The 69,429-nt window shown below is 58.0% G+C and overlaps 1 protein-coding gene across 6 annotated transcripts; it reads right to left on the reverse strand.

The window, feature by feature from the left end:
- Positions 1-2,163: 2,163 nt before the first annotated feature.
- Positions 2,164-58,183, reverse strand: ALPL (alkaline phosphatase, biomineralization associated). Of its 6 annotated transcripts, XM_051856745.2 has the most exons (13): positions 58,023-58,183; positions 48,731-48,808; positions 20,875-21,034; positions 14,856-14,975; positions 14,495-14,610; positions 13,429-13,603; positions 12,735-12,910; positions 9,376-9,519; positions 7,629-7,698; positions 5,702-5,836; positions 4,204-4,395; positions 3,761-3,880; positions 2,164-3,156 (listed from the first exon to the last, which is right to left on the reverse strand). In XM_051856745.2, exons 3-13 carry the CDS (start codon positions 20,933-20,935, stop codon positions 2,891-2,893), a joined length of 1,575 nt encoding a protein of 524 aa, XP_051712705.1. In that variant the 5' UTR covers positions 20,936-21,034; positions 48,731-48,808; positions 58,023-58,183; the 3' UTR covers positions 2,164-2,890. The 6 variants fall into 6 exon arrangements, with proteins under 6 accessions (XP_051712705.1, XP_051712704.1, XP_051712706.1 ...); XM_051856744.2 differs by lacking the exon at positions 48,731-48,808 and having other exon boundaries at positions 58,023-58,181; XM_051856746.2 differs by lacking the exons at positions 48,731-48,808; positions 58,023-58,183 and adding an exon at positions 47,388-47,483.
- Positions 58,184-69,429: the final 11,246 nt, after the last annotated feature.

The following is a 69,429-nucleotide window of genomic DNA, read 5'->3' on the forward strand; positions in this document are numbered from 1 at the left end:
AACTACATTTCCCAGTCTCCTTTGCGGCGGGGCGGGCTCCGGGCCGGCTCTCCCCGCTCGGAGGACGCGCGGCAGTGCGGAAGTGCCCTGTGCCACTTCCGGGAAAAGGGGCCGCTAGGCCGCGGTGCGAGTTCTCCCGTCTAGGTGCGGGAAGCGCGTCCAGAACGCGGAGGGGGCGGCAGAGCCACGGAGTGGAGAAGGGCTGGGTCCCATGGGGCGCCTGGCGGGGGGGCCCAGCCCGACGTTTGCGACAGCAACCGGTCCTTACCGTGTTAGCTTAGTGAGGTTCCTGGGTTTGGCTTTCGCAGAAGACAGGGCTGGCGCCGTGGATGGAAGAGGCGTTGTCAGCTCCCGGCTGTTGTTCCTCCCGAGACAGTGCACGTGGGTGCTGTCAGGGCAGCCTCTACTACTCAGGTGGCCGTGCGTGCCGGTGGGCGGAGCCGAGACCTCTGCCTGCACCCCCGGCTCGGATGAGGGCTCAGAGCCCAGCAGTTGGGCTGCGAGGCTGTGAATGACCCAGGCCCCGGGCCCAGCCTGGGAGAGGGCAACCTGGGAAGGCTCTGGGCCTCCGACACCGCCGCCATCCCTTGGCCTAGGTCAGGGCACGAAGAGCTGCTGGCTCCCGGCGGGGTCCTAAGCACTCGGTAGGTACCAGACAGGCACCGAGCTTTGGCAGGGGTTGCCGGGCAGTTTGTCCAAGTTCATGAAACCAAGAGATGTTGGACCCCGGGTGAGGATCCCAGCATGAGCCTCCAGCCCCATCCGTGTGTCCGCGTGTTTTCTGGCGTTCTGCCAATGCCGCGGCACCAGGCAGGGTCTTCGGGCTCCAGTGTTCCTTGTCCCGAGTAGCCCTTAGCCAATGGGAGCAGAGGTGAGGAATACACACCCTTGGGGTGCCTCCCCCCACCCCACAGCCACCTGATTCATGACGCCCCCTTTCTCAGCCTCCTTCCCTCCCCGGCCTCCCCATCTCGCACTGAATGTTCTCAAAGGATCGTCTCCGGGGCTGCCTTTGGGGAAACCCAGCCTGAGATGCAGAGTATGGTTTGCACACCTCTGAGCCCTGTGAATCGGTTTCGGGTGGTACTGTGAACGGTTAACGGTCGTGTGCTTACATATAACGTGGAAGGATTGTTCCAGAAATGATAATGTAGAGATACGGCAGAAATTGTGACGGCGGGGATGGGCTTAGCGCCCGAGGCTCGGCACGGGGCATCTCTGTCCTGGCAGGGACGTGCACCTGCAGCCTCTGTGTGCCTGCCTCTTGGCCAGGACTGCTCGGAAGCTGAGAGCACTCTGCCCGGTTTGCATTTTCCATCCTGACGCCTGCTTTCTCGTCTGAGTTCAGATTTGACCGGTATGTGTTCTAAGTCATCTGTTTGGGCTGCCGCAGGACCTGGCGCGCGGAGGTTTGGTCATGTATTGTAAACACATCAAGGCTGTCATTAAGTGTGGGAGCTCTGGAATCAGACCCGGTCTCAGATCCCAGCGCCACACCTTGGGGGATCCGGGTGCTCCTCCCACGCCCTTGTTGCCCTCATCTCTAAGCCTGGGTGAGGGGCCTTGGCTGCTGGTAAGAGTAAATGGCAGCGTGGCCTGTCGTAAGTGATCGGGGTTCAGGCAGCGAGGCACGAGGAGCGAACTTGGGGCGACCCTGTACTTCCCCAAGGTCCCCAGGCCCCATGCGTGAACGCCAGGCGCAGAAAGATGGCAGCCGCCTGGTGACGTGGAAGCTCTGTGGGGCCGGGGCCGTGTCTGTCTCCTTCACCGTGAGTTCTCAAGGCCTCCCACGGTGCCTACAGCACACGATGCCTGGACCAACTGAGCAGCTGCAAGGGGCCAGGGTCCATGGTGCTGTTGGCAAGTGCCACGCAGCAGAGGGGACCCCGGGCCCCCTTCAAGTCCTCCCTGCTGGGGGTCCTGGGGGGGCACTCTTCTTTAATCCTCACAGCAACCCAGGAGTGGGCTGCCTCCCATTCTACAGATAAGACGACTGAGACACAGACACACAACAGTTTGTCCAGAGTCACCCAGGTAATGAGCGCTGTAGGCTCTCCCTGCCCAACCGACCTGCACCCCCCGGACCCGGCGTCCACTCCCTCCCAGAGACAGGAGCTTATTTCAGTCTCTTCCTGACCACAAAGACTCGGCTCTGTCCTCAGAAATATTTGGAAAGTTTTATTTAAATGTTTTGTTGTTCCCTTTGAACCAGCACCAAAGAGAGAATTTTTTTTTCTTTTTTTTTTTTTTTGCCGTTCCAAACAGGAGAGTCGCTTCAGAGAGGAGCTGGCCCGTATGTTTGCGGCTGGGCGTGGGTGCCCCACTGGGTGGCTCTTCCAGCCCGGCCCCCCCCTGGGGTGGACGCCAGTCCCAGGAGGTGGTTTCCTGGGAGCCCTGGGCAGCCTTGGCGGGAGCCCTGGACACCCCTGCGGGGTGGGGGTGGGGGCTGGGCATGGGCACAGGGCCATGAGCATGACCGGGCCCGGTGAGTTCCAGAGGGGAGATGGGAGTGGGAGCTCGGATCCGGAACCTTCCGTGGAGGCCGCAGGGCTTCTGGGCCTGAAGAAGTATATTTGCTAGAAAAATAAGATGCTTTGGGCATTTCTGCAGTCTGTGCTCTCTGCCTGTCCAAGAGAAACCTACCCTGTTGGCCAAAGGGCAGAGGAGAGGGAGGGGAGGCAGGAGGCCAGGCACTGGCCCCGTGGAGGATTCCATACAGGAGTGAGCTGGGCAGCAGACTTTGGTTCCTGGGTCCCCTTTCTGGCAGGTGCAGAGGCAGCAGTGGCCTCAGCCTCCCCGCCCCCTGAGGTGTGGGCTGTTGGGCAGTGGGCAGCACCGGGAGAGGAGGCTGCAACTGTCCTGGGCTTGTGGGTGTCCGGGCCTTGGGCCCTCAGAACAGGACGCTCAGGGGGAGGAGGGTCAGCGGGAGGAGCAGGGCGCCCGGGGCAAGGCTGCCGGCAGAGCTGGCCCAGGCACAGTGGTCCAGGTTGGCGCCGATGCAGGCTGCGTAAGCCATCACATGAGGGATGTAGTTCTGCTCGTGGACACCGTGCAGCAGGTGCGCCATGGGGCCCTTGGCGAAGACGGCCACATCCTCCCCGCCGTGGGTCTCATGGCGCAGGGGCACAGCGGACTGGGCCTGGTAGTTGTTGTGAGCTGGGGGTCAGAAGGAAGACATGCTGAGAGCCTGCCAGGGTCTCCGTCCCCCTGCCTGGCCGGCCTCAGTGCTCCCATGAGGGCCTGCGGCTCAGTGCGGAGAAGGCATTTCCCCCAGGGCCGTGGGATTCAAACCTGAGTCTGCCCGACACAGCAGCCTACACTCTCTACCCCCCCCCCCCCCACTGAAAAACACGCGTGAAAAAGAATGGCGTGGGAGCCGTCTGATCTGGAGTCAGCCGACAGAGAGACTGGCCACTGGCATCACCACGGAGGAATCCAGAACAAAGGACTGTGCACCAGTATGGAACTGGGCTAACTGGGAAGCCTCAGGCGTGGGAGCAGCATGCAGCCAGCAGCAGCCGCCGTGTAACACACCCAGCACCTGCACCTGCCTAACCCTGCGAAGCTCTCAGAGCCCCGTGTGGGGTGGCGGGAGGGGCTGAGCGTTCTGCGCCCAGGGTCCCAGGGCTGCCTCACTGTGACGTTCAGTTGTGGCTGTTTGGACTCAAGTCCTGGCTGCTGACCAGAAGCTTACGCTGTGTCCCCAGGCTCCTCCCCGAGGGGCGCCCTCCCCCTCCCGCCCTGGCCGGGGCGCTCTCACCGTAGTCCACCATGGAGACGTTCTCTCGCTCGCCGCCCACCACCTTGTAGCCTGGCCCATTGCCATACAGGATGGCAGTGAAGGGTTTCTTGTCCGTGTCGCTCACCATGGGGGCCAGGCCTGCACAGGGACGGAGCACAGGGAATCCAGCCCCAGCCCCCAGCCCGGGCACTCGCTGGGCTTCCCCCTCCCTTCCACCACCCACCCGTCTTCTCTTCCTCCCACCCACTGTCCATGGGGCCAGCCCCCCACCGCGCCCACGCACACAGCTCACTCCATCCCTCATCCCGTGTCCTCCCACCCACCCGTTGCCAGCACCTTTCCCCCCTGCTGTGTTACTGAGCAGGTGCCCGGGCTTGCTCCTCCCACCCACTCATGCTCCCAGACGGGCAGACAGAGACCCTGGGCGTGCCCCGTGTCCCCACCAAAGGAAGCCCGCTTACCAAAGATGGAGTTGCCACGGGGCGTGTATCCTCCAAAGGTGAACACGTGGGAGTGGTCAGCGGTGACCACGGTCAGGGTGTCTTCCAGAGAGGTCATGGTGCCGGCCTTCCCGATGGCCCGGTCCATCTCCACGGCCTCATGCAGCGCCTGCTTGGCCTTGCCCTCGTGGTGCCCGTGGTCAATCCTGCCTCCTTGGGACACCAAGGCCTCAGTGAGCGGGGGAAGGGGAGCCGTGCATCCCCCAACCCCATGGCCCTCCCCTGGGTTAACCGTTCTGTGACAGAGAAGGATGGTACCCTCTGCCAGGAGCTGCTCTGGGCCTGCCCCACACCTGCCACCCTCTGGCAGCCACGCAGCTGCCAAGGGACCAGAGAGGGAGCAGTCAGGGCCAAAGCACACGTGTGAGAAGCGGACTGGAAGTCAGATGTGACTCCTTCGGAAGCCCCTGGTTTTCCATGAGCCCTCAGTGCCTGGGTGGGGTCTGCAGGCTTCTGCAAGTGCCATGCCACCTCCCCCGTGGTGAGGGCAGGGGCCTGGCTTCAAGCTTGGCCCACGGCTGGGGCAGGGTGACCTTAGGGAACGCTGCCTGGCTGGACACGCCCAGCTCCAAGGGTCCTGAGCCTGGGCGCCAGGCCGCCTGTCTTCCCACCAGGCTGCGCCTGGCCGCTGGCCGGGCAGGCTGGCCGGGCGGGGCCTCCCTTTGTTGTGGCTGCGGGAGCAGCTGGCCTGGTGGGCCCGGCCTGGCCCTGCTCACAAGCTCACGAGGAGGACAGCTCCCAGGGGAGCCCACGCTCGCCGCCGCTGGTTCCTGGCTGGTTCCTCAGCAGCACAGGCCTGTTGAGGGCCAGGCCGAGACCACTGAGCTTCAGTGGGAGTTTGGCAAGAAAGCAGCCAAGCTGGGCTGGCGGCCGCTGGCCCCCGGAAGGTGGAGGTGCCCAAGTCCATAAGTGCACACGGTGAGGGTGCATGTACACGCAGATCTTGGCAAGGCAGCACGAGCGTCCACGGAGGCCCGGCGTTGCAACTCGGAATCCTGATGGCTTCCTCATCCTTCCTGTTACCCGGGCCATTGTGTAATCACAAGAGTGATAAGCACAGAAACACGGAGGATGTATTCTCTGCTGGGTCCTGGTCCAAGTACTCCGTGTCTCTGGTCTCTCCGTGCAGGCTGATCGCCCTCCCCCGGGAGGGGAGGATTTTTGGCCTCCTTTTACTGAAATGTACAGGTGCGGGTCACACGGCCAGCAGGGGGCAGCACCAGGACAAGAACGGAAGCCCAGACAGCACTGAGAACGCCTGGGCATGCAGGCAGGTAGGCCAGGACCCTCTGAGGGGGGAGGTCTCAGAGACTCCCCGGAAGGAGGAAGCTGCCTCCTCTCTCAGGAAGCCTTCCTGGACTGCATTCCTGACCTGCCACAGCGCCCTCCCCCAACCCCCAAACCCATCCTCTCCAAGGGGACGGTTTCCCGAAGCTCCTTCCCAGGGCGGGCGCCCTACCTTCCACCAGCAGGAAGAAGCCTCGGGGGTTCTTCTTCAGGATCTTGATGGCCACCTCCACCATCTCGGAGAGCGACGGGTCAGTGATGTTGTTCCTGTTCAGCTCGTACTGCATGTCCCCCGGCTCAAAGAGACCTGAGGGCGGCACCAGGCGACAGGCCTGCTGATGGCCCGAGGCACCCCCAACACAGGTTCACCACCTCCAACTCGGGGGTGGAGTGGGGCTTATCTGGTGGCTCTTTGGGGCCCACAATTCCTTTCATCTTCACAACCAGAACCACAGTGGGGGAGGGGGATCACTATGCCCATTTTTCAGAGCAGGAAGACCGAGGCTCCGAAGGGCTTGATAACCTTGCCATTCTTAACTAGGATTCAAGTCTGTGACTATACCTGGAGCATGGAAGGCCCAGGACACGGCACTGTGGCCTGGACTCCGTGGGGCAGCTGGGGCATGTGCCCCATCACAGGTCGCGGCTGGAGGGCACGGCGGGCTGCACAGTGAAGCAGCCAGGGGTTGGCATCAAGCCCCTTCTGCTCCTGAGCTCGGGTTTCTCCCTCGTGCATAGCCCCTGCCCCGTCACCAGCTTCTGTGTCTCGCTGTTTCGGGCTCTGGGCATCTTCCCAGAACACCTCGCCCTCCCATGAGTGAGTAGGCTTGCAGCCAGACAGCAGCTCCAGCAAACAGAGGTCCACACACAGTCCTGAGCGCTCAGGACGCACGAGGAGCCAACCTCCAAGAGGGCACCGATAGCCACACCTCCCGGAAGTCATGCCCACAGGGGCGAGGGAAGCCCTGCTATTCCTGGGGAAGACGGCCCAGATGGTGCCAGGAGATTTCCAGGGCCAGGGCTCTGGCTCGGGCCTGGCACCCTCTGGGGTCTCTGGGGGAAGCCAGCCAACAACGGAGGTCACCCTGCCGGCCACAGGAGCAGCCGAGCTGCAGCCCTGGGCAGGTCTATAGATGATTGCGACCTCGTGAGACCCAGCCAACTCCTGACCCGAGAAACTCCGACTGATAAATGTTTCCTCTTGCTTAAACGGCTTCCAGATGCCTCGTTCCACAGCGATCTTAATAACGGATCACTGAATGGGCATGACAGCCCCAGGCAGACGCTGCCACCACGCCCTTTGATAAGACACGTCACCCCCCTTCCTAGAAGAAGAAACTGAGGCACCCGCAGGGGAGGCCCTTGCCCAAGGTCACACGGCGTACAGTGGCCGAGTGGGACCAAACCCGGCCTTGGGTCATCTGACCCTCGCGTGGCACTCGGGCTGCAGGGGCACCTGCACAGCCCCACTCGGCCCACAGCTGGTGCCGAGGGTGCACCAGGCCACCCAGGCGAGCATAGAGCTGGGTGTGTGTGTGTGGGGGGGTCCCCTCCTGCTCCACTGACCCCGCCAGGACCCAGAGCTGTGCCCTTGGCAGATTCTGCTCACAGCGGCAGGTGGGAGAAGCCCTGACCCTCCACCTGGTACCTGGTGGCGGCACTCAGGGTCCTGCTCCACCAAGCCTCCTGGGTCCAGACTCGGTCTGGGGCCCCGCCTGCTTCACCTTCTCCGGGGAGGGACAACCGCCTGTTGGGACTGACAGAGACAACTTAGCTGGTTCCGGCCTCGGGGCCACACAGCAGAGCCGACTCCAGGTCCCCACTCTACAGCACAGCAGCCTGTAAGTCCCAGATCCCAGGCAGGGTGAGGCTTGCCCAGGTCAGGCCATTATGGGCTGCGTCCCAAGCTGCAGGCCACTCCCCTGTGAGCTTCCGGTTCTTGGGTTTCTCCTCGTGCCTGATGGGGCCGGGCTGGGGCTGGGGCCCGTGCCAGCCTCATCCCATGAACCAGAACCCCCCACCTTGCCCCTCCCAGGCCCTTGGAGTCTGAGAGCAAAGGCCCCTAAATGGCCACTGGGCACTCCACCCCCTGCACTTACCCAAGAGGTAGTCCACAGTGTAGGGGTCAAGGGCCAGGAGTTCAGTGCGGTTCCAGACAAAGTGGGAGTGCTAGGAGGAAGGGCCTGTGTCAGCACCTGTAGGGGCCGGAGGACCCGCCCCCGCGGACTCCGAGGCTGGGGCACTCGACTGTTTCCTCCTGCCATTTAAGATGCTCCCCCCACCCCCGCCGACATGCCTGACCTTCAGAAATGACAAAAACAAGGACAGTTACGAGGCCTAACGCAGCCAGGGCCTGATCTGCCCCGGGTCAGGGAGGAGGATACCAGGCAGGTGGACTGCGGGGCAAAGAAGAGGCAGGTGCAGGTGTCCAGGGGTGCCCACTGTGGGTGCGAGCCGTGAGTCTGGGGCTGTGGGGAGCCGGAGAAGGAGCAAAGCCTCAGCTCTGGTTTGGCGGCTCATCTAGGAGGGGGGTAAAGGAGGAGCTGCCTCCCCCGGGGCAGGACCACCGCGGGGAGAGGCTGGCGGGCAGGCCATCCCGCCCGGCGCTGGACTGCAGGTCCCAGCACTGCCACGAACCAACTGTGTGTCCTCTAGGGAGCCCCTCGCCCTCTCTGGCAAAGGCCTTGGCATCAGAGGTTTCCACACATCAGGGGCTGCTGGGGGAGGGGCAGGGGGAGCTAAGCAAGTGGGGGTCCACTCCCAGCCCTGGTTCCCTGAGGCAGCTTTCCTATTTTCCCAGCCCATTTTACAGATGAGGGCACTGAGGCGCATGTGCAGACACAGCCACTCCGAAGCAGTAAGGAGGGAACCGACCCCAGATCCCACTCTTGGGGCACCTTTTCTAGGAATGTGTGGTCTAGGTGGGCCCAAAGGCGCTACACCACCTAGCTGGCTCAGGGCCGTGGACTGGGCCCCTTCTCCTGACCTGAGCCCCAGGGTAAGCACCCTGCCTAGGTAGAAAGGACCAGGCTCCACGAGGAGAAACTGAGGCCGGGCAGGGAGAGGTCTCTGCTCAGGCCAAGAAGGGGCCCCGGGCTGGCCTGAGCTAACTCACAAGGAATGGAGTGGGTTCAGAGCTGCCCAGTCCCACGCCTCCCCCGACCCCGGCCCCCGCCTCCCTCTTGGCCCAGCCTCATCCCACAAGGCCTCTGGGGGGGGCCGCCCTGGAGCCCTGAGAAACCCAAGCCCAGAGTGACATCAGAGCGGCTGCCAGGCTGCTCCCACTGTCTTCAGCAGACCACAGTCATTTCCAGACCCCAGCGGCCCGGCCGGCCGCAGCGCAGATTTAAAGGGCCAGAGGCCGCCCCAGAGAGCCACAGCTTGGGGCCCTTCCCAAGCCCCCTCCTCTCATCCCCAGCCCTCTCCCTTCCCCAGGCCAAGGGGGATGCCCTGTGGGCTCCTTTGCTCCCAGGCCTTCTGGGACCCCTCGTGGGGCCTCCCTACACCCTCCTCCTGAGAGCTGGGAGTTCTTTGGCCCCACCCTGTGGTCTGTCCCCTCTGGGTGCCTGCAGGTCCCACGTTTCCCACCATCTAGCCCGCAGCGTTCCCTGGGTCCTTGACCATCTGACTCATGCTTTGTGACCACACACGTGGGTGCGCAGGGTGGCTGAGTTTCCACGAGGGTCTTCCTGGGCCCGGCGGCCTCCCAGGGGAGGGGACTCCCGGATTCCCTGCCAGGTGCCAGTCATCCCTCTGCTGAACCACTCAAGGCCCCCACTTGACAGAAGGGAACACGGAGGCCGGGAGAGCGTCACGCAGCCCCACCTCTGGACCTGAACCTGCTACCTTGTGCCTGGGCTTGAAGCTCCTCCAGATGTCCACGAGGTCCAGGCCGTCCAGTCTCGTGCCCCTGGCCTTCTCGTCGACCTCATACTCCACGTCAGTTTTATTTTTGGGATACATATACTTGCGGCCGCCACCCATGATCACCTGTAGGAGACAGAGCCATCAGGACACCAGGGTTCCAGGCCATCCTCTGGCTCAGTGGCCGAAGCCTGGGCCCCCTGGACTCAGGCACCCAGAGCACTCCACGGATACTGTTCCACAGATACTTCACGGATACTGGCTGGGTCCTGGGCTCAGGCCTCTCTAGGCCTCCAGTGTTCAGCTAGGGGATGTGAGATCGTGTCTAAGGGGACTGTGGACTGGGGCTTCTGGGTCAAACATCCAAGATGCTGCTCACCTGCCCCCCAACCCTGGCTTTCTGGAAGCCTGACCCCTAAGTCCCCCCTGGAGAGGAACAAGACACTTAGAGGCTGTCAGGCACTGAGCACTTAAGACACACGAGCCCACGTGACCTGGTACTGGAACCACAGGGCCATGTGTGCCACGTGGGTCCCAGATACAGAAATGAAGCAGAACTGTGACTTCATGCCCCCAAGGCCGCACTGCCAGTGAGCGGCAGAGCCAGCACCTGAGCCCTGAGCTACTTGGAGTCCGGCCCCAGGGCCTGCTGCATCCAAGGTGCCAGGACGGGGGCTCCAGGAGCCTCGTCTCCCACAGAGAAAGGCAGGATGCACTGGCGGAGGCCCCAGCCGGGAGGTCTCCGGGGCAGCCCAGCTGGGAGCCAGCCGGCCGCAGCCTGGGCAAACAGTGGGGCTGGCCCCGCGGCTGTGTAGTCACTGCCGGGCTAATTTTACCCAGCGCGGCTGCTGTGTGCGGCAGACGGACGCGGGACTGTTTGTTTTCCTTGGGAGTCCATGTTTGAAGTCCTGACTATTTTTAAAATGGGGGCCAAGAGCATAACAGCCGCCGCCCGTGGTGACCACCACACCGGTGTCCTTCTGTCACCGCGGGCGCCAGCCCAGGCCACTGCCCCTGGCTGACACCTTGGGAAAGCAGAGCCCAGCTGAGGCTGGCCCGGATCCCCCATTCCATTCCCAGACCCCTTTTCTACTTTGCTCTCTTGGAGCCTAGGTTGTATGGGGAAGACGGGGAGCCAGGTGGCCAGCCCCATGGTCAGGGGGGTGGCAGGTGCCTTAGCACTAGCCTGGACGCTGGGCCCCTGGGAAGGCTTACAGATGAGACATGGGTTTGAATCCTGATTCTGGTGCTCATTGGCCAAGGGTATGTCACCCAACCATGCTGAGCCTCAGTGTTCTAGTCTATAAAATGGGGGCTGCCCCTCCCCCCACCCCAGGCCAGGCCTGTCACAGGAGTCACTGCAGAGTCCAGCGTGGTCCCCAGCACCCCCGGGCAGGCTTCCAGGGGGCGGTACTCGAGCTGCCAGGCCTCACTCCCAGCCACAACCAGGCGCTCTGGGGGCGGGGCAGGCTGTGAGGGGAAGGCGCGAGGGACCCCAGGCCACAGGACCCATGTCTCCCAGCGTTCCCACAGAACCTGACCCCTGGGCATTTTCCAGTGGAAAACGAAGGCCCCAGGCTTCCCGTCCCCAGCAGGGCCTGCACCCGGGCTCATTAAACTTCCAAATAACAGACTGGCATCGGGCTTTGGGCTTTGGGTTTGTGTCTTTCTTCTTTTTTTAAGCAAAAGATATTTATTTTTAGGGTGGCCATCAGGATTTCTCTTTCATGTGCAGTTGGGGGGCTGGGGGCTTGTGGGGCGGTGGGCTGGAGAGGCAGAGGGAGCTGGGAGAGAAAAGGAAGAGAGAGCAGGGAGGAGTAGGATGGTCCCACCCAGGTCCACCCTCTCCCTGCTCGGCTCGCACTCCCCACGCCCCCCGAGGACCCCCTCCCCCAGCCTGAACTGTGGTCCCTCTGTCCCTGAAGCGCCTGACCCCGTCTCGGGCTGGCCCGCCAAGCTCGGCAAGCACAGCCCGTAATTACAGGCTGTGTGTGCACAAATGTTTCCCCATCCGTGACCTCAGCGCGGCCTCCAACAGCTGGGGCCGAGGCAGCCGGGGAAACCGAGGCCCAGGGAGGACAGTGGCCCCAGGCTGGTGGCTGCCCCCGAAGAGGGGTTGGCAGGTCCACTTGTCCTGAAATGGGGTGCTGCGGCCACTGCTTGGAAAAGGGGGGTATGGGTTCACAGAGGCGCCAGTGGCACCTGGAAACTCAGGGGGACAGCAGACAGGTGAGTCTGTCCAGGAGCCGGGAGAAACAGGTGAAGGGTGGCTGGGATGTGGGGCTTTCTCTGGGCCTCGCTGAACCCCATCCCAGGCTCAGCTCCTCCCCCCAGTAGATGACACAAGCCAGAGCGCTCACTGAGGAGTGCAGAGACGTGCTGTCTGCACCCCAGGCCTGCTCAGGGGAAGTGCGTGTTCTGGGCCACAGGACGTGGGGTTCACACGGAAACGCTACCATTTTTCTGGGCACTTCCCCACAGGGATTACTTTATTTGCTTCTTGCAATCTGAGCTCTGTGAGGGAGACACAGTCCACAGAGGGAGGGCTCAGAGAGGCTAAGCAGCTGACCCAAGGTCACACAGCTAGCAAAAGCCTGGGCAGGGACAAGAACCCAGGAATTTTCATCAAGTGAGCCTGCGCTAACCGCTGCATCTGCCAGCTCTCTCTGAACCTGCTGCTGAACGTACACACGCATGCCTTTCTGTGCATGCGTGAACACGCAAGGCAGGCACTCCCCTTGCTCAGCCACTGTGCAGCCCATCTCCTGGGGGGGGGGCATAGCGCCAAGTTCCAATTTACGGAATAATCCCCAGGCGCCTGGTTTCTGGGGTGCGGTGGGCACGTGAGGGGTCACTCCACAGCCACACCGCAGAGAAACCCTCCAGTGCCTGCCTGCCCCAACCACAAATCCCCTAATGGGCTGGGAGCCCTCCCAGGTGTGTGGGGGGCCGGGCCAGCCTAGGCCTGAGGGCTCCCGCCCACCACAGGCCCCGCCTCACGGCGCCCGCGCCCGCCCCGGCCACGCCACAGGCCCCGCCTCACGTCGCCCAGGCCCGCCCCGGCCACGCCACAGGCCCCGCCTCACGTCGCCCAGGCCCGCCCCGGCCACGCCACAGGCCCCGCCTCACGTCGCCCAGGCCCGCCCCGGCCACGCCACAGGCCCCGCCTCACGTCGCCCAGGCCCGCCCCGGCCACGCCACAGGCCCCGCCTCACGGCGCCCGCCCCGCCCCGGCCACGCCACAGGCCCCGCCTCACGTCGCGCGCGCCCGCCCCAGCCACGCCACAGGCCCCGCCTCACGTCGCCCGCGCCCGCGCCCGCCCCGGCCACGCCACACTCACGTCAATGTTCCGGATGTTGTGCATGAGCTGATAGGCGATGTCCTTGCAGCCCTGGCTCAGGGCCTCCGGGGGCATCTCGTTGTCCGAGTACCAGTCCCGGTCAGCTGAGTGGGCATAGGCGGCACTGGGAGTGGCGTGGTTCACTCTCGTGGTGGTCACGATGCCCACGGCTTTCCCTGGGGTTCAGGGTGGGGAGGGGTTGGCTTCATATGCCATGGGGTGGCCTGGCTGCTCTCTCTCCCACCCCAGCTGACCACTGGCCTTTGTCAGTTCCGCTGACCACCTGGGCCTCGGCCTTCCCGTGTGTGCACAAGGCAGGGGTGGCTGCTGCCGTGAGCCCCTCCCCCTCCCCACACCCGGAACTGTGAGCACTCGGGCCGGAGTCCTCCCTTCCACCTGGGATCATACAGAACCCCGCTCCGCAGGGGCCCTCCAGGGCTCTGAGGTGGAGTGTGGGGCAGCCACGTTACGTTCACGGCCATCTCACGGTCAAGATGAGAGACTCGGGGACGGGACCTGAGCTCAGAGCCTAGGAGCCGCCCCTGGCGTGGCGGGGACCCCAGGCCCGTGTCCCAGATGCCCAGCGCATCAGAGCTGGAAGCCGCGAGGGCTTCTTTCTCCACCCTCTCCCCACCGTCCAGGTGGAGAGGCTGAGGTCAGACGGGCAGGCAGCCGAGCCGCTCCTGCCACTCACCGGCATCCTTGGCCCAGCGCAGGATGGAGGTGACCTCGTTGCCCTGCGTGGTGTTGCACTGGGAGCGCTGGGTCGCCGCGCTCACCCCCACGGTGCCCTCATTGGCCTTCACGCCGCACAGGTAGGCGGTGGCGGTGCCTGCGCTGTCGGGGACCTGCGCGTTGGTGTTGTAGGTCTGCGGGTGGGAAGCAAGGGTCAGGAGAGGGCCGGCCTCACCCCTACCTCTGCTCACCTCCAAGGGGACGGGGAGGTGCGGCACACGGGGAGGCCCCTGCAGGCCAGGCTGAGCCCTGCTGCTGCTTCCTGTACCTATAACCCAGGCCTTGGCTCGGGCGGCAGGAAGGGTGGGTCCTGACTCTCCAACATATGGAGAAGTGTTTGGCGGCAGAGCAGGGGTCAGGGCAGGTCAGCGAGGCCTCTCTCGGGCTGTGGGGCTGCGGGAGCCGACACAGAGTGGGCCAGCAGGTGAGTCCTGGAGAAAGGGGGGGGGCGCAGGAGAGGGAGGGCCTCTCTCACAGAGCCCTTGAAGCCGTCGGCCTGTCCCCTTCCCCAGCAGCCTGACAACTCCTGGAAGGCACAGGAAGCCCCGCGGTCGCTGTGACCAGTGTCTGGGGGACGTTATGTAACCCCTGCCAGTAACAAGGTGCCAAACAGCGTTAGCATGAACACGCCGGGAGAGAACCTGAACTGCGTGCAGAGACCGCCCGGCAGGAGTCTGTTGCCACCAGACACAACAGCAGGTGCAGCCAATCTGCGGGGTCAGAGGTCAGCAAGGGGAGGGGCTAGGGCAAGGGGACCGCTGGCCGCAGAGGTGCTATAGCTTGCCCCGGATGCTGGTCGGGCAGCTTGGGAAATTACCGCCGCGGCTTGCACATCCTTTTTTTTCTTTCTTTTTTTTTTTTTTTAACTGTATGTTTCACGTCAATAAAAAGATTTTTGACCTCCAAGAGTTAAAAGCCTCCAGAAGTGCCGCTGCTCTGCTTCCTTCACAGTGGCCGGGGACCCAGCGGGCCGACTGAGCCCTGGGAGCCTCAGGCTGGGGCGGGGGCTCTGGGCTGCAGCTCACCTTGGAGAGGGCGACGAAGGGGAACTTGTCCATCTCCAGCCTGGTCTCCTCCCCAGGGTTGTGGTGGAGCTGACCCTTGAGGATGCGGGCGGCTGTCACCGTGGACACACCCATCCCTGCGGGCAGTGGGGAGTGGGGGCTTCAGTCTCCTGGCACCCAGAGCTCCCCAGTTGGGTGCCAAGGCAGGCTGGGGCAGGGGGCACCAGAGCACGGCTCTCCTTCCCCCTCTCCCCTCCCCGGACCCAGACCTCTTGGGCCTGCAGCCTGACCGCCCCTCGCGCAGAGCGCCTCCCCCAGCCCACCTCCCCAGGCCCCTCCCCCAGCCTGCCTCCCCAGGCCCCTCCCCGGGCCCCGGGCGCACCGTCTCCCAGGAACAGGATGACGTTCTTGGCCACCTTGGTGTTGAGCTTCTGGAGCCCCAGGGCATTTTTCAGGGTCTGCTGGGCTTGGTCCCGCCAGTACTTGGGGTCCTTCTCTTGCTCTGTGCAGAGAGAGGGGCAGTCAGTCCGCCCCCGGGTCGCAGATCCCCCACACCTCACTGCTGAGGGCCGGGAGGCCTGAACTCGGAGGAGAGCACGCCAGTGGCTCACCTCAGACACACCTCGTGACCGCAAACACGCGCCAGTCAACGGCCGCAGACGAGCCTGCGGACCCGGCGTCTCCTCCCCACGTTTCACGAGGCTCAGAGACACCGAGGGACTCACCCAAGGCTGCACAGCACAGGCAGACATGGGCAAAACCGGGCTTTCCTCCAAAGCCCACGCTGTCTCCTTGCAGCCCTGCTGTGGCAGCCACTGAACAGGTGCAGAGAAGTTAGCCGGGTGATGCTCAACCTCCTCCTGGAACAAACCCCTTCCAATGCTGCCTTCAGTTTAACGAATCGGGTGTGAGATAACTGCCCAGCCTCACTGCTGCGTCCCTGGCCCAGCACTGCACAGTGCTCCGTGGTTCTGAGATCAAGCAAGAACTACAAAGTCCTCTCTCGCTGTCTCGCTCTCTCGCTGTCTCTCGTGCAAGCGGTCAACAATCAAGGCCCCCACCAAGGAGCCTGGATTCAAGTCCTGCCTCTGAGGCTGGGCTCCAGCCCCTGCTAACGCAGACCCAGAAGGCAGCAGTGACGGCTCCGGTATTTGGGTTCCTGCCACCCTTGTGGGAGACCTGGGGAGTGAACCGGCTGATAGGAGCTCACTCTCGCTATCTCTCTGCCCCTCAAATAAATCAGTATCTTAAAAAGTATTTAAAGAAAAACCCCAAACCGCTGCTGTGCCAAGTCCCTGGTTATGTGGTTGTCAGCTCCCTGAGAGGCACTGGGGGCTGAGAGCCGGGCCAGAACCCTCTCCTCTGGCTCCCCCGGGGCCATGTTGCTTCCTGGGACGGGGGCGGAGCAGCTCTCCCTCTGCACACGCACGGTTTCTGCTTCGCACGCAGCGCCAGCCCCGTGCATCCTCCCAGCAGCCTGAGCGAGTGGTGCTACCACCGCCTCCACACTAGGAGAGGAAGAACCGACGTGGGGCCCAGAGAACTGGAGACCCTCACGCCCACGCGGCAATGCCCCTGCCCTGGGGAGCCGGAAGGCCCAGGCACCCCCCATGGCCCTGCCCCACAAAGCCTCCCCTTAGGCCACAGCCACCTCTGTTATGGGCCTCGGCATCTTGATCTTTATCCCAAGTTGTTGCCTCCACAGAGATAAGAATTCAAAGCAGAGGCATCCATTCGGTGCACACGCAAGAGCAGGATTTATTTAAGGGAGAGTGGACATTCATGCGTGAGTGTGGGCCACTCCACAGGACACGCCCATCATGAGTGGGCCAGGGAGTTGCCTCTGAGGAGAGAGAGGGAGAGGAGGCCCAAGAAGGGTCCCCACGCACGGTCATGGGCGAAAGAGGACCCTTCCTTGTTATCAGTCTCTTATGAGATACAGGGTGGTGCCTTAACTCAACAAATGGGGTAGGGTCTTAGCATGCATGGATTTCTGGGACTTTACGGCCCCTCCACGTGGAGCTTAACTTCCTTGTGGCCGTCCTGGTATCTCCTCCCTCCTGGTGCGGGGGACACCCAGGTGCATCCCGGAAAGGTGGCTGTATTAGACTGACAGGTGAGTCACCGGGCAGGGCTGGCAAACATTCCAGCTCACGTATTTCTATGTAACCCCCCACCTAGCTTCCGCATATCACCTGCACCTCACCAGACAGCCCAGGATCCAACTCTGTCCTGCAGATGTCTGCTGAGGTCCCCCATGCCAGACCTCGCAGGCAGAGTCTCCAGCTGGAAACCTGGAGCCCCCCCCACCTTCTGTCCAGCCAGGTGCCCTCAGGCAAGTCCCTCCCACCCCCGCGTCTGCCCCAGGAAACCAGGGAACAGTAGCAACCGCAGGCAGCTACAGGCCAGCGTGCCGGGCCAGTGGTTTGGATCAGAGGCTCCCCCGTCTTGGGCTGGCCCTCCCCGTTCCTGCCTTCCTCCGTGAACACACCACACCACAAAGCCTTTGGTCACACGGCCTCCCCAGCCACGTGGTGCCATCGAGGTGGAGAAGGCACACACTTCCCCCCACCCCTGCCGGCTGTCCACCTGTGGCCTGGCACATCCCGGGGCTGGGTGGACGTCAGCTCCCCTCTGTCCCTGCTGGACGGGGAGGTGGGCAAGGGCAGAGCCCTTGTCTCTGTCACCAGAAGCACCCAGGGTTGTCCCCGAGGAGGATTTAGTAGGGGACAAGCTGACCTCCTCCTCAGAACCAGTTTAAAGCAACGAAGGTTTGGACAGCTGAGTGCCCCGTGGCTACTGTTTCTGGGGACTGTGCAATGACACGGGCAGAGACAGGGTGGCCGGGAGAGCATGGTCAGTACATGCGGTGAGCTGCCACACGCACGCTGTTCAAAACCGGCATAATGTGTCCAGTTCGGCAGGGGTAAGCCTGGTCGTGCCCTCTGCTATGGGAGGGGCACAGAGGCGCTCTCTTGATCTAGATGGTGGCCACAGGGGAAGAAATACATGTAAATTTCATCGCGTGGTACACGTCGAAGTCCGGGCCATTTACTGTAAGTCAGACCTAAGGTTAAAAAGAAGAGGCCGGTGCCGCGGCTCACTAGGCTAATCCTCCGCTTTGTGGCGCCGGCACACCGGGTTCTAGTCCCGGTCAGGGCGCCAGATTCTGTCCCGGTTGCCCCTCTTCCAGGCCAGCTCTCTGCTGTGGCCAGGGAGGCCAGTGGAGGATGGCCCAAGTGCTTGGGCCCTGCACCCCATGGGAGACCAGGATAAGTACCTGGCTCCTGCCATCGGATCAGCGCGGTGCGCCGGCCACAGTGCGCCGGCTGTGGAGGCCATTGGAGGGTGAACCAATGGCAAAAGGAAGACCTTTCTCTCTGTCTCTCTCTCACTGTCCACTCTGCCTGTCAAAAAAATAAAATAAAATAAAATAAATTTTAAAAAAAGAAGAAAGGAAACACGATGTAGGGGCATTTGACACTGTGCCTGGTCCCTGGGGACGCCCCCAACCCACGCCGGAGTGCCTGAGTTCAAGTCCGGCTCCACTCCAGAAGCCAGCTTCCTGCTAATGCACACTCTGGAAGGCAGCAAGAAGTTGGGCCCCTGCCACCACGTGGGAGACCCAGGAGGAGTTCTGAGCCTGGCCCCGGCCCTGACTCTAGGACATCCCGGTAGTGACCCAGTGGACTGGAGTCTGTCTCTGTCCTGTCTCTCTCTCTCGGTCCCATTCTTTCTTTCTTTCTTTTTTAAAATGTTTGTTGGCTTTTATCTTCAGGTATCTTTTTGGGTCCCATTCTTTCAAGTGAAATTTTTTAAAAGATTTATTTATTTATTTGAAAGTCAGAGTTACACAGAGAAGGAGAGGCAGAGAGAGAGAGAGAGAGAGAGGTCTTCCATCTGCTAGTTCACTCCCCAGATGGCCACAATGGCCGGAACTGCACCGATCTGAAACCAGGAGCCAGAAGCTTCTTCTGGGTCCCCCACGCGGATTCAGGGGCCCAAGGAGCCCAAGGAGTGGAGAGCTGGATCAAAAGTGGAGCAGCTGGGACTTGAACTGGTGCCCATATGGGATGCCAGCACTGCAGGTGGCAGTTTTACCTGCTATGATGCAGCGCCAGCCCCTCAAGTAAATTTTTAAAAATTTAAAAAGAAAACGCAGTGTCGTACCACTACACATCAATAAAAATGGTTGAAATAAAACAGATAAAAAGAATTAAATGAATGAACATCTGAAGATTTTTCATTTTGTCTTTTTTCTCTTTTTTACCCAGGTGGGTGTGAGAGCTAAGAAGGCAGGACCTGGGGGGTAGGGGCTGGCGCTGTAGTGCTGCGGGTTAAGCTGCCTCTCCGGATGCTGGCAGCCTGGATCAGAGCGCAAGCTCAAGTCCAGGCTGCTCTGCTTCCTATCAGGCTCCCTGCTAATGCACCTGGGAAGCGGCAGAGGATGGCCCGAGTGCTTGGGTCCCCGCCACCCACATGCGAGCCTTGGCTGTTGCAGCCATCTGGGGAGTGAAACAGTGGATGGAAGATTTCTCTCTTTCAGCCTTTCAAATAAATAAAAATAAATGTTAAACAACAACAACAACAAAAGCAAGCGGGGACCCCATCCCATGATCTTGTGTCCCCAGGGTCACACACAGCAAGGCATCACTGGCTCTCAGACGGAGCGTGGGCCTGGGGACCCCACAGCCAGGTGCGGCCCCAGTCATGCTGCTGATGGCACCTGCGTCTCTTCACCTGTTGAGCTCTCGCCCTCCTGAGTGACATCCACTCCCTGCCAGACTGTGGCTGCCGTAATTCCCACTGGAGCCCGGAGAGGAGGAATTATTATGTCTACTGGATGGATAGATAGGAAAACTGAGGCGTAGGGGAGGCCACGGGGATTTCCAGCCACACAAAGCGGTGAGCTGAGCACAGCTGCCTTCCGCAGCCACAGTGGAGATGGGAGATGCTGGAAAAAATTCAACAGTCAAAACAAGCGCTGGCTTAAAACAGGAAGAAAAGGAAAGAAAATCCCCAGGGGGCGGGATTTCAGCGGGAATTCAAATCAGAGGAGCGGGCATGGTCTGTGTCGGGGGAGCCCCGCGTGTCAGCACAGGGGCACGTGAGGGCAGAAGCTGGGATAATGAACAGGTCTGCCTGGGAGCCATGGCAGGGAGGGACAAGGACGGTCATTCACAAGAAACATGAACTCAACCCCGAGTCCGAGCCGGGTCTGAGAGGGGAACTGACTCCATAGCAACAAGAACCACAGACTGAGGAATGAACCCGCGGACTTGTCTGGAATGAGTTAAACCCCCAGCGCCCTCAAGGAATCACACGCTTCCACCTGCAGAAAATCAAGACACAAAACGACAAGGAAACTGACACCATGAGAGAGAGCCAGCAGGAGGGTCAGTGGGCCGAGACCTGTAAGCAGCCATAGAATTAGGTATATTTCAGATTACTAGAAGGGAAAGAGAGAGTAAAAATCCCAACTCAAGAACATAATAATAGAAAGGGAAAAAGAAGGAGCAATCCGGAGAGCTGGTGTTATGGCGCAATGGGGAAAGCCGCCACTTCCAGTGCTGGCGTCTCGTATGGAAGTGCTGGTTCGAGTCCCAGCTGTTCCACTTCTGACCCAGCTCCCTGCTAGTGCACCTGGGAAAGCAGCAGAAGATGGTCCAAGTGCTTGGGTTCCTACCACCCAAATGGGTGACCCAGATGGAATTCCAGGCTCCTGGCTTCGGCGTGGACCAGCCCCAGCCATTGCAGCCATTCGGGACGTGAACCAGTAGGTGGAGGAAGATCTCTGTCTCTGTTTCTCCCTTTTTGTATCACTCTGCCTTTCAAATAAATACATAGGTCTTAAAAAAAGAATGAGCGGCCGGCGCCGCGGCTCACTAGGCTAATCCTCCGCCTAGCGGCGCCAGCACACCGGGTTCTAGTCCCGGTTGGGGCGCCGGATTCTGTCCCGGTTGCCCCTCTTCCAGGCCAGCTCTCTGCTGTGGCCAGGGAGTGCAGTGGAGGATGGCTCAAGTGCTTGGGCCCTGCACCCCATGGGAGACCAGGAGAAGCACCTGGCTCCTGCCATCGGATCAGCGTGGTGTGCCAGCCGCAGCGCACTGGCCGCGGCGGTTGGAGGGTGAACCAATGGCAAAGGAAGACCTTTCTCTCTGTCTCTCTCTCTCACTGTCCACTCTGCCTGTCAAAAAATAAAAAAAATAAAATAAAAAAAGAATGAGCACCCCGACCCTGACGCCTACAGAAGCAGAGCTGAGCCTTCCTACTCGGAACACTTTGCTTCCATCTCTTAAATACCTCGGTGATTGTCCGACCTTGACCACAGACATTGCTCTCAGGCCGTCCCCCAGCACCAGGTCTTCCCACTCCTCCCCCTGTGCATCCCTCCATCCTACCTGGCACCAAGGCGTTGGAAAGACAGACGCCAATGGCCAGTACCAAGAATGGTGAAATCATGGTGCACCAGGACCTGCTGCTTCTCCGGAGCTGAGGTGCAGTGGGCGTCGGTGGGAGGGCTGGGCTGGCTGAGGTCAGCCGTTGGCTGATGTCCCAATCCTAGAAAATGACAAGAAAGAACACGGACAAGTGGGGCACAGTCCAGAGTTCAACTCTTCATTCCCTTCATTTGACAATAGGTGTTGAGTACTCAGGAGTCCCCTGGGGTTTGCCACCACATTCCCAGGCCCCAGGCAGAGGCTCTGAGTGCATTTTTTTCCTATTGAGGCAGAGATGGAGATGGAGACAGAGACGGTAAAGCCACCCACCGCCTGTGAAGCTGCACCGTTTGTGAGTTTTGCCCAGGCTGCTCCACCTCCAATCCAGCTCCCTGCTAATGGCCTCAGACAGGCAGCAGAAGATGGCCCAAGTGTTTGGGTCTCGCCACCCACGGGGGAGACCCAAATGAAGCTCTTGGCTCCTGGCTTTGGCCTTGCAGCCATCTGGGGAGTGGAACCAATGGATGGAATATCTCTCTGTACTCTGACTTTCAAAAAAAATAAATAGAGGCTGGCACTGTGGCATAGTGGGTAAAGCCACCACCTGCAGTGCCGACATCCTATATGGGTGCTGGTTCAAGTCCTGGCTGCTACTCTTCCAATGCAGCTCTCTGCTATGACCTGGGAAAGCAGTAGAAGATGGCCCAAGTCCTTGGGCCCCTGCACCCACGTGGGAGACCTGGAAATATCTCCTAGTTCCTGGCTTTGGATCAGCCCAGCTTCGACCATTGCAGCCATTAGGGGAGTGAACCAGTAGACGGAAGACCCCTCTTTCTCTCTCTCTCTGCCTCTCTGTAACACTTTCAAATAAATAAATAAATCTTTAAAAAAATTTTTAAAATATATCTTTAAGAATTTAAATTTATTTACTTGAAAGGAAGTGTGATAGAGAGAGCAATCTTCCACCTGCTGGTTCATTCACCAAATTCCCAAAACAGCCAGGGCTGAGCCAGGAGCTCCATGTAGGTGATAGAAGCCTAGGAACTTTAGCCATCTTCTGCTGTCCCCTCAACCCCACCCCCAGAATGCACATTAGCAGGAAGCTGGATCCAAAGTAGAGGCAGGATTCGATCCCATGCACTCTGATATGGAATGCAGGCTTCCCAAGTGCAGGCCTGCCCGCTGAGTGCATTTCTAACACGCTCCTAGGTGACACTGGTACTGCCAGCCCAGGCACTGCAGCCTAAGACACACCATTCCAAAACACACGTCGTCAGGCCCTGCAATTTACCAGCCTGGCCCGCACTGTGAGGACACAGGTGAGGAGCCCCTCCTTTCTTAGCTGGCCGAGTGCTGTCACAGAACACCTGCACCTGCTACATTGGCTTCTAGAGCTTGTCACTGACGTTCAGACATAGAAACAGCAGGAGGAACACACAGGAAAAGCCTGGCTGGGGACTGCACCCGTTCCTGGGTGGCCACACGGTCTTTTCTGCATTTCCCAAATCTCCAAAAGAATTTGGGAGCAATGTTAATGAGATGTTAATTAGGGGCAGGCATTTGGCCTGCAGGTTAAGACACCTGCATCCCATATCAAAATGCCTGTGTTTGAGTTCTGGCTCTGCTCCCAGATCCAGCTCCCTACTAACATGTACCTCGGGAGGCAGCAGGGGGTGGCTCAAGTACTTGGGAGACCTGCATTGATTTACTGGCTCCTGGCTTCAGCCTTGCTCAGTCTCATCTGGGCAGTTAATCAGCGGATGGGAGTGCTCTCTCTCACTGTCTCTCCTCCTCTCAAATAAATAAATAAGTAAATGCATTTTTAAAAATATCATTTTAAAAGACTGGAAGGAAACACATCAAAAGATGAACTGTACTTTTCTCTGGGCGGTAGGACTGTGAACAATTATTTCCTCTTTGAATCCGTTCGGATTTTCCAAGATGTTGAAAAGGAGCGTGTATTTAGGGCGTGAGAACGTTTCTAGGCTGCGGTCACCCTGCTGGGATCACAGGGGACGATTCCGCCGGTAGCTGAGACGTCCTAGCCGCGCTGTGCACCAACGTTACTGGAAGATGTGTAATTTTCAGCGGCCGGTTTCACTGGGAAATAATGTTACTTCAACCCAAACCAAGATGGAAATGATTAGGCCGCTGGCTGTGGGCAATGGCAGAGAGACTCCCTCTGCTGTCAGGAGGGGCTGCGTTAGATAAGCAGTCACTCTACCCTGGGAGCCAGGGATCTTGACTCCACCTTGTCAATGGGGCCAGGGCTGGCAGGGACTGGGGGGATGGGGAAGAGAGGAACCTGGCGGGCAAGGTGGAGTTGAAAGCAAATAGCTTAACCCAACTTCTAACAGCACCGAACTCTGAGTGGGGGAATGCCAGGCAGCAGCTAAATTTTTTCATTCTACTTTAGTTTCCAAGACAAATCCTAAGATCAGATACATGCAATTAAATTTAGATAAAATATTGATACAGCAGCGGCTTATTCAGAGTCCTCCAACAGCGAAAGTCCCCTCTCTACAACAGCCTGCAGCCAGGCCCTCCTGCAGGTCGCGCCTCTGAGCCCTGGGCCACTTCGCACTCCTCTGCTCCAGCCCAGCCTCTCCACTCTCCACCTAACACTTGGCTTTGTTTGCCTCTGCACTCCTAGTGCCGGGGCACACTCAACACCTGACATCACTTGAAACAGAGCTAAAGAGGGAGGCTGGGGAATGGGAAGAACTCCCCCCTACCGCTCTGTGTGTGCAGGAAAGGCCCAGGGTTGGTGAGGCTGTGGGGCCGTGGAGCGCTGACAGGTGCAACCACTTTGGAGAACTGATGGCACCTGTCGAAGCTGAGCGCCTCACATAAGAGAGGAGACTTTGAAAGGTTCATGGGAAAAATGGAATTAAAAGCGTTTATTTTGGGGCTGGCATTGTGGCACAGTGGGTTAAGCTGCTTCTTGCAATGCTTCCATCCCATTCGAGTCTCCACTGCTCTATTCCTGATCCAGCTCCCTGCTGATGCGCCTGGGAAAGCAGCAAAGATGGCCCAAATACCTGGGCCCCTGCCACCCATGTGGGAGACCCAGATGGAGTTCCAGGATCCTGGCTTCGGCCTGGCCAAGCCCCAGCCATTGCAGCCATTTGGGGAGTGAACCAGTGGATGGAAGAGCTTTCTCTCTCTGTCTCCCTCTCTCTCTGTTATTCTGCCTTTCAAACAAATAAATCTATTTTTTTAATATATGCTTATTTGACAGTAACAGACAGTGAGAGAGAGAGAGAAAGGTCTTCCTTCCATTGGTTCACTCCCCAAATGGCCACCACTGCCAGTGCTGCGCCGATCCAAAGCCAGGATCCAGGTGCTTCCTCCTGGTCTCCCACGCAGGTGCAGGGCCCAAGCACTTGGGCCATCCTCCTCTGCCCTCCCGGGCCACAGCAGAGAGCTGGAGTGGAAGAGGAGCAACTGGGACTAGAACCTGGCGCCCATATGGGATGCCAAGGCCACAGGTGGAGGATTAACTAAGTGAGCCACGGCGCCAGCCCTAAATAAATCTATTTAGTAAAAGTTTTTTTTAGTGTCCCAAATTTTTGAAGTCTGGCAGTTTCGTCATAATACGCATCTCCACAAACCTTTTGAAGACCCCTTGCGTGCCCTACGACCCATTTATCTCCAACAGAGAATTCCCATCAGCCCTGTTCACAGCCGCTTCAAACTGTGCTCATCTGGATGGACACACAGCAGGGAGAATGGGTGACCGTCTCCAAGTCCACACAACAGCATGGACGGATCTCACAAAGGAAGGCTGGGCGAGCCACGCTAGGCTCAAGAGCATGCACACGGTGGTTCCAACGACACAAAGCATACAAAGTAAGCCAAGGCGTTAGACGCCAGGATTAAGGGTCTCCTTGGCAAGGTGTGGAGGCCCAAAGGGGCTTTGGAGGATATGGGAAAGGCCTGTTTACTGACCTGGGTGCCAGATCTACAGGTGGGTTCTGAGTGAAAATCCAGCAGGCTGCCCATTTGGCCATGGACATTTTTCTGTACGTATGTGCATTTCAATGCATAAAAACCACTCTGGGAGCTTATGCAAACAACCTGGCGAGGACGCAGACCACATGAAAACAGTTTATAAAGCCTTTCACCACGATCTCGCCGTAATAACCTCCGCAGCAGACAGAGAGGGACTTCTCGTGTCTGTTGGCAGATGGGAAACCAGGACTCCGGAGAGAGATGCGACTTCCCAGTGGTTGCACACGGAGCAGGTGTCAGCACAGAACTCTGACCACAAGGGTTCTGACTTCAGGATTACAGTGAGGTGACCCCCCGTGGGGCTTCCGTTTCACCACGCATTAAAGGAAGTTTCTGGCGCTGACGCATGGTTAGAGTCATCTACCCACCACCAGTCAGGATCCAGGCCAGTCCTACCACCCCCCCGATTCTTGTGCTGAGCCCCATTCTGAAACCTGGGACCCCCGATGCATTCTCCATCAGCACAGCTCTGATGGGCCTTGTATGGATCGGCGTGGGGCGGGTTCCTGTTTCTGCAATGGTGAGTTTCTCGTTCATGAATATTCATTTAGTTTTTTGACTTTATCAGCATTCTGTAGCTTTTAACATCTGGATCCTGGATGAGCTTTCTTAGATTTATACCTGTGTATCTTGCTCCTATAAACGGCACTGTTTCTGAAATTGTTCACTGCTCATGCACAGAAGTACAAATGGTATCCTGAGATCCTGCTAACCTTACTTGGTCCCAGGAATTTTGTGCGAACGTATGATTTTGCTAAACTCACATATTCTAGGAATTCTGCATCATAACACGGGAACCCCTCGCCATTCGGGACATAGACGGTTACGTCACTCACAGAGAGGGACAGTTTTAGATCTTCCTCCCAATCTGTCTGACCTTCATTTTTCTTGCCTGATTACACCTTGTGGAACAGGAGATGCAAGAGTAGACATCCTTGCCTTGTTTGTGACCTTAAGAAAAATCATCCAGCTTTTTGGTGCTAGGGGTGGCATTTCGAGGTGTAAGGTGGAGTCGGTTTGGTGGGGAACACTGGGAACCTGGCTTTGGACATATTGAGATGTCTTACAGTGGAGACATCAGAGGAGCAGTCAAATACACAAGTCTGGCATTTGGGAGACAGGTGTTGGTTAGAGGGCTAACCCTGGGAGACAGGTGTTGGTTAGAGGGCTAACCCTGGGAGACAGGTGCTGGTTAGGGGGCTAACCTCGGGAGTCCAAAGCATCTAGGGGGTGGCTAAAGCCTTGCTGGAACTCCAGGAGAACAGGAACATCGCTGACACCTGTGTAACAAAAGCTCTTGCGGGGCCGGCGTTGCGGAGCAGTGGGCTAAGCCTCTGCCTGCAGCACCAGCATCCCATGTGGGCACTGGTTCTGGTCCTGGCTGCTCCCTGCTGGGGATCTGGGAAAGGCAGCAGCAGATGGCCCAAGTGCTTGGGCCCCTGCCACCCACCCACCCACCTAGATGAAGCTCCAGGCTCCTGGCTTGGGCCTGGCTCAGCCCTGGCCATTGTGGCCATCTGGGGAATAGACAAGCAGACAGAAGACATCTCTATCTCTTTCCTCTTGCTAACTCTGACTTTCAAAGAAAGAAATAAATCTTTCAACAAAACAAAACAAAACCAGATGTCGAAATCACAGCGAAGACGGAGCTGGACAACAGAGGATGCGAGAACACCCGGGTGGGGCACTGCCATGTACAAGGAGGCCACAAAGGAACAGGATGAAAAATTCATCGGCCTCTGGGGAGCCCTGGGAATCACAGTGGGGCGCTGGGGCTGGGAAGAAGCAGAAACTGAATGAATAAAACAAGAGCCGTCTGGTGCTGAGAAATACAATCGACTGCACCTGGGGTCCAAGAGCAACGCCTAATAAGGACCAAGAAAAGTGACCGTGGCCTCGGCAGACCTCAAGAGCCCTCCGGCTGTGCCTGCTGCTTTGACACTGACTGATTATCTTTCTTCCCTGCCGTCAGGAAGCTCTGCGACGGGGAGACCCCCTTACCCAGCTCTGCGGCCCGGCCCGGGCAGGGCGGCAGCTTTGTAAAATGCTTGCGGAATGCCAGGCCCCTCAGTTCGGAAGGGAGGCTCTCAATTTTGGCCCCCAGGAACCTGCACTGAGATTGGGTGTAGCCCAGAGGCAGGTGCCTTCTCCCATGGCCTCTGCCCAGGCCAGCCAGGGAGCAGGGAGCTGGGACACCCCTCCAAAGCTGGCCCTGCCTCCGGGGCCCTCCCCCATTCTTCCAGAGGCTCCACATTGGCCTCTCGCGGCGCTGGGGGATGGACTCCTCGGGGCCCAGTCTGGGGCTGCAGGGGCCCCGGCCGCCCACTGCCCTCTGCCTGTGCGCTACTGGCTTGGAACGGGGCTCCGGGTGTGTGCCAGCCCCACTGCCACCCCCGCACCTCGCAGCCGGACCTTCTCTGCCAGGCTGCTAGCTACGTGCCCTGATTATTTATGACAAGTGTGCAGAAGCCTGGTGGGGCCCTGGTCCTAGGAGAAAGAGCAGCCACTTGGCAGGCAGTGGAGGGAGCAAAAAGCTAACCTTGGGCTGGGACTGGAAACACCCAGGGCAAGTAACAAAGTAACAGGACAGACACAAATCACCCTCGTGACAGACTGCGCGTTTACACCCGCGACCTCACCGGATCACAGCAACAAGGTTCCTGCTCCCGGGTCCACAGTTCAGGAAACCGAGCAGGTGCTCTCGGCTGGGCTGTGACCCAGAGTGGTCCAAAGCAGGCTGACTCCTGGGCCTCACCCTCCCCACCACCAACAGGAAGAGGGGCTCCTGGCCGCCCTTTCTGTACCCCCCAGAACACAGGGAGGCCGGATGTGTTGAGGGCAGGACATTGGGCAGGGGAGGGAAGGCAGGCAGGGTGAGGACCCCTACCTGAGCGGCCTGGCCAGGCGGCAGGTGAAGAAGCAAAGCAGGCCCAGGGCCAGCGCAAAGAGGAGGAAGCTGAGGACCGAAGTGAGGACCAAGTCCAGGGTGCGGGACAGGAGGGCCATCTTGGGGCAAGCAAGGCCCTCAGAAGTGGCCGCCGACCCTGGACACACCCAGGCGAACTGACTGTGGACGCTGGCTCCTAAGCCCTGGGTCAGTGGCTGTCACCTGGCTTTATCCCCTGGGTTAAGCTTGGCGGATCAGTGAGAAGGGATGAAACGGGGCGGGGGAGAGGGGGTGCAGAGACTGAAGCTCCCCTCCCCCACGTCAGTCCAGGAGGGGCCCGACACGCTCTCATTCTACTTTGTTCATTCATTGCTCACTTCCAAACATTTACTGAGCACCTACTGTGTACCTGGCTCTGCTCCAGGTATGAAGGAAACAAACAGGACAGACACGGTGTCTGCTTGGAGAGCACCGTCCTGCCCGGAAAAGCACCTGCCAGGCACCAGAGGGCAAGTGCTCACAAGGAAGAAGCCCTGGCCAGGGCCACGTAGGTGACTCCCTAACAGCAGTCGCTGCCCCAGCCCAGGGACGAGCCAGAGCCACGGCACCCCTGGCCCACGTGAGAGGAGCTGAGCTGTTCGTATTGGGCACCTGTTGCGTGCAGGCTCCACTTGAGTTCTGTGCTAAGATCCCTGTTTGCACATTTGAACGCCCCACCCTGCCTCGCACCGCCTCACACCTGGGACAGCACCAGGCCTGCAGGCGGCCTCCGGAGATGTCACGCCGGTGCTGCCAGGCACCAGCCCGAGGCCAGCAGCTCCCCAAGAGTCAGCACCCACAGAGTGGAGGAGGACGGCGGCCACCTGCAGGGAGGAACACTTCCTGTTTTCAAAGCTGCTCCCCCTCTCTCCCCATACCCAGTATCTCTGGGTCCCCCCCTCAAAATCCCATGAAGTCAGGACGGTGATTATGGTTCCCAATTGCACAGAATCAGAAACTGAGGCTCCAAGAGGTGATGTCACTACACACACACACACACACACACACACACACACAGCTGTGCCTCTCAGCCAGCCCTTCTGTGATCAAGTTTCCTGCCTCCTGATACATCCCAGATCCCATGGCACAAAGCACCCAAGATCACCCTCTGGGTGCCAAGGGAAGGCACCCCTTCCTGACCCCAGGCCGCTGACCCCACCCACCAGGACAGCAGGAAAACCAGGTCCTGACCTCAGCACACCTCTTTTCTTTCTCACCCGCTCCTTTAACCTGAGCTGCATCCGGTTCTCAATAGGGACCCGGCAGGCAGGGTGGGGTGATCAGCGCCACTGACAGACGGGGAAACTGAGGCTTCGCAGGGGGGCCAGTGGGCTGGCCATCACACAGCCAGCAAGTCCAGCCCCAGCCTCAGCCCCATGGCGTGCAGCGGTGGCCAGCAGTCAGCCCCGCACTTCTGCAACCGTTTCCCAGGCAACAGAGCACTGGGCACAGAGGCTGACACACCTCACCGTGCCACGCCCCCAGTAAGCACCCCGCCCACCAGCGCTGACACCTGCTGCTGTGCGCAGGGGCTTCCCCCACAGTGAGGAACCTGTATTGGGGGCTTGGTCCCCCAGGGGAGTTCCTCACTCACAGGGGTGCGGGCCTCAGCGGGGAATTCGGGTCTGCCAGAGTGAGTCTCAGGGTGGCAAGTACTTAACGAGTATTTGTAAAGTATTTAAAAAGCCTGCGCTGGGCCCTGAATCTGCCTTCCTGTTTCAAGCTGTGACTTCTTCCTCCTGTGCCCTCCCCCGCCACCTGCCACGAGCCCCCCACTAGAGTCGGCCTCCTGCGGCCGGAACCCTGAGCTAAGTGAAATCTTTCCTGGCTGGGTAGCTGCCTCAGACGTTCGGTGACAGGGACCGAAAACTGACGCACACTCCCCTTTGCAGGTCAGGGCACGGTGGCCTGTGAGGATGGCCTGGGGTCACACAAGCCCCAGGGCCACTCCGCCCTGGGCGCTCTCCACTCAGCTCACCCAGGAACACTCTCTGTCCTACCCAGCTCCCAGGACACCCTCGGGGGCCCCACCCAGCGAGCCCAGGGAGTTGACGTGAGGCTGGCGGCATGTCCGTCACCCTGCGTGTCTGTCACCCTGCATCCAGCCTGGACCTGGTAGAACTCGCCCTTAGGGAGTGCCCAGTGTCCAGCCCGCGGCTCAGAGTCTGTGGGCTGATCCTCACTGCGCAGACCAGTGGTCCCGGCGGGCAGGCCTGCAGGAGGGAACACTCTGGGCCCACGGCAGTGTCCTTATCACCGAGCTGGGAGGACTGACGAGGTGCATGAGCAGTCACCGCCACCCTGCCTGCACCACTGCACTGAGATTTGAATAAAGGAAGAGCTGGGAAAGATACAGGTCTAATAGAGGGCTGTGAGGCCAGTGAAAGAGACACGACCCTCTGCAAGGAAGCCTCTGTCCCTCCCACCCCAGACCCACGTGGTCAGAATCTCCCAGGGCAGGGCCTGGACCCTGTATACAAGCCATCCCAGGAACAGATTAGTATGGAAAACAATCAACCCATTTCCCAGAGGGAAGGGCTGAGGCCAAAAGAGGAGGGAAGTCTTGCCTTGCCTGCTGAGAAGCAGCACTGGGAATAGATCTGCTGTCTCCCGGCTCCTCCTTCCCAGGCGCACAGGGAACACCCAGTGTCCCCAGGGCTGTCCCCAGCGCACCTTCGCGGCTCCTAGGAGCTGCAGCCGCAGAGAAGCGCCTGAGCGGGCTGGCCTGGGGAACGGGGTGGGAGCCCAGCAGCTGCCCGGGGAGGGAGGGGCCTGCTGGAAGCTGGCCCAGGAAGGTGGCAGCGGCAGGGTCACATGCACATCCCAGCTCACCTAAGCCCAGCATCTCCGGCGAGCCTTGCAGGCCGGGGCTTGATCCACCAGCTGGCTGCTGCTGCCTCTCGGACAGGAATGTGCAGGGGTCAGAGTGGGCCCCAGGCTAGATTCAAGGAGGGACTTCCCCGGAGGTGCTAGGCTCAGACCTCCACGGGCGGGGACACGCCGTTCTGGCAGGAAACGGGGGAGTGCCCGGGAGGCCTGGGGCCAAGACACCCGCTGTGCCCGAGCACCCCGTCTCAACACCTCTGCACACAGCGTTCCCTGGTCTGGTACATTCCTTGCCTTCCACTGGGGCCTCAGCTCTGCCAGGCTGCCCCGCACCTCCAGCCCAGCCCTCCCGAGCTCCCAGAACCGAGGCCTGAAGGCCTGAGGCTCTGAGGATCACTGCGGTCCAGTCCTCACACCACGAGAGCTCCTGGAGCAGCCCCAAGGCGGGCAGGGACGGCGGGCGGCGGGCAGGGATGGTGGGCGGCAGGAGGCGGGCGGCAGGCGGCAGGCAGGGACGGTGGGCAGCAGGTGGTGGGCAGGGACGGCGGGCAGCGGGCAGCGGGAAGCAGGCGGGGACGGCGGGCGGCGGGCTCCATCAGTGCTGGGTGCAGATGCTGCCTCCGCCTCTCACTGGCTGGGCAGTCAGGGCGAGGGACTCACCCCGAGGGACTCGGGCTTCTCATCGGCAAAGTGGGAGACTAACAGAGAGCACGGGGCTGTTGCAAGGGTTCCGAGTTCCTATGAGCCAAGGCCCAGTGCAGAGCATGGGGTCTCTCTGCGTCGATGTTGGCCAAGAGTGATGGCTACGGGGGAAGGGCAAATAGGGCGGCTTGAGTCAGGGACTGGATGGGACGGGCGGAAGAGGGGCTGGAGCTGGGAACGGACCCGCTCGGCCGAGCTGCCTTTTACTCCCCGGCTCTCCCCAGGCCTGCTCACCCCTGGAGGGCCCAAGACTCCGGACACCAAGAGCTCGCCAGTCCTCCAGAAGGGCCATGAGCCGCCAGATCTCCCTCACACGCGTGCACACGCGTGCACATATGCACACGCACACGGGCAGCGAGTAATAACCCACCAGTCCGACGCTTTCTTTCCTTCTCAGAGGGAGGGTCAGCCAGGAGGGTTCCGAGGAGCAGGGGGCAGGAGGCCAGGCTGAGCACCGGAAGAGAGAGCAGGTGCTCCCGACAGCAAGGCCCGGGTGCGCAAAGGCCAGCGTCGGGGAGGAAGACGGAGGGAGGGCAGCTGGGGTGCCCCAGGAGGGCTGTGCTCCCGGGCTGCTCACCCCGCCTCGCTCCCACACCTCATCGCCAGCCCCCTATCACAGGCAAGGACAGGGAGGCACAGCTGGGCTGCCCGCTGCCCACGGCCACACAGCAGAGCCAGAGTCAGCTTCCCTAAGGGTCTGGGCTCCTGAGTCAAGGCCTTTCTGAGGTCCCTGGGGCACCAGGACCAGCGCAGAGCAGCTCTGTGGGCAGAGGCCTGAAGCCAGCCAAAGTTCAGGCTGTGGGAGGAGAGGCAGCCTCACGGGGGGGGGGGGGCCGAGACCTTAGGCCATGCCATGCCGCAGCGGTGCGTGTTCTGCCCCAGGCCACCTGGCTCCGACAGAGCCTGAAGCCGAGCAGGACCGCGGGGGTGGGAGGGTGCTGGTGAGAGAGGACTTGGTGGGGAGCGGGTGCCGGGTGTCTCTGAGGCACCTGCCACCCTCCCCACTCGTGGTGCCACCAGCATCCCAGCAGTAGGAACCTCTGCGGTACCAGGAGACACTGCTGACCCACCCTTGCTCGCATACTCGACAACATGCAAAGCAGAGCACAGAGAGGGTACACGACCTCCCCAAGGTCACACAGCAGAGGCAGAGAGATCTCCCCAGTGACCAGGAAGGATTTGGGGGCAGTTCCTGAAAGTTTGAGGCCATCTGTAAGGCAAAACATGGATGCCAATGCCTGGAATTCTATACGGTGATGATTTGTACCAACTAAAGAGAAGCGCTCAATGTGAAATTCTTCTAGAAAAATCCCTGCTTTACAATCACTACATTGCTTCTGAAGAAAGCAAACTTTTGCCAGCTCTTACTCGGTGCCAGGCTAGTTCACTTAATCCCCGCAACCTACGAGGCAGGCATTATGGCTGTCCTCATGTTACGGATGACAAAACAGAGGCACAGAGAGGTTAAGGCGCTTACCCAAGGTCACAGAGCAAGTATTAGGCCAAGCCGATGTCTCTGTCTCCCAGGACCAAGTGTAGACTCCTACAGCAGCAGGCAAGACTGGCGATGACCCTCCCTGCACCCCGCACGCAGTCCGCACAGGGGCCGAACACGTCACCCACTCGTCGGGAAGCCGGTTCCGCGCACCTGCGCTGGGACTCACGCCCACGGCACTCCCTCGGTCTCCATCACAGCCCCTGGGGAGGGCTTCTCCGTCCTCTTTACGGAACAGAGGTGAGGCCACCGGCCTGAGTCACACAGCGACCAGTGGCCGGGGGCTGCATCCAGAACTGCCTGCGCTTAGCCCAGAGGCCCGCTCTGCAGGGCAGTAGGGGAGGAGGGCACCTGGCCGGGGGCGTGGCCCTGTAAAGCTCCTCCCCTCTCCCAACCCCTGCTTCAGTTCAAGGCTGGACACTGGCCCAGCAGACCCAGCCCACTCCCTGCCCCGACCTCCTGGCAGCCCCCACCCCACCCCTGCGCCAGGAGAGGACGTGTCCAGGCCACAGATGGCCCATGCAGGCCCTGGACAAGGAGGCTGCGCGCTTGGAAGCCGCAGGCACGGCCAACACAAGCAGACCCTCTGGTGGCACAGGCAGGGGGCTCACGGGCGCACAGGGAGTCCGCAGATGTTTCCAGAAGGCTCCGTGCAGCCGCACCTGAACACAGCAGCCTTCGCACTTCCTGTGGGCTCCCCAGCTGCCCACCAGGCTCCGGGCCGCCACTGCATTCGATAGTCCATGGCGACCCTGGCACCCGGCGGGCTGCCCACAAGGAAGCCATTGCTCACGGGCCGTGTGGTCTCGGGCACAGCGCCTCACCTGTCTGGACCTGTTTGCTGACATGTCACCTGGGGGTGACGCCCAACAGTGCTTGTGCCACTGTCCCGCTGCAGGAAGACGCTGTCGCACAGGGTGAGAGAAAGGCCCGGGCAGGTGGGTGTGCGACAGGAAGCATCAGTCGGCGGCAGCAGTGGCTCGGGGGAGTGCCCCGCGCTGCTGACGCAATCATCGGCCCCGCCCACATGACGTCACTGTAGGGTGAAGGCTATCATGGCTGCGGGCAGGCAGAGCCGTTAAGGAACCCAGCCAAGGTCACACAGCAACCCCCAGGCCACGATGAGGAAGGAAGAGCTAGGAGCTGCCCGCCTGGTCTTCCAAGAGCCCAGTGCAGGGTGGGAGGGGACGCTCTGCTGAGGTCAGAGGGAGCCGACGGGAGAGCGGCTCAGGGTCACGCTCAAGGCCACGTCCCCGGAGCAGCGGCATTCAGGCCAGGCCTGTCCGCATCAGTGTTTCTCTCTGCCACCCTGATCCCAGCATCCGCCAGGGCAGCCTCCAGCACGGGCGCAGACCCACCCGGCACCTCGGCCACCCCCGGGACCGCGCAGGCCCTCACTCAGCCTGCGTGTGCGTGACCGTGTGTGCGTGTGCGTGTGTGAGCGTGTGGGCGGTGAGCTGCAGGACACCGAGGCCACCGCTGCCTGGGACAGGCCCCTTCGTGTGACTGCAGCCTCCTGGGGACCTCTCACTCGCTCCAGAATGGGAGGGGCTGCGAGTGTGTGAGCCCCTCCCTCCCAGATCCACTCCCCGGGGCTGTGACGCACAGAGTGAGACAGGTAGGGGCTTTTAGGGTCACAAGTCCACGCCCAGGTCTAACATCCCCGAGCTGTCTCCTCCCCGGAGCGCAGGGTAATGAACTCCACTGGGCCTCCAGGGCGGGCTCTCAAGGCCACGTCCTCAGTGCCTCTCTGATGACTGCTGTGACACCGGCTGCCCTGTTGGCCATCACGGCCTGATAGTGTCGCAGTTGCTTGGGAAGCAACCTCCCCCTTTCTGGCTGGACTGGGCCTGTCCCCAGTGGCTGGACTGGGCCTGTCCCCAGCTCCAGGTGGCTGCCAACTGACACAAATGCAAGACACAGCCTCCACCTGGACGGTGCGGTCGTGGGCTGTGAAGTGGTGGGGAGGGGCACTGCGCAGGCTCCCCAGCCAGCCCACCAGGCTCCTGGCTGCAACTACATTTGAAATTCATGGCGACCCTGGCACCCGGCGGCCAGGGCCAATGTCCAGGCCCCACAGCAGGAAGGCGGATGGAGAAAGACAAGGACTCTGAGCCTTGGGTGAGAGCACCTGGACGCCTGGATGCAGCCATGCCTGAAGCCTGCCTCTGAGCATCCCGGTTACACGAGCCCACTAACCCTCTTACCATTTGCCTTGGCGTCTCTGTTCCTTGATTACAGAGGCTGACCCCAGCTTTCCCCTGCCCCCCCACACTGCCAGCAACCTCCCCGTCACTCAACCTCAGCCGCGTCTGCCCGCGGCGAATCCTGCAAACGAGCTAAGGGGGCTAACGCGCTCCAGCGACGTGCGAAGAGTCCAGTGCAAGGCAAGTGGGCTTCCACCTGGATGCTATAAACGTGTGGATTAGAGGAGGGTCTCCGGCGGGGTCGGACCCTCACCTGCCGCCAGGCCACCATCAGCTTAGTTCAACTTCCGACCCACAGGTTCCAAGTGTCTGTTTTTAAAAAAGATTTTTTCATTTATTTGAAAGGCACAGTGACAGAGAAGAGAGAGGGAGATCTTTCATGCACTGGTTCCCTCCCCAGATGGCTGCAACAGCCCCAGGACCAAAGCCTGGAACTCCATCCGGGTCTCCAAGGCCCTTCAGTGTAGCCCAGATCAGTCCTCATTCCCAGTCCGCACACAGAGCCCCAGGAGGCAGCGTGGAGGAGGCGTTATCTCCGCCCCCACTTCAGAGGCAGGAACCGACCCTCAGCGAGGGAAGCAATTTGCTCCAGGTCTCTTGGCTACAGAGGGGCAAGGCCAGGCCAAGGCCGCAGCTCTGCCTGGCTCCGAGCCCAGCGCTTTCTCTCGTGGCCGCTGGAGTGGAAGGGCTGGGGCTGAGCCTGCCATTTCTTTGAGACACTCTGTTCCGCTTAGGACTACTCCGGGTGGTTTCAAAAGCTAAAGAGGGGGGAGGCATTTGGTCACCAGCTGGGACGGCCACAGCCCGTATCGGACACTTGGGGCCAGTCTCGGCTCCTCTGCTCCTGATCCAGCTTCCTGCTAATGCGCACCCTGGGAGGCAGCAGGTGGTGGCTCAAGCACGTGGGTCCCTGCCGCCCACGTGGGAGACCTGGAGGGAGTTCCATTGGCCTGGCCCAGCCTTAGCTGTTGTGAGCATGTGGGGAACGAGCCAGCAGACGGAAGGTCTCTCTCTCTCTGTCTGCCTCTCTGCCTCACAAATAAAATGAAAAATAAGTCAATAAATTAATAATATATCAAGCTAAAGAGAAGAGGAAAGCCAACCATGGGCTTCCTGCTTGCCCGAGGGTCTTGACTTCCTAGGAAGCCCCCGTGCTCCGGCCCACCCAGCTTTGCTCTCCTCAAAGGCTTCACTGCTTGCAGGCCACAGCAGAGGAGACTGGGGACACCACCCCCCCCCCCCCCCCCCAGTTCTAGGCACCAGTGCTTTCTTGGGCAGCCCTGTCACCCAAGCGACCTGTGCCCGCCTCTCTCCCACGCCCCTGCCCTACCTCCCCGCTGGGGTGGACGGAGCAACCTCCGTGCCCTGGGCCCTGCCCCAGAAGTCACTCAGCCAGCAGTCCTCATCGCCTGTTCACTGGGCAGCTCCCTGCCAGGGGCTGCCCTAGGCTCTGAACGAAGCAGCCGAGTCCCTGCCGGTGGGGCCGGCAGACAACGGGAGAGAGCACCGTCCACTGCAGGTGGGGAGCACAGGAAGGAAAGGAAATGGGGAGGAGAGAGAGGCTTGCAGTTTTAAATCTAATGGTCCAAAACAATAAAACAAAATAAATAGGGGTGGCGTCGGGTGCAGCAGTGGAGCCACCCCTCGGGCTGCTCGCACCCTAGGTGAGCGCCTGGGCTCCTGGCCCGGCTCTGCTCCGGCTCCGGCTTCCTGCTAGTGCGCACCCTGGGCGGCAGCAGGTGGTGGCTCAAGTCCCTGGGTCCCTGCCGCCCACGTGGGAGGCCCAGAGGGAGTTCCAGGGCTCCTGCGTGTGGCTTGGCCCAGCCCCAGCTATTGTGGGCATTTGGGGAGCGAACAAGCAAATGGAAGATCTCACTGTTTTTATGTCTCTCTGTGTGTCTTTCAAATAAAATGACAATAAATACAAATCGAATGGCCAGAGAAGGTCCTGCCAAGAAATCGCCTCACGCAACCATGCAACACCCGCCGAAGCCAAGAACACGACCACAGGCTGGGATGCATCGCAAGTCCCGCACGGGCCACCGCAGCCGCTGCACAGGCGCACCCCCACCCCGTCCCCCACGTGCCCTCTCCCCAGCCCTGACCGAAAGGTCCTAGCAGCCCATTTGCAGATGAGGAAACTGAGGCTCACAGAAACAGAGCACAGCCCAGACGGACAGCATAGGCGGCGTGGGAAGCTGCAGCCTGCCCTCTGCAAGTGCCCTGGACCCCCATCTGTCACCCAGCCCCCCTCCCCCCCCAGCTCCTTCTCTGGGCTGGGGAAAACCCCGTCCTCCTCTTGGCTAGCTCCACGTCCTGCCGGAATCCACCTCCCTTTCCAGCATGGCTGGCATTCCCAGGTCACCGCGAGACCCAGCTGGCCCCACCCACCCAGGTTCAGCCTCCTCCATTAGCCCCTGGCCGTAGGAAACCCACATTTGCAGGAAACCTACAAAAGACATCGCCTGCATGGTCCCAGCCCAGGGCTGGAAGAGACACGTCACCGGGGCAGGGTGTCTTCCCATCTGGATTCGTTCCAGAATCCCTCAAACGGCAGCCTCCTCTTTCTGAACACCGTGGCACAGCAGGAAGACCTTGGCCTTGGAGGAGATGGGCCCGCGGTTCCCGCCTGGCCACAGACCTTGGAAAGTGGCTGCCTGCAGCTACAGCTTCCCGATCAGTAAAACAGGTTTAGTCACTTAGCGGCCTTGCCGAGTTGTCGTGAGATCGAGTGCGGCTGCAGCAAAAACTCTTAGCAGAGCCTGGCAGAGAAGCAACCGCAGTCATGAGCTCCCACACTCACAGGGAGGCACGCTATCACCTCTATTCCACAGGGGAGGGAGAAAGGAGTCAGTTCGCCCACTCTTCTAGCTCAGAGGGGCTCCAGGGACAACACTCTCATTTTCTTCCCTGGAGGAGCCTGTGGTTCAGAGAGGTAGCAAGACCTGCCCAAAGCCACACAACCTGGAGCTGAAGAATCGGGACCAGCACCCTAGTTTTCTGGCTCCAAAATCCACGCCAGCACTGAGTACCCCCCAGATCTTCTGGGTGTACTGGAGACTTCTCTGCAGAAAGCAGGGGAAGGCAGTGTAAGCAGAAGGAGCGGCGCATGCGAGGGTCTGGAGGCCACACCAGTCTTCGTCGGAGCCCTGTGAGTCACAGGTGTGTGCACAGGTTGGGGGAGGGGCCTCGCTTTTCACCTATTTCCGCCCGTGCTTTGTTGCTAACACTTCTTTATTCTGTTGTGTGCTGTGACTCTCTTTGGCCCATTTCTAACGCTTATTTAAAACCCTTGGCCAGAATTCTTCTACGTCGGGTGCATCGCTAATCAGGCTGGGGTTCTTGCCAGCAGCCAGGAGCTTCTTCCAGGTCTCCCATCTGTGTGTGCAGGGGTCCAAGCACTTGGGCCATCTTCTGCTGCTTTCGCAGGCCATTAGCAGGGAGCTGGATCAGAAGTGGGGCAGCCAGGAATCAAACCAGCACCCAAATGGTAGGTCGGCACTACAGGGGGCAGCTTAACCCATTATGCCACAGTACCGGTCCCAGGCTGAGGTTCTTTTGAAGTCCAGCTGGTGATGGGCTGAGGTGTGCACACCTGGCCCTTAAAACAAGCAGTGGTGCCCTGGTGCAGCGGGTTAAGCTGCCACTGACATCCCACATCTGAGTGCCTGTTTGCATCCCAGCTGCTTCGCCTCCGATCCAGCTTCCTGCCGGTGTGCACCCTGGGAGGCAGTGATGACGGTTCAAGTACTTGGACCCCTGTAACCCACATGGGAGACCCGAATGGAGTTCCTGGCTCCTGTCTTTGGTCGGGCCCAGCCCTAGCTTTTGCAGGAATTTGGGAAGTGAACCAACGATTGGAAGGCATTTCTCTGTCTCTCCCTCGCTCTCTCATGCTCTGCCTTTCAAATAAAAAAATCTTTAAAAACAAAATACCAACAGTGAGGGAAGACTCAATCAATCTTGGAGTAATGATAGAAAACCTCACAAAACCCAGGCAATTGTGAGGAAAACAGCATTTCCCTGGGAAATGGGCGTTTCACACTGGTGTCAGGGCAGCAGGGAGGGAAGGCGGGGTGTTGTCCCTCAGGGTGGAGAAAAGAAAACAGGGTCTGGACACTTCCATCGCCTCCCCGGCCCTATGCACACACCCACTGTCCTGGCACCCCGGGGCCAGGGTCCTCACTTGGACACCCGCAGGCCGGCAGGTGGCACCAGCACACACCGGGGCCGAATCTGGGCAGCTCCACAGGAAACGCGGGGTTGCAGGAATCAGGAGGGGCTGATGGGCCTCCAGGGGGCTCTGTCCCCACTTTCCTCGCAGGCCCCAGCTGTCTGTCCCTGGGGTGCCAGAGGGAAGCCCAGGCCTGCAGAGGGGGAGGGGTGATGGCCAAGCCAGTGAGGAGCTCACAATTAAAGCAGAGTTTCCCTCTAAGGAAAAGCAGCCTGACAGAGATGGCAATGGGCTTGGCCGATTTACAACAGGTGGACTGAGAATTTCAAATAAGCATCAGGAACACGCAAAAGAAGGCACCAGCCACCAGGACAACAAAGTGTGCAAATGTCCTAAAATAAATGAAATAAATGCAACCATAAATGAAATATCAGCAGAAACGGGGAGAAGAGAACGCAGAGTGGGTCCAGCCGCGGGAGAACCCGACAGGGAAGCAGGACGTCAGCTGGGGGAACTCTTCCGGGAGGAGCAGGGGGAGCAGCGGCGGCTGAGAACCAGGAAGTAGGAAAGAAAAGTGAATGGAACATCTCGCTCAATCTGAATTAATTTGACAAGGATCATCAGGCTCACTGTCAAAGTCGCGATCAGGAAGGTTCTAGAACAAAACCAAAGGGCACACAGTACTCATTTCACAGGTGACAAAGATGATCAGCCGGACTACACCAAAGCTGGACACAGCTTCTCCTCGAGAGACCATGAAGAAGCCGAACAGAGCAGACCCACAGCGAGACACAAATGCTCACAGCGCACAGAGCAAAGACCCGCACCCGGCAAAGAAAGCCCTCCCTAGGCTGAAGGCAGAGTCAGGCACGCTCCTCCCTCTCCGAGGGCGAAAGACCCCAAAAAGAAGAAAACGCGCACGTGACCCAGACTGCCCGGAAACGCGCTCAGCATCCTCACCTACCAGGGAAAGGGAGATCAAGCCCACCGCACGCTCATCGTCACGGCAGCATCCAATCAAGAGACGGAAGTGGACACCCATATCCCGTGTCCAAGTGCCTGGGTTAGAGCCCTGGCTCCACTCCCAGTTCCAGCTTCCTGCTACTGCACCCTGAGGAGGGAACGGGTGATGGCTCCAGTGGCTGGATCCCAGCCACCCCTCTGGGAGACCTGAGGGGCTTCTTGGCTCCTGGCTTCAGCCTGGCCCAGCTCCAGCTTCTATAGGCATGTGAGGAGTAAGCCAGAAGACAGGCGATCCTGGTGTCTCTGTCTCTCAAATAATATACATACATACGCACGTGCACACACACACATACATACATCAAAAGAACAGCACGACAAAACAGCAAGACGTAGAAAAACTTGGAAGTCTCCTATATCGGCCATGAGAGTATAAAATAATAAAGCCACTTCGGAAAGGAATTTAGTAGTTTCTGATAATGTTTATAGACTCACGTGATGCAATAATTCTAACCCTAAGTACTTGCTCAAAAGAAATGCAAACACACGGGCAGGCGTTTGGCACACTGACTAACGCCCTTGGGACGCCCACCTCTCCTATCAGAGAGCCTGCGGTCAAGACCTGGCTAGCTCTGCTTCAAACTCCAGTCTCCTGCTGATGCGCACCTGGGGAGGCAGCAGGTGACGGCTCAGGTACTTGGGTCCCTGCCACCCACGTGGGAGACCCAGACGGAGTTCTGGGCTCCTGGCTCCAATTTGATCCACACCTGGCTGTCACAGACGTTTAGGGAGGGAATCAGCAGATGGACAATCTCTGTCTTATTTCTGTCTCTCTGCCATTCCAGTTTAAATGAATACATTTTAAAATGAAATGGAAATAAAGGATTTTTATTTAGAATAACCAGCGACAGGTGAATAAGTAAACAGTCGTGACTACTGATGTATGGACTACAACTCAGCGACAAAAAGGAGTGAACTTCTAGCGTAGCAAGCACAGATGTGCTTAAAACAGTTCACACTACTTGATTCCATCTATATGAAACTACGGAAAAATCATCTCATCTATGGAAAAAAAATCAGAATAATGGTTACTTTTGGGAGGCAAAATTGGCTGGGAAGAGATATGAAAGCCCTGGCTTGGGGGAAGCCAAGGTGATACACAAACATTCGTGAAAGTGCATTGAACACTTAAGATCTGTCTGAAATTTTACCTTAGCCAAAAAAAGACAGCAACAACAAAAACCACACGCCAATGTGGAGATAACAGGAATCCCAGGAGGCCGGTGTTGTGGGGTAGTGGGTCAGGCTGCCGCCTGCAAGGCTGGCATCCCACATGGGCACCAGTTCATGTCCCAGCTGCTCCACTAATGTGCCTGGGAAAGCAGGACAGGTTGCTCCAAGTACTTGGGCCCCCGCCACCCACACAAGAGACCTGGATGGAGGCCTTGGCTCCTGGTTTTAGCCCGGCACAGCCTTGGCCATTGCAGCCACTTAGGGAGTGAACCAGTGGATGGAAGATCTAGCTTTCTGTCTCTGCTTCTCTCTCTCTCTGTAACTCTGCCTTTCAAATAAATAAATCTTTTTTTTTTTTTTTTTTTTTTTTGACAGGCAGAGTGGACAGTGAGAAAGAGAGAGAGACAGAGAGAAAGGTCTTCCTTTTGCCGTTGGTTCACCCTCCAATGGCCGCCGTGGCCGGCGCGCTGCGGCCAGCGCACCGCGCCGATCTGATGGCAGGAGCCAGGTGCTTCTCCTGGTCTCCCATGGGGTGCAGGGCCCAAGCACCTGGGCCATCCTCCACTGCACTCCCGCGCCACAGCAAAGAGCTGGCCTGGAAGAGGGGCAACCAGGACAGAATCCGGCGCCCCAACCGGGACTAGAACCCGGTGTGCCGGCGCCGCAAGGTGGAGGATTAGCCTAGTGAGCCGCAGCGCCGGCCTTAAATAAGTCTTTTTTAAAAAATTGGAGACCAAGAAGATAAAAATTAAGGGAGGCAATATTTGAAGAAATAATGAGGATAATTTTGGAACTAAACAAAAATGAAAGATCTCAGTTTGAAAGAGTGGGAAATATACCAATCAGGACAGGAAAATTAAAAACTCACACTTAGATACATTGATGTGAATGTCAAAATATAAAAAAAATTCTAAAAGTCTAGCGAAAAACAAATCATTTGCAGAAGGACTAAGTTGCAAAGTGCCAGCATCCCATGTGGGCACCAGTTCAAGTCCTGGCTACCACCACCTCCAATCCAGCTCCCTGATAAGGTGCCTAGGAACGCAGCACAAGATGGCCAAGGTACTTGGGCCTCTGACACCCAAGTGGGAAACCCAGATGGACCTCCAGGCTCCTGGTTCTCGTCTTGGCTCGTCTCCTTTCAATTCTTTTTCCTGGTCATGCACATCCTGGGAGCTCAAGTGCCTGGGTCTCAGCCATCCATGTAGGAGCCCCGGATAGAGCTCCTGGCTCCTAGCACTGGCCTGGCCCAGCCCTGGCTGTGGTGCCCATTTGGGGAGTGAACCAGCAGATGGAAGATCAACATCTCTCCCTCTCTTTTCTCTTTCCCCCTTTCTCTCTGTAACTCTGCCTTTCAAATAAAAACCAATCAATCTTTTTAAAAAATTGAATTGATCTGTCCAAAAGGAAAAAAATTTAAAGCAAGAATTTTATTTCCAGCTAAACTCACCTTCAAATGTTATAGGCTAATAAAAGTCACAGCATTCAGATTCAGGTTTGAACAAAAAGACACCCTCCATTCGCTCCAAAATGATTTGTTTTTGAAGGAACGACATAATATAAACAAGGTCCACAGACAAAGATGTCTGAAGATTGAGCAAGTAACTCCAAGATCAAAGAAAAGAACAAGTAGTTTGTAGACTGTATCTCTAATAACTCAGAACTAAAAGATCTGGACAATCATTAACATGATGTCAGGAGCCGGAGGGCATGTGGGGGAAGGGTACAGAAACTGATCGGAAGAGCAGACCAAGGGATATGAGAATATGCCAGTTCCGTCTCTGTGGGAATAAGGCGATAAAACAACGAATTACAGCAGAAAAAGCAGGACAAATCTGAAACAAAAATGGAGCGCAGCATAAACACAGTGCACACACACACATTCTTTTCAGGAACACGCAAACATTTTAAAATTTGTTTCCACACCAAGCCATAAAGCAAGGCTCTCATTTCAAATACGAGGATTTCACATAGCCACATGCTGTGGCCACAGTGCAATTCAGTTAGAACTTAGGACAAATAATTACTCATACCCTTAGAAATTAAAACATCCCTAGAGAACTCGTGGATCAAAGAGAAGCCAGAGGAGAAATTAAAAGTTACTAAGAAATGGATGATAACACTACATAGTAAAAACTGCAACACAGCGAAGGCTAAAAGTCAACAAGCTCGGGACCAGTGGTGCGGCAGATCAGGTTAAGCTGCCACTGGCCAAGCCAGCAGTTTGAGTCCCAGCTGCTCCACTTCCCATCCAGCTGCCCGCTGATGGGAATGAAAAAGCACCTGGGCCCCTGTCACTCATGTGGGAGATCTGGACTGAGTTCCAGGCTCCTGAATTTGGACGGCCCAGCCCTGGTCGAAAGTAAATGATTAGTCGACGGAAGGGCTCTCTCTCTCTCTCTCTCTCCCCCCCCTCCCATCCCCCCTCCCCCTTTGTGTCTCTCCCTCCCCCTTTGTGTCTCTCCCTCCCCCATTGTGTCTCTCCCTCCCCCTTTGTATCTCTCCTTCCCTCTCTTTGTCACTCTGCCTTTCAAATAAATAATTTTTTTTTAAAAAAATGAGCTAAGTACCCAATTTAGGAAGTTAGAAAAAACAGAAACCCAAAGAAAGTAAATGGAGATTATGAAGAGCAGAAATGAACAAAATAAACAAACAAAAAAAGATTCGATTGAGAAGGTCAAACCACAAGTTGGTCCTTTAAAAGGTCAACAAACCCATGGTGACTTTAATCAAGCAAGATAAGGAGGCAGAGGCAGAAGGAGGGAGGGAATACAACATTATGGAAAAAAAGGAGAGTAAGAAAATGCTATAAACAAGCTTATGCCAATATGCTTGAAAATACAGACTACATGCACACACGCCTGAAAATACACCAAAACAGGAAGACATTAAAACCACAAAGAAAAGCAAGTAAGACAAGGTGATTTAACAGGTGAGTTCTACCAAACTTTAGGAAACAAATTATCTCGATTTATCCAAACCTTTGTCAGAACAGTAGAAGAGCAATTTTTCTAATTCTGAGGCCATCACATCTGCAATTCCAAAGCCAGGAAAACAAAATTGATATAATAATTCTATACAAGGCTGGCGCCGCGGCTCACTAGGCTAATCCTCCGCCTTGCGGCACTGGCATACCGGGTTCTAGTGCCAGTTGGGGCGCCTGATTCTGTCCCGGTTGCCCCTCTTCCAGGCCAGCTCTCTGCTGTGGCCCGGGAGTGCAGTGGAGGATGGCCCAAGTACTTGGGCCCTGCACCCCATGGGAGACCAGGAGAAGCACCTGGCTCCTGCCATTGGATCAGCGCGATGCGCCGGCCGCAGCGGCCATTGGAGGGTGAACCAACGGCAAAAGGAAGACCTTTCTCTCTGTCTCTCTCTCTCACTGTCCACTCTGCCTGTCAAAAAAAAAATTCTATACAAGATATCACTAGAGCATAACCAAACATACACATCGTGAACAGGTTAGGGCTGTCCTAGGACTGCAAGGATGGTTTAACGTTAGAAACTAACTACACTCAGGCTGTCGCCGTGGCTCAATAGGCTAATCCTCCACCTGCGGCACCAGCACTCTGGGTTCTAGTCCTGGTTGGGGCGCAGGATTCTGTCCTGGTTGCCCCTCTTCCAGGCCAGCTCTCTGCTGTGGCCCGGGAGTGCAGTGGAGGATGGCCCAGGTGCTTGGGCCCTGCACCCTCATGGGAGACCAGGAGGAAGCACCTGGCTCCTGGCTTTGGAGTGGTGCAGTGTGCCGGCTGTAACGGCCATTTGGGGGTGAACCAACGCAAGGAAGACCTTTCTCTTTGTCTCTCTCATTAACTCTGCCTGTCAAAAAAAGAAAAGAAAAGAAAACTACACTCATAGATTGAAAGAAAAAAAAGAACTATTTCAAGATGCTTTTTAAATACAACTCAATATAATTTAAAATCTTTTAAAGGCCCTCAATTATGAATTGAAGTTTCTTTAGACTGAAAATAAAAGCAATTTATTACAATCTACAGTACAATTATTGCAGGGGGGCCAGTGCTGTGGCATGGCTGGTTGAGTCACCACCTGCAGTGCCAGCATCCTGTATCAGAGCACTGGTTCCAGTCCTGGCCGCTCTGCTTCTGACCATGCTTCCTGCTAATGCTCCGGGGAAAGCAGTAGAAGATAGGCCCCTGCCACCCACGTGGGGGACCTGGATAGAGTTACAAGCTCTTGGCTTTGGCCGGGCCCGGTCCCAACTGTTGTGGGCTTTTGCGGAGTGGAACAGCAGATGGAGGATCTGTTTCTCTTTATCTAGCTCTCATTTTGCCTGACATCTTCTATCCACTGGTTCACTCCTCAAATGGCTGCAATGGCTGGAGCTGGGCCGGTCCAAAGCCAGGATCCAGGAGCTTCCTCCCGGTCTCCCATGCAGGTGCAGGGGCCCAAGGACTTGGGCCATCTTCTACTGCTTTCCCAGGCCATAGCAGAGAGCTGGATCGGAAGTGGAGCAGCCGGGACTTGAACTGGTGCTCATATGAGATGCCAGCACTGCAGGTAGCAGCTTTACCCACTATGCCACATCACCAGCCCCATCTGCTGCTCCACTTCTGATCCAGCTCCCTGCTAAAGCACCTGAGAAAGCAGCAGAAGATGGTCCAGGTATTTGGGTTCCTGCCACCCATGTGGGAGACCCAGGTGGAGTTCCAGGCTCCTGGCTTCAGCCTTGCTATTGCAGCCACTTGGGAAGTAAACCACTCACTGGATGGAAGGTCTTTTTCCTTGTCTGTCTCTCCCTCTCTGTCACAAAAGAACATTAAGAGGAAATAAGCAAACTCCAGACTGTTAAGTAAATGATGATACCCCTCCATAAAGTTAAAGACGCATATTATACATAAGTAATGCATGTACATATGATTTTAAATACTTATAAAAAGGGGAATGAGAAATCCCAACTGTATGTGATATAGGTCTATGTAATTGAAACATTAAGAAAAAAATTAGTCAAAAATCAATGAAAAAATACCTAACTCCAAAAAGGCAGGGGTTGGGAAGGCTCTGATTTGGGAAGTGGGGTGGGGAGGGGTGAATTACCGTCAGTTTCTAGTCCTGGTGTAACTGGGCACTGGTTCTTGAATGTTTTAAATGTATTTCTTTTTTTTTTTTTTATTTGACAGGTAGAGTTATAGACAATGAGAGGGAGAGACAGAGAGAAAGGTCTTCCTTCCGTTGGTTCATTCCCAAAATGGCCACTACGGCCGGTGTTGCACTGATCTGAAGCCAAGAGCCAGGTGCTTCCTCCTGGTCTCCCATTTGGGTGCAGGAGCCCAAAGACTTGGGCCATCCTCCACTGCCCTCCCAGGCCACAGCAGAGAGCTGGACTGGAAGAGGAGCAACTGGGACTAGAACCCGGTGCCCATATGGGATGCTGGCGCCACAGGCAGAGGATTAACCAAGTGAGCCACAGTGCCAGCCCCTAAATGTATTTCTAATAATGAAATTGACAAGAGGTCATTTATAAACTAACAATGAGATGACTGAAACAAAGTTCACGGTAAATCCAAGGACAGACCCCAGCGAGGAGGCTTCCATCAAATAACTTAAAAATACTCACACTGTGCCAAACACCCTAGCAGATGCAACTTATCTCAGCCAATCCTCAACACTCTACTGGGCCAAGAAGACTGTCCTCTTTTTTTAGTTCAGTCCCTTGGCCGAGGTCATTGGCGTGGATCTGAATGACCCTGCCCAGGTCACTGTGCCTCTCAGGCTCACCTTCCTCCTGACACGCCAGGCAAGCTACAGGACTTTCTCAGCAAACAGTAAGTGCTTAACAAATGTCCACCTGAATCCAGAGGGGCGTATACACTGGAAAGAGACAGGTTGTGGGGGAGGGACCTAGATCCAGTCCCTGTCACCTCCCTCTGGGACCCTGGCAGGAGCATTGCCCTCTCTGGGCCTCTGACGTCCCCCGTGTACCTGCAAGTGCCCAAGGCCAACCTCGCCTCTAAGGAGCCATTCAACAAACAGGAAGTCCCCCAGCTGCTCGCTCCTCCGGCAGACCCCTGTTCATCCCCGCCCTGTCCTCTGCCCACCTGTCTGCAAACCCTGGGCACTGCCCGCCTTTCTGACATCATCTCCTGGCCCCACCCACTCCCCACTCACACCTGAGCTCCTCCCTCTCTGCCCAAGGTTTTTGCCTTTGCTGTTCCTCTGCCTGGAACATTCTTCCTCCAGGTCCTCCGGTGGCTCCCTCCTTCTCACCCTCCGGCTCTGGGTGCTGCCGGCCCACGCACTGCCTTACTCTTCACAAGCCTCCCCGGCACGGACAGCCACACCTGCCCTGACAGGTGCTCAGGGAGGACCTGCTGGGGAAGAACGAGTGGACACTGCCTGCTCCAGGCCCACCTGGTGGCCACTCTGCCCAAGGCTGTGTCCTGTGCCACCTGGGACCCTGCTGGGTCGCAGGCCTGACCATCTCCCACCATCCCGGAAGCTCCTTGTCGGCAAGAACTGGGCCACATTCATCTGTGAACTCAGCACCTGGCCTGGGCCTGGCACACAGCTGGGCTAAGGAAAGGTTTGTTGAATGAATGCGTGTCCTCCTGCGGCGTATCTTTCCTCCTTCCTGCTCCCTCCTCCCTGCCAGGCACCCAGGTGAGCTGAGGAGAAAGGCCACTGGGCAGGCACTTCCTGGGGCACGAACAGTCTTTTCCTTCCCCCAACCCCCAGCCACTCCAGGCAAGAAGGGGTGGAGTCCAGGGCAGGCGCTGCCCCATCACAGGAGTCATGCGGGGCCTGGTCTGGCAAAGCCAAACAAACAGGGGCCTTCCCTGCCGTGCCCGGGGGCAGGAGAGCATGGCAGGCGAGGAGGCTGCAGGCCCGCGGCGGAGCCCCAGCAGAGCCTGGCGCAGAGCTCCGCTGGCCGGGAGCCACGGGGAAACACTTGATTATTCAAATCACATAGTTCCCCAAGAGGAAAGGACCCATTTCCTGCAGCCCAGGCAGGGGGAAGTCTCAGAGCAAAGTTCTTGCGTAAGCCAGCAAGCAGGGAGGCTGCCCACCCCAGGAAGATTCTGGAAGCCGTAGACAGAAACCCAGGGGTGAGGTCTGGGGCAGGATCCCTGCTGAGGGTTCTGACTTAGCAGCAGCAGCGGCCAGCCTAATTGATCTGGCCTCCCCCTGACCCTGGGCTGGAGACACTGGGGCTGCCTGGCTATGCCCCCCACTCCAACCCTACCTTCCCCAAGGAATCACACAGGGGACAGCCGGCCCCAAGCGTCACGCAGTCCACCCCCGCAGCGTTCCTGCCATTCACTCACCTCTGGCCTTGCACCCGTCCTTCCTCTAGTCTGGCTCCGGAAGAATCAACAGGTTCAGGAAGAGTTTACACACGTGGCCTGCAGAGATTTATCTATTATTTATAAGTGATGACGGCCCCGGCCCAGGGCCAAACTGCCGGGGTCCAGTTCTGGATTAACCACTTGGGAGCTGCACGGCCTTGGATGGGTCCCTTCCCTTCCTCACCTGTCAGCCCAGGGATCCGAGTGCCTACAGCTGGGGGAGGCTCAGACGCCAATGACAAAGGGCTCATTTGTCAAGCACTCCGTGGGCCACACAGCACAGACCAGTCAGTGAATGATGAATTTTGACTATGTCACGCTCCAGAGCCGTCAGCTCCTAACCACTTATTGGGTAAACGAGCGCATTTCTGAGCCTGGTCCCTCGTCCCTGAGCAGGAGCAACGTCAACAGCACCTCCTAGTAGGGCTGATAGGAGTTTGAAAGGACCCAGTGACCCCAACGCCCCTGAACAGTGCCTGCCACTCGACTCCCAAGAGCCGTCACTGCTGCACACCCTCGTGGCTGCGGTCACCTCTTCCCTGAAGTCGCTCCTGGTTGCCTCCAGCACACTCGGTCTGCCCCCTTGCTGGCCTCTCCAGACAGCATGACGGCCACCTGCCCCACAGGTGACCACCGCAGGACCGTCCGTGTGCTTGGCCCGGGACCAGCGTTCTACACTTGTGAAGAGGCGAGTAGTAGGGAGGCAGCACGTGACTCACCTGCTTCTGTCCCACCCCTAGGATCTGGGCCCAGGGTCTGCGTTAGGGGAAGGACTTGGTAGGAGGACTGGCTTCCATGTTATGTTACTTAGAACACATGTGTCCTCGGGTATTAAAATGCCAGCACTGTCGACCTGGGTGACATGTCCGTTACCTTTCTGAGCTCCAGTTGCAAGGACTAAGTGAATACACACACATATGTGGGGAGCTTAGGACCAGGCCTGGTTCACGGTACACTGCATAAAACCTTAAACACAGGACTCACATTTGGCTCAGCAGTTGAGCCTCTGCTTGGAACCCCTGCATCCTATCACAGTGTCCGGTATGAGTCCAGGCTCCACTTCCAATTCCAGCTTCCTGCTAATGTGCTCCCTGGGAGACAGCAGGTGACGGCTCAAGTCCCCGGGCCCCTGCTACCCACTCAGGAGACCTGGATGGAGTTTTGGGCTCCTGGTTGTGACCCGGCCCAGTGCTAGCCAATGCGGCCTTTTGGGGAATAAACCAGTGGAAAGAAGATCTCTCTGTGTGTCTGTCTCTCTCTCTCTCTGCCTTTCAAATGAAGTGAAAATAAATTTTTAATTGTAAAACGTAATCGTACGTTGATATATGTGGCACTCCTCTGAGTCCGTCTGCGGAGCTGTTGACACACAGAAGTCACCCAACTCTGTCTTAAGACAGCTTAATCCCTGCAAGCATTCACTCATTCAAAAAGTATGTGTTTTAAATGCCTACTATGCACCAAGGGAGCTTGACACATACAGATTCCGCAAAAGGTGGCTATGACTATTATTATCAAAGACATGAAGGCTGTTAGGGACTGGGGACATATCTGGGAAGCACACAGACAAGAAGGCAGACCCGAGTATGACACCCAGTGAACTCATGCCTGACTAAAGGCTTGCTCCACCAACAGAGAAACTGTCACTCGGAGAAACTGGCTTGTCCTGCTGCCAGTCACCAACCAGCCATGCGTGAGCCGCTGTCACCGATGGAGGAGACGCCTCTGATGGAGTGGGAAGGCAGCCAGGGCTCACGTGTCCACCCAGCGGACAGCCCTCACGGGTTTGCTTTCCCCATGACGATCAAGCAGGCCGGGCCGTGGAAACCCCTGCCCGGTGCAGCCACCTTTCAGAAATGGCAAGGTCACTGAACGCCTGCCCTGGTTGGATGCTGGAACTGGCCGGGGATTCAGACGGGGTCCTACCTTCCAGCAACCGAGAGCCAGACACTTTGTGCAGGATCAAGAGCAAAATCTAAAGATCGGTCAGGATGCCTGCTGACAACACAAGAGGGCGCCCTGGGGAGGGGACAGCAGGTAACCAGGCAAAGATGCGGGAGGGCAATGGCCTTCAGTCTGACACTCCTGACCTGAGCCCAAGGGTTAGCAATCAATTTGACATCCTGAAACTCCTGTCCCCTTTTACAAAACAAAGGAAACACTTTATCAGGTTTTTTAAGTACCTCTTCCTTGTCACAGGGACTTTAAGCCCTTTTAGCACTGAACAAGGGGCACAGCTGTGTGCCCCCCAAAAGGCTCCCTCCCAAACCCATGCCAGAGCCCTGGCAAGTAACTCAGGTTCCTCCTACTTTCGTGGACAAGGGAGAGAAGACACTGAACGGGGGCCACCTGGGCCTCTCCCTCCCCACCTCCCACCCTCACAGTTGGTTCTGAGCGCCCACTATGACTGGTTATTATACTATATTTAGAAGGAACTTGGGAAGGAAAGAGCAGTGGTTGATTAGTGATGTCTGACATGGGTGTAGGACAGGGAGTGGCGGCACTCATGCCACTCATCTACCACTCGTGAACTAGCAGAGTCCCAAGTCTTCACCCTACTCACAGAAGCCATGGGTGTCGGGCAGGGCAATCAGAAGCCAAGAGAGGGAAAAGGACTTGGCCAAGGTCACACAGCTTGAACTGGCAGGGCTGGGATGGAAACCTCCTGCTAGGACTATCATTTCCTTCTCCTGGGCATGTCCAGGGGCTAAGAGAAGCTGATGCCCCACCAGGAGTGCTGTGCTGGTCCCCTCCCTCTGCCACCTGCCACCCCTTCCGGAGACACCAAGGTCCCCTGAGCACCTGTATCCAAACAGAAGCCTCTGACCCAGGATGCTACTCCGATGGGGCAGGAGGGCGCCAGGCCGGGACTTGGGTCTGCCTTCCACTTCCCAGCGGGGGACCTGAGGAAGCTACTAGCTTCGCTGAGCGTCTGCCTCCTGCTTGGTACATGGAGAGACTAAGAGCAGAGCCCAAGAAGGCCATTCAAAGGCATCAGCTCAGCTTCCGACACAGGGTAAGCCCTTCCATGGTAGCTACAAGGATGGGGCAAGGGGGAAACACAAACCCAAACATCCCGCTTCCACAAAACCTGCTCAGGTGAGAGGCCCGGGGTGAACTCCAGCGACCTGATCTGAAATGCACACCGAGGCATCTGACGATTTCTAAACAAGGAACTGACTCTTCCAGGAAAACAGGTCACGTGATCACATCACAGAGGAGGAAACAGACCGGCAATGGGAGGGCGCCAGTGGCCCCGCTCCCGCTTCCCAGTGTCGGGGAGTGGCTGCCTCAGTTTCCTCGTCTATAATGTGCAGGTGGCACCTTGCCTGGCATGTCCACGTTAGGGGGCGCTTGACGAGGCAGAGCAAACCGAGCAGCTGCAGAAGGATCTAGAAGGGGCAGGCGAGGGGAAGCGGGACTCAGGATCAGATGAGACATCTGCACCAGAATGGTAGCAAATGATGCTCTTAGCTCCTGCGTGCTGAGGCAGGCGAGTCTTGGTGGGGACAGCACGGGGGCTGGCGCTGGGGCACAGCCGGCTAAGCCACCACCTGGTCACCTGCATCCCACATCAGAGTGCCTGGGGTCAAGTCTCATCTCTGCTTCTGATTCAGCCTCCTACTCACGGGCCTGGGAAGGCCACCGATGGCGGCTCACGTGCCTGAGTCCCGGCCACCCACATGGGAGACCCTGATGGAGCTCCTGGCTCCCGGCTTCTGCTGGGCCCAGCCCCAGCTGTTGTGGCCACTTGTGGAGTAAATCAATGGATGCAAGCTCTCTCTCTCTCTCTCCCCTTCTCCCTCCCTCCTTCTCTGTCACTTTGCCTTTCAAATAAATAAATCTTAAAAAAAGAGAGACAGCACTCAGAAAGGCCAAGCCGGAGACAGCTCAGCGATGGCCACCAGAGGCCTAGAGGACGCCGGCGATGGGCCCGAGGGCTGCGCGTGGGAGCTGGGGCCGCGCTCGCCTGCGCTGGCCTGCTGCTTTCCTTGCGTGGGAAAGGTGGCCGAGAGGGCAGACCTTGAGGGCAGCAAGTCATGCAGAGGTCCTTTGAAAATCCACACTCGGGGTTTCCAAATAAGGCAAGTGTTCGCCAGCCCTACACAGGCTGTTCTCCAGGCTCTGCCAGCAGTTCGCAGACCTGGCCGGGTGAGGGGCTTGCACCTGGGTGTGGACAGACCTGGAGGATGGGAAGCGGGGCTCAGGGAGTCTCACCAGAGGGTCTCTGAGACCTTAGTCCCAGAAACAAGCCCCACCTTCCCTCTGCTCCCCTCCCCGGGCCAGGGCAGGGTGACAGAGGCCTCCGGGAGAGGAATCTGGGCCCAGCGCCCACCGGCTGAGCCTCAGTCTCACCACCTGCCAAATGGCAGGGGCAGTGCTCCCGGAGCACTACTTCCCACCTGGGGCTGCTTCTGAGCTGCTCTGCAGGTGCAAGGCCTGGGCCCAGTGGGCACCATCGGGAGTGGGGCTCCCCTTTGTTCCCCCGAACCCCCGCACAGCCCAGCTCTGACCTGCTAAGCAGGGTGACGATGCTGTGCGGCTTCTTCACAGGGACCTTCCAGAAGGTCCTTCCATCTGGGCAGCTGCCTCCAGAGCCCCTAGACCTACCCATCAGGCTTCAGGGCCCCTCACACAGCCCCTGTTCAGACACAGCAGTTCTGAGATGCTGCAACCACTGGGTGCCGCCCGTGACCCAGGCCTTGCTGTCCGTGCAGAGGGTGGAATGGGGGAGCTATGGGCTCAGTGTGCAAGGCTGGTGGTGGGCACTGAGCACAGGGCTGTTGGGAGCAGATGGCAAGAGAGCCCCCGTCCTGGGGCAGCTGGGCAATCTTTGGGATGTGGCAACCAGGGCTGCCTGTTTGCATGGGAGCAGGGTCAGTTCACTAAGCCTGGACAGGCTGAGACTGTCACCCCCAAGCCCCACACCTTCAGACCTCCAGGGGACCATCAAAGCAGGAACAAATCCGCGTTCCGGAGACTCTGCCAGACCACAGAGGAGGGGCCGGCGTCCGTGTGTCCCACATCCTACCTTGTGCCCCTGAGAGAGCTGGCCCAAGCTTCCCACAGTCATTTGAATGAGGTCTGAGCCCCCACCAACCTCACATGGCCCCACAGCTTCTAGTCCAGAAATTACAAGCTCCATGAGCCAGCAGGTAATGGCAGTGAGGCATGTGAGCCGGGGTGAGGCAGCGGGGCGCGGTGGAGACTGTGGTGAAGTGGACAGAGCAGCTGCTAATCAGTTCCAGCCACTGTGGCCAGCCAGGGACACAGCCCAGTGTGGCCACATCTTCTGATCTTTCAAGCGAAGCCAGAAACCCATATTTTTATGTAAAACGAAATCGCCTAGCTTAACAACACCAGCAAGTAAATTAAAGCTTTCAGATCGCTGCAGAAGTCAACAACCCCCCGCCCCCACGCCCTGCAGCTTGGAGAGCCCACTTTGGGACTGACTCACCACAACCCTGCACGCCACAGGCCATAAATATCCCAGGAGCAACTGCTGAAACCAGACCCATTCCAAGCCTCAGGGAAATCCCGCCCACTCCTCAGCCACCTGGGTTTTCCACCAGAGGAAGATGAGGCTGGGGGGGGGGGGGACACTTGTCCACGGTCGCACAGGTCCTTTACCTCTCCATCAAGGACCTAGATTCTGCTCTCTGGGCATAAGCTCCTTGCCCACTAACCCACACCTTCTGTGGTCTCCCCCGCACGATTCTAAAAACTGGGGGAGGTGCACCCCTGGGGACAGGCCGTGGCACTTAAGAGCCAGGAGGCTTCATTCCCAGTCCACTGCCCTAAGCAGCCTGGTGACGCCGGGGCAAGCCCCTCGCCCTGCCTGGGCCTCACTCTCCCTGGTCTCCAAGGGCAGTGGACGGTGCCAGCCCCTGAACACCCCGCAGCTAGCGGTCTCCTCTCCAGCCAGGGCTCTGCGGCCTCCGAAAACACAAAATAGTAATAATAATAATACTAACGGCAGGGCGAGTCCGCGGCAGCCAGGAGAGAACACTGCAATTTTCAGCGAAACCCGACTCTGGGTTACTGGAACCCAGAGAGGAGCATGCTCACACGCGGGCAGTTTAACCACCATCCTCCAGCGAACACAAACACATCTGCTTTAACTTCTTCCTCCTCTCCTCCTCCAGCCCCCTGCCCTCATCTCAAATGCTACCCCTTCATTTAAGAAGTCAAATTAAATGCAAACAATTGATTTCATGCCACAGTGAGGCTGCGAATTTAAGCATGGAAAACTTGAAACATGGTGCTTTGTTGTTTTTTTTTTTTTTTTTTTTTTTTTTTTTTTTTTTTTTCCTGGGAGCAATTATGAAACGTTGAGTGGTGGTACGGGAGGTGGAAAAATAGGGAGAGTGTTCTTGAATGTTCTTTGGCCACTAAGCACCACAGAGTGATGGCACCCAAGAGGACTTGATACTCAGGCAGATTCATTTTCCCGGAGGCACACAGCTGGGGCCAGGCATCCACGATGCTGACCCGGGCCACTGTTTTCCCTGCAGACCAGGTCTCTGAGACCAAACCAGGAACCTCCCTGTGGCCCTCGGAACGGCCAAGAGGGGCGAAGAAAATCGCCCCACAGTGAGTGCTAACTTCGCAAGAGTAATCACAGCTGGCCCAGCCCAAAGCTGGAAAAATCCTCGATGATCCTGCTGGCCCCTCATAGCAACCCTCGAAAATGTTTATTATTCACCCAAGTGACAGATGAAGAGACGGAGACCCAGAGAGAGCAACTGACTTGCCCAGGGTCACAAAGCAACACTGGGAATGAACCTGCCGTCTGCTGCCCCCAGCTGCCTTCCAGAAGTTAGGACAACTCCCGAAGACGAAGAAGGAAAAAAAAAAAAAAAAGGTAGCGCTGCACAGCCCAGCTCCGGGCTGCCAAGGAGGGCGCCAACGCTGTCACGCTGGGAAGCTGAGTCAGCATTCTTGCGGCCACGTGGACTTCTGTGCTGGTCCTCGGCCCAGCCTGCTCACTCTCCCCATCGTCCCCCGGAGCTCCCGGTTTTATATTAATAAGGCCAGTCAGACTGACTCCAAGGTGAGACCTCTAGCCTCTGCCTCTGGATCCCACCCCTCCGTGAGACAACATGGAGAGCATCGGGAGACCTGGGATGCTACACAGCCGGCCCCCAGCCCCCCCAAAGGCATCTGGGTGTCCCGGGGCAAGCGCCTTCCCCTCTCCCAGGCACGGCTTCACGGGCAGAGGGAGCACGGCCCGCAGCTCGCAGAGGACGTGCAGCACGCAAGTCACAGGACAGCGCAGGGCTGGGCCTGGGCCTGAGCCAGACACAGTGGGCGTGGGAGTGGGTGCAGGGCAGGAGGCACTGCAGACACAGCCCCAGGGCTGTTCCCTGCGTGCAGTGCCGGGCTCCTGGCCCGGGCTGTGTCTAGAAGGCTGAGAAGTGGCATCTAAGGGAGCAAGAGGGCACTGCACCACCCCACAGGCACAGCCGAAGGCCAACGGGGAGGAGCTGAGCAAAGCTGGGGGGCAGGTGCACAGGGTTCAGTGGCGGGGCCGTGATTGGGGCTGCATTTCCTGCTGAGGTGAGGGCTGCTGATGGCCAAGACTCTCTCGGGCATGGGCATGGGCATGGGCACGGGCATGGGCACGCGCTCAACCTTTTGCAAGTATCATCATTTCCACAGCTCACTAACCGAAGGGCCACCTGATCTCCACGGCTGAAAGAGGAGACAAGGCACAGAGAGGGCCCGAACTCAGCCCTCGTCACACAGCCAGGCGTCCGTGAGGGAGAGCCAGTGTTGGGCCATCGACCTGACTGGCTACTGCACCCGCAGTCGGCTTCCCAGGGAACTTCCCAGCGTGGACACCCAGCTTCGGAGCCTGCACAAGTTCTGTTCTGCAAAAGTCTCCACCAAGAAGGTTTTTGTCTCTTTAATTTATGGCCTCCTTCCTAGCACCTAGAACAGAGCCTGGCACAAAACGGACGCTTCATAAATATCTGGTGAATGAAGACAGCATCCTTTGCTCTGGCCTCACTTCCTCACCAGAGGCGCGCTCCCCTCTGCACAGGTGGGGCCACAGCCCTGCCTCCCTCCACCACTAGGCACGTGGGCAGCCCGTGTCCACCGGCTTCTGCTCCGGAATTCGGAAGCGCTGAGTTCAGGAAGGAAAAAGGAGGCAGAGGGTGAGGATGAGCACGGGGCAGGGTGGGGGCAGCCCCAGGTGGGAAGATTCGGAGTGCGCAGGTCTGCAGGTGGAGGCAGGCAGCGCTGAGCCGAGGAAGGGCGGAGGGGGAAACAGGCTTGGCGTCTCGTCCCTTGGGCAGCAGAGTGGGACCAGGAGGCACTGTTGCAGGGTCCAGAGCCTGGGTTCAAATCCTGACCACAGCACTTTTGTAAACTCTCTAAGCCTCAGTCTCTGTTCTGTAAAATGGGATGATGTATGGGAGGTGCTGCCCACGAGCTGCCGTCTCGCCCACCTGCCTCTCCATCTGCCTCACTGAGGGTGTCTGAGTCCTCCCCCCAGCCCATAGGCCCCTTCTGGCCTGAATCGCTCCCTCTTTGGATCTCAAGGGTCGCCCCCCTCCATTCAGCCGCCTTTGTAGAAGCCCCCTCCCCCACCCCATTATGCGTTGCAAAAGGATCAGAAGGGACAATGTGAGTGGGAGACGGTTTTCTCCTGCGTTTAACCCTTTCTTGCCAAGACCCGGGTTGGGGGGGGAGGGGAGGGAACCAGCCCTGGGCAGCCCACCTCACCTGTGCACATCCGGGAGCGGGGTCACGGGCTCCAGAGCTTTGCCCCAGGGCTGCCGGGCCACCCCTCTCCCAAACACACACCTACAGGCGGATCTTGCTCTTTTTCCCTCCCCCGCGCTCCCTCCCTCTGCTCTTACCAGCTAGGACCTAAACTTCCTAGACCCCGCACTGACAGAGCAGCCGCTTCCCCTGGTGGCTGCGGCCAGCCCTGCAGTAACCCGGTGGTGGCTGAGTGGTGGGCAGGAGAGGGCCCCCGGACACGGGCCGGGGGGGCTACGGGGGCAGCGGGGACAGGTGTCTAACCGAGGCTGGAGTCCCACGCAGCAGCCCGGCAGGTGGGAAAGTGCAGGAGAACAAGGCGGCCCCGAGCGCGTCTCGCAGGCGCCGCGGGCGCCACGTCCAACCTCCAGCCGGAGCAGCGCCTCGGATGCGCGCGAGCACGCGGGCGCGTGCAGGGGCCCCGGGTCCTGCAAGGGCTCTGCGGGGACCCCCGCCCAGACACTTCGCCTTCCACCTCGCCGGGGACCGACTACGACCTTACCTGCGCGGAACTCGCGGACGAGGGTCTGCCCCGGCACGAGGGGCGCGGGGCCGGCGAGCTGGGGCCGAGGGCTCACAGTGGCGGGAGCGCGACGCTGCCGGGGCCACCTCCCCCGCGGGTTTATAAAGGCGACCGCGGGGCCCCGGCGCGGCCCGGCGCCCTCCCCGCCCCCGCTGCGCCCCGCCCCCGGCCCGAGCCCCGCGCCCCGCCGGCCCGAGCGCCACGCGGCCAGGGCGCCCCCTGCCGGGCAGCGGGGGCACACTCCCGGGCTCCGCGGGGCCTCGGCTGGGGGTGCACAGGAGCCGCTAGCTACCCCGCGTCCCGTGCCCCGCCCGCGCCGGGCTCAGGCTCGGAGCCCGCTGTCTGCGCGTCCCCCGCTCGCCTTTAGCTTCGGCCCCCGTATGTGCTGTCTGCCTCTCACCGTCTGTCTGAGCGCCTGCGTCTGTCTACCCGTCTGGCTGCCTCTGCCTGCCTCAGCCTCCATCCATGTCGTCCACGTGTCCCTGTCTGTCTCCTCTCCTCCCTCTCTTTCTGGGCCTTGGCCAGAAGATGCCACAGGAAGGCCCGGGGGAGGTGGCCTCCGAAGGGAAACCTTCCTGGAATCGGGGACCCTTCCCCCCTCTCTGGGGAGTGGGCCCAGCCAGAGCCCAGGACTTGCCTCCTGGGTGCCACATAAGGGACAGCCTCTGCCCGGGTAGCGGAGCCACAGTTGGGGTTCCAGGGTCTCCTCTGGTGACCTTGGCTAAGTCACCGCACTGGCCCCCAGGGGACGCGCAAGCAGGTGCTTCACCGTGGTCTCCCTTGCCACTTAGTGGAAGTGTCCTGTAAGAGCGCCAAGTGCACAGGAAACCCTAAAATCCTACATAAAAGGGGGGAGGTGATGCTGAGTGCATGGCCATGGCCCCACTCGCTAGGGACCAACCTCAATGGGACAACCACCCCACTTCCTCTGAGCACTTTTCTCTGAGAAACAGGCTGAGTTTGAATTCCTGTGACAACCAAGCAGTCCCCCAGCTCTGCCTGAATGCCTCCTGTGACAGGGAGCACACTGCCTCCTAAGAGGGACTGCCCCTCAGAGCTGCCTGGACGATGTGAGCGTCTAAACCATGCCAGCCAGGCAGAAACCTGAGGGCTGGGACTGAGGGTTCCTCCAAGCCCTGTGCCCCAGTCTCATAGCCACAGTTTGCCTGTCGGTGGAAGGAGGAGATGGAGGCCAGAGCAGAGAGGAGGAGGTCAGGCTACAGAACCAATTCTAGAATTCTCTTTTCTATGCACTCCATGCCAGGCAGCATGCATACATTATCTCCCAACAATCCTGTTTTACAGAGGGGGAAACTGAGGCCCAGAGAGCATGTGACTTGTTAGGCTGGAGCCAGAACTCAGGTCCAGAGCTGAAAACCAAGAATGTCTTTGTATTTATTTTTATTTCTTTTAAAAAAAGATTTATTTATTTGAAAGGCAATGTTACAGAGAGAAAGGAGAAGCAGAGAGAGAGAAGAATCTTCCATCCACTGGTTCACTCCCCAGATGGCCACAGCAGCCAAGGCTGGGCCAGGTCAAATCCAGGAGCCAGGAGTTGCATCCAGGTTTCCCACGTGGGTGCAGGGGCCCAAGGACTTGGGCCATCCTCGCTGCTTTCCCAAGCCTTGCAGGGAGCTGGACTGAAAGTGGAACAGCTGGGACTCGGAGCGGTGCCCATACAGGATGCCGGCACTGCAGGCAGTGGCTTAACCTGCTGCACCACAGCATCGGCCCCTTATTTTTATTCCTTCTCGCATTTTTTAAATAATTGACAGTGTTTATTTACAGAGTTGATATGAAGTTTCCCTTTTGAATTAAGTTTATGTTTTGAAGAAGTGAGTCCAAGTATCGAGTAAATACTCTTTTATTCGTGTGTTTCTTGGGTTAGGTGATGATGGCAAAAGTCCTGGAATGAAATGTAGAAGATGCCTTCCTTGTCTATTTGAAATTGTGTGCTAAGCAGCCAGCGCCGGGCCCAAAACACGGGTCCAGCTTCAACACTTGCTCACAAACACCCAGGAGAGGTTCGGGGTCCTGGGACATACGGCACAGCAGCATCAGTGGGACAGAAAGGCTGCCTGTTGAAGCCTGGGCAGAGGCTACGAGGCTGAGCCAACAGGGAGTTGCAGGCATCCCAGCCACCCGTCGTGACCTCCCACACCTGCCCCTCACTCACATCTTCCCAGGGCACTTCTGGCTGGGCCACAGGGCCAGCATAGGACCCCTTGTGTCTCAGCTTTGGGAGTCCAGGGAGTGGTGATCGCTGTGGCCAGCCCTGGGCTCTGTCCACAAGAAGTCACGTGAGCTGGTGGCTACCCAGCAGCCATTGCCTCCCCTGCTCCCTGGGGCGCCACTCCTCCCAGTGCAAGGTGGCCTGGACCTCCAACCAGGAGACGTGGGCCCCTGCAGCTCTTCCCTGGCCTTCTAGGTGAGCTGAGCCAGTCACTTGCCCTGTCAAGGCCCAGATGGCCTCTGGCTGGCCGCACTGGCCAAGCTCCAAAGGTAGCTAAGCTGCCCGGGTTCCAGCTCCACACTGCAGGTACAAAGCAGCCACTTATGTTAGATTTCTCCCCACCTGTGCCCACCTTGTCCCTGGGGCACCACTTCCTGCTTGAAATCACAAGCGAATTGCACTGCTTGGCAGTAACAACTCATGGTCTCCTTGGGTTCACACAACCCGTGTGTGAGGTGGGCAGTGCAGGCGTGGAGAGTCCCCGTTAGAGCGGAGGACACTGAGGCCAGAGAGGTTAAAGGTCAGGGTCAGAGCAGAGGTGGGAGGCCACGTCCGCCGTCCGCCGCCGGCTCTCAGTCCAAGGCCCATTGCACTCATTCGTTTGTTCCGTTTGTTCCGTATTTATGGAGTGCATACCAGGAGCCCCGCCTCAAACTAGACTCAAAGCCCACCAGCCATCAGACGCAGGGTCAGAGGTGAGGCGGCGGGAGCAGGACAGGGTGTGGGGGTGGCGGTCAGGACCTCCCGTCGGTGGGGAGGCAGGCGGAGGTCAGCTCTGGCCTGGGGCGGGCAAATACTGCCTGAAATCCAGGCACAGAGGAAAGCGGCCCGACACCTGGATTTGAGGGAGCAAGCCCAGGGCCACTTCTAGGGCCCCCTCCCCCTTCAACTCAGTATCAGAATAAACCAAAAGGCTCAGGATGGAAGAAATTAGAAAGGGAAGCAACACAAGTCCGTCATTCTGGGGTAGTAGGCTAAGCCTCTGCCTGCAGTGCCAGCATCCTACATGGACACCAGTTCGAGTCCCGGCTGCTCCAGTCCCAATCCAGTTCCCTGCTAACGGCCTGGGAAAGCAGTGGAAGATGGCCTAAGTGCCTGGCCCCTGCACCCACATGGGAGACCTGGAAGAAGCTCCTGGCTTTGGCCTGGCCCAGCCCTGGCTGCTGTGGCCATTTGGGGGTGAACCAGTGGATGGAAGATCTCTCCTCCTCCTCCTCCTCTTCCTTCTTCCCCCTCTCTCTCTCTCTCTGCCTTTCAAAAAAAAAAAAAAAAAAAAGTGAGGCAACACCAGGAAGCCCATGTTGCTCCTGCCAGGCCCGTGGGAGATGGTGGTGGGGGCGCTCTACCTGCCTTGTCTGCAGTGACCCATCCGGTCCTCACAGCAACCCCGCAGAGTGGAGACTGTCCTCACTTCACAGTCGGAAGCAGATGGAGCAGACGGAAGACCTCTCTCTCTCTTTCTCTCTCTCTCTTTCTCTCTCTCTCTCTCTCTGTAACTCTGCCTATCAAATAAATAAAATAAATCTTTTTTGAAAAGAAAAAAAGGAGGCAGAACTATACCAAAGCCAAAGCCAGGGCAGATTGTGGCATTAACTAAGGTGACAGCAGGAGAGAAGACGAGATTGGAGACAGCATGAATGTGAGGGAGCTGCCCAGGGCCGCCCAGGGCGTGGGGGAACGAGGCTGCCTGCGAGGACAAGGACCCTGGGAGAACCCCCAGCTCCACCCTTGGGCCAGGCATCAACCACTCGCCCTGCCCCGCCCTCTGCCAACCCCAGCTCCAGCCACCTCTTCTACTTTTTTTTTTTTAACGTTTATTTATTTGAAAAGCAGAGTTACAGAGAAAGAGAAGGAGAAAGACAATCAGTGAGAGAGAGTGTGAAAGAGAGAATCTTCCATCTACTGGTTTACACCCCAAATGGCCACAATGACCAGGTCTGAGCCAGGAACCTCCTCTGGGTCTCCCACGTGGGTACAGGGGTCCAAGCACTTAGGCCATCTCCTGCTGCTTTCCCTGGTGCACTATCAGGGAACTGGATCAGAAGAGGAGCAGCCAGGACTTGAACCGTTGTCTGTATAGGACGCTGGCGCTGCAGGCCGTGGCTTACGCTGCTGTACCACAGTGGCAGCCCCCAGCCTCCTCTTCTCAGTCCTCTCCTCTCTCCCAGGCTGTCTCCACCCTGCGGGGCCCTTGTACACTTACTGCTCTGCCTCCAGTCCCCAGCCCTTCCCCCAGCGGTCAGTCCTGCTCTCTGCATCCTAAGGACAAGCCAGCCCCTGGCCTTGAGCCTGTCCTCCAGCCCGAGTGCCCTTAGAAGAAGTCCTCACACAGAGGCCTGGGGAGCTCGCCCTGTGAGCAAACCCCATTGTCCAGCAAACACTGCCCCCATTTTGTCCTTTCTTTCTCCAGGGACTTGTGAGTGGACTCTGAGCTCCCAGAGGGAACATGTCACTTCCTAGGCTGAGCCCCGGAGGCGGCTGCAGGCCAAGAGGAAAGGTCAAGGCCATCTGCTGGCGGCTGGATTCCAGCGGCCAGAGCAGATTCAGGAAGGCCCAGCCTCAGCTGGCCCGTGGCATTTTCTAGAACAGAGGCAGGAAAGAAGTCATTCCTGTAACCAGGACAAGAGCTTGGCAGTGCCCAGGAAGGCAGAGCACTCTCCCCCATCCCAACACAGCCTCCTGGAGATGCACCCATCCCCCTGCCTGTCCGTCGCTCTGTCCATCTCCCTGTCTCCCATGGGTGCACCTGAAATGGGCTTGGAGATGCTTCCCCTGGGGACCGCACCCTGTTAACGTCCCTCTCCCTGTCAGATGCAAACTCAGGCACTGAGGCTGCTCTAGGACTCGGGCTGTGGCAGGCTGATCTTGGCCCGCTGCAGATAACTCCAGCAAGGTTCTTAAAGACTCCCAGGAGTCTGCTTCCGTTCAAGTGCATGGGCCAGCACCCAAGCCTTGCCATGTCTCTGAGCCCAGAATATACCCTGGCACGGTCTCCTTGGGCTCTGTGCTTGCCCCAGCCTTTGCATTATGGGCAGGTCAAAGCCATGGGCAGGGGTGGAGCTGTTCCATTGATTGGCCTCTCACGCACAGTCTGTGGCCGGACAGGAACAGGAGGGGAGGATTCGGGTGTCTCCATCAGGAAGTGCCGAGAGGGAGCCCAGAGGTCTTCAGGTTTTATCTCCTGCTGTCTCCTTCCTGCTGGTCTCTGCTAATGCGGAAGAACAGAACCGAGGAGTCCGCCTTTTGCCCAGGTTCCTGAACTCACCATCATCTTGGGGAGCAGGGGCGAGGTATACAGGGTCTCCCTCGGCAAAGCCCCAGTGCCTGCCTCTTTCCAACAGGCCTGTGTCAAAGGAAGCAGGTTTCTTTCTCGTAGGAATTTACTGATGACCTCAGAAACGCCCAGCCATTGCCAAATCCTAAACATTTCCCGCAAGTTCCTAAACAAGCAGTCTCCGAGCCCAGGGTTTGGGCTCCAGACTCAACCGGCTGCGGCGCAGCCAACTCTCCCTGCCCGCTCCCCAGCCAGGAGGCCTGCCTGCCTCCCGCGCGGCCTTCTCGGCTTGGCGAGCTCTGCTGCTTACAACATCCCTGCTTTCTTCATCAGGTTGGAAGTTGCAAGCAATCAGAAAGCCACTTCTCAAACTGCTTTTGAAAATTAAGGAGACTGGGGCGGGCGTGTGGTGCAGCCGCCGGAAGCCCACGTCAGAACGCTGGATTCCAGTCCCGGCTCCGGTTCTCATCCCAGCTTCCTGCCAGTGCACATCCTGGGAGGCAGCAGGTGATGGCTCGAGTGCCCGAGTCCCTGACACTCACACCGGAGACTCAAGTCGAGTTCCTGGCTCCTGGCTTCTGCTTGGCCCAACCCTGATTGTTGCAGGCATCTGGGGAGTGAACAAGTGGATGAGAAACACCTCCCTCTCTCTCTCTCTCTCTCTCTCTCTCTCTCTGTGTGATCTCTCAGCATTTCAATAAATATAAATAAATACTTCTTAAAAAGATTTTATTTTTTTATTTGAAGGTAGAGTTACAGTCAGAGAGAGAGAGAGAGGTCTTCCACCTGCTGGTTCACTCCCCAGATGTCCTCAATGGCCAGAGCTGGGCTGATCCAAAGCCAGGAGCCAGGAGCTTCTTTCGAATCTCCCACGCGGGTGCAGGGGCCCAAGGACTTGGGCCATCTTCCACTGCTTTCTCAGGCCACAGCAGAGAGCTGGATAGGAAGTGGAGTAGCCGGGACTCGAACAGGTGCCCATAAGGGTTACCAGCACTGCAGGCGGTAACAACTTGTTACGCCACAGGGCCACTCCAAAATTTTTAAAAATAAATAAATATGACTGGCCAAGGTCAGGGAGGTCTCTAGAAGAGTGAAGCGGGAATTTTTTTTAATCTTTTTTTTTTTTTTTATTTGACAGAGTGAGACAGTGAGAAAGAGAGACAGAGAGAAAGGTCTTCCTCTGAAGCAGGGATTTGATTCGTCCTCAGCGCAGACCACTGCCCGTCTCTGAGTCTCTTCTCTCTCTACCTGCTTTGCTCTCCTTTCCCTGCAGAGCCGTTTTCTCCTCCTTCTCATTTTGCAGCAGGACCTGGCCTCCCCAGGGTCCCCAGAGCCGAGAGCGATTAGGGTGTTGTCATTCCAGAGCCCAGGAGAAATGGACTGGCCCAGCTGGTCCACTCCTGGCCCAATCGGCCATGGGAGGGGGCAGAACCGTGTGATGTCAACGTGGCAGCTCCCACAGACGAGGAGACAGCCCAGACCCTGGGGGCCTTCATCCCACTTCCCTCTGGTCCAAGCCACGACCCTTCATTCTACAGCGTCGTTACTCTGCCACACAGCTGACCTCGCCAGGTGCAGCCGGTCCCTGGACGTGTGCCTGGCTGAGAGCGTGGAGCTCGGCCATCAGAGTCACAGTAAGGATCTGAACAGGAAACTCGGAGAGGTGGGCAGTCGTTGGCCACAAGGGGTGAAAGGTCAGACTACCTTGGGTGCTGGGGACCAAGCAGAGCCAGGAGGAACCTGAGGACGTAGGGTGTGCCTACTTGGAGGGCAGAGGGTGGAGAGAAACTGGAGGAAGGGTGCCCCCAGCCCAGAGTCTCCGCCTCTGCAGTCCCCCGTCCCGGTGCGGGAGAGGCCTGGCTGGGAGAAATTTCCTGGATCAGTGGAGATCTCTGGAAACCCCCGCCACCACCTCGCAGTTCCCCATCCCGTCGCCAAAAATGCCTCAAGAACAAACACTCAAGTCAGTATTTCTCTCTAAAATGAGCCACAAGGAGTCCAACTTTTTTTTTAATTCTTTTTTTTTAAGAGTTAATTTATTTATTTGAGAGACAGAGTTACAAACAGAGAGAGGGAGAGACAGAGAGGGAGAGACAGGGAGAGATCGCCCATCCTCTGCTTCATTCCCCAGATGGCTGCAATGGCCGGAGCTGGGCCGACCCGAAGCCAGGAGCCAGGAGCTTCTTCCAGGTCTCCCATGCAGGTGCAGGAGCCCAAGCACTTGGGCCATCTTGTGCTGCTTTCCCAGGCCATAGCAGAGAGCTGGATCGGAAGGGGAGCAGCCGGGACTCGAACCAGCACCCACAGCAGATGCGGGCGTCACAGGTGGAGGTTTAGCCTGGTACACCACAGCGCCGGCTCCTCAATTTCTTTATTTCTCCAGGCAGAGAAGACACACAGGCACCCCCCACCCCCACAGTCATGCCCTGCTCCTGGCCCCGCGGGCCTGCAGCCTGCACAGCCACATCCATTTCAGGGCATTTTGGGTGCTGGCTCACACTGTGGTACTCTCCTTGTCCCCACATCACCTGACCTCCCCCAGGAGAGAGAGGACAGACAGTACTTTGCCCAAAATGGCCTGTAGAAATAACCATTATGGCCATGAGGGCAGCGCATGGGCCTGCATCCCCAGGGGCAGAAAGGGAAGGTGCCCAGGCCTGAGCAGGGAGAGGAACTTTCTCCAGGCCTCAGAGCCGGGCTGGTCACGGCACGTCCAAGTAGCAGCCAGGTAGGACTTGCAGGGACAATGTTCCCTGTGCACGGGCTCTGGCGTCTCTGTCTGGGTTCCTTACAAGGGCTGCTCACAGACCTGGCACCCATCTGCTGGGACAGAGGTGGCTGAGCATCTTACACAAGTGCCACTCTGGGGCTCTCCCCCATCCCCACTCCCTCCCCGCTCCATGCTAAGCAGCTCACTGGCACCAGCCCCTTCTCTTCCCCAGCAATTCAACAAAGATCTGTTCTGATTCACTGGAGAGTGTTTTCCGAGCCATGTTCTAGGACCTTCCATAGTTAAGCTACGTTCACACCCTGTTCCTCCCTTACCGGAACGAGATGACAAGGTTGGGCACGGCCTGGTCTGGGGCCCGCCCTGCTCTGTGGGTCCAGGACTGTCTGCCACTGTGTGTTCTGAATCCTTACTCTTTCTTGGGCCACTTCCTGCACCTGTGAGGACAGTCACTCATTTCCTGAGCTCTGTGTCACCGAGGCAGTGGGCCCATGTGTCATAGACTCTGGTAACTGCCTGCCTGATGGCGCAGTGGGTGCCCGGGGGCAGTGCAGGCTCCTGGGCCAGCAGCTAAAAGGTTGACAGGGGACTGACAGCACACAGCCACCTGGCAGGAACACGGCCACATTCTGAGGCCAGGCTCTGCAGCAGCCCCTGGGCCGAGCCAGCTCCCTTCTCCACCTCACCTTCCCTTAGCTACCAGTGGTCACTCTAGAAGAAAATGAATGTACCCAGGAACTTTCCAGGAGAACCCCAAAAATCCAAACAAAACCCAAGAACAAAAGTTCATCTTGACAATCCTATCTAGAATTTTGTAATCAGGAAATGTGTCAGAAGAATAGTTGTAATTTTGGCACGAGGGGTGGGTGTGTGTTTGGGATATAATCTTGTTTATATATTGGATTACATAGCAAGGGGTTGGCAAAATGACCCCACCATGCTCAGGCTGTCTGGGACCTAAAGCAGGCCCTGGTGTAGGAAGGTGGGTCCCCAGTGTTGGAATCAGTGTCCCCGTGTCATTGTCTCGCTCCTCTCTCTCTTTCTCTCTCTCTCTCTCTCTGCAGGAGACCTTGTCTATTTTATCACTATCCCTTGACATATCTCAAGACCTTAGTTGCGAAACAATGTTCAACTCACCCAGTGCTCAGTGAGACCAAGCGGTTTTGTTTATTTTAATTTTTTCCCAGGGGTGGGAGGGAGGGACTCACCCCGTGCTGCAAACAATACCGAAGTTGTTGGGTGCACTCTTATCCCAGGCGTGTCTTTCGCCAGTTGATCCAGGGCCGAGAGGAAAGTCCTCTAATCTCCAGGGCATTTTGGAAATAGGTGGGACGGAGATTCCACGGGATAATTGCAAGCCCACGGCGCCGGGGGTGGGGGCAGCATCTTCTTACCTGGCTGCCACCTGTGCTGTGACTTGATTGAAAAGCTACTTCAGGTGGATGGCCCCTCTGCTTTTTTGAACTCCAATCGATTTATTTCAGCAGGAAACAGCTTAGATTTATTTTAGAATTGAACAGCTTAGATTCATTCTAGAATTAAATTGCTAGTCTAAATGGAAAACCCATCTCACTGGCCATAAATAGAAAGGAACCGTGACTGTAGATTTCAGTGAATACCAAATGCACCACCGAGTTCTCGCAGAAATCTGGTGCCTGCTGCAGACTTGCACAGGGAGCAGGAAGGTGTGGAAGATGTATTGGCTCGGAGAGATCGAAATAACACCGAGAAAGGAAAAGTCCATGTGCTGGGATCTGAGGTAGTTCAAGACCACATCTGGGTCCACCCCAGGGCTCACTCCCCAAGGCGGGCACCCAGGCCGTGAGCGCCCTGTGGGATGGAGGAGGGCTGGGGTCTGCTCTCTGCAAGCACCTTGCAGGATGCCTTACACATATTGAGCGCTCAGCAAATAGTCCCTGCCGTTGGCTGCTCTGAGTACCACAGCCTGCCAGGGTGTCACAGACCTACCCGGGCACCGCAGCCACCCATGACCTCTCGTGAGGAGGGGCAGAGCCTCACTGTCCGGACATGCTCCTGGGTGCCGGGGTCTCCCATGCAGAGACAGATCTGGGGGCGGGGTGAGAAGCCTGAGGAGGGGCTCACGGGAGAGGAGGGGCAGGCAGACTTCTGCCCTGGGAGAGGCACGCCCCAGTGCAGTCCACACATTGTTCTGTTGATATTTGCAGTTTTTTTTTTTACAAGCATTTCTTTTTATTATTTGAGAAGCAGAAAAAGACAGACAAGGAGCTCCTGTTTGCTGGTTCATTCCCCAAATGCCTGAAACTTGGTCCAGGTCTCTGATGTGGGTGGCAAGAGCTCAACTCCTTTTTAAAATTTTATTTATTTTTTTAAATTTTTATTTTTATTTCAAAGGCAGAGACACAGAGATAGAGAGAGATCTTCCATCTGCTAGTTCACTCCCCAAATGTCCAGAGTAGCCAGGGCTGGGTAAGGCCAAAACCTGGCATCGGGAACTCAATTCGGGTCTCCCATTCGGGTGGCATCTACTCAAGTACTTGAGCCATCATCGGCTGTCTGCCAGGGTACACGTGAGCAGGAAGCAGGGTCAGAAACAGCCAGGACTCAGATCCAGGAACTCCGATATGGGGTGCAGGCTTCCCAAGGAACATCTAAACCACTTCACTCAAGCTTCCCCAGGGATTCCATCACGTGCACATCGCCACTGCCCCCCGCGGAGGCAGGAAGCTGGAGTCAGAAACCAGAGCCGGGAGCTGAACCCAGGTACTCACACAGAACACAGATGCACACTCAGGTGCCTTTAGCCACTGCAATCTTCCCAATTTGAAAAGAACAAGAATCAGTTGCTACTTCTCCCGTGGCCCAGCCAGCCTTCGCTTTCTCCCCACACCCAGCACTCAGGGCTTTGCTGCCGCTGGGGCAGGTGGGCAGGGGTTTGCAGGAGCTGTGGTTATTGCCCTGGCTTGGAGATGGTATCCCCTTGTCCCTGGGGATGGAGGGGGAGGTGCCTGGAAGTTGAACTTCCACCTTGCCAATTACATCACCCTCAATTTCACTCTCTCACATTTCTGAGCCCTGGGGAGCTTTGGAAGAAACCTTGACCTCTTTGTCCCCAGTGCCTGTCCAGGAAAGGTTTCAGGCTGAGGAGCTGGACAGGCTACAGTTGGCCTCA

The sequence above is a fragment of the Oryctolagus cuniculus genome, chromosome 7 (assembly GCF_964237555.1).
Source record: "Oryctolagus cuniculus chromosome 7, mOryCun1.1, whole genome shotgun sequence".
Taxonomy (NCBI): Eukaryota; Metazoa; Chordata; class Mammalia; order Lagomorpha; family Leporidae; genus Oryctolagus; species Oryctolagus cuniculus.

Coding starts and splice junctions, on each gene's coding strand:
- ALPL (XM_051856745.2), bottom strand. CDS start 20,935: ATGATTTCACCATTCTTGGTACTGGCCATTGGCGTCTGTCTTTCCAAC. Junction 13,604..14,494: donor CCTTCGTCGCCCTCTCCAAG/GTGAGCTGCAGC, acceptor TCCCACCCGCAG/ACCTACAACACCAACGCGCA. Junction 5,837..7,628: donor CACTGTGGACTACCTCTTGG/GTAAGTGCAGGG, acceptor TGCCGCCCTCAG/GTCTCTTTGAGCCGGGGGAC.